The following is a 69,422-nucleotide window of genomic DNA, read 5'->3' as shown; positions in this document are numbered from 1 at the left end:
TTTTTTTGAAACACGAACATTTTCTAGAATTTCTGAACATTTTTTCGAAGACATGAACATTTTTTTTAAACCCTGAAAATATCTTCAAGTTGGGGAACAATTTTGAATTCTGGACATTTTATAAATTACGATTTTTTAAAAAAGAAATAGAAAAAGGAAAATAAAAGAAGAAAGAGACAGAAAAGATAAAAAGATAAAAAGAAACAGAAAGGGAAAACGGAAACAGAAAAAACCTGAATGAAAACCAGCCTCGAAAAACAACAGGAAAAGGTGAGTTTTTAATTCACCAAAATCAAGTAATTGTTAATTATAGGTAATCCTTAATTAATTATACAAAACACTTTTATTTTTTCATTTTTTATTAAATCTTAACAAGATTATAAAATCAATACAAACTTTGTCTCAACATCTTAGTGAATTTTTTTCTAATAGTATATCTAACAACATTGGAAACATTAAAGTCAAATTTATTGTTATACAATACAAAAGTCAATTATGATATATATGCCAAAGCTAAATTATAATTATAAATCATGTCATTTTTATAAAATTAATTATGTACAATTTTGTTGACTAAATGTAACCAAAGCTTAAGAGAAAAATAACATTCATACAGAATAATATGCCCTATTTGAATATTACAATGCGTCTATATGTTTGTGTGTGTGCGTGTGGGTGTGCCACCATGTTAATATCTACAGATGTCTTGGTAGAGGAATCTAGAATGCACGGATCTAAAAATTATTGCAGCAAAGATTTGAAAATTAGGATTGTCTAGCCTAATTCTAGGTAACATAAAATTCTAGAATGGATGAGGTGTCAACAATTTATTTTTGAGTTCACTTCTCTCACCCTCGCAGGTGCCATTGTTCATTCATCATATTTTTTTTCGTGGTGGAATCTTCTCTTAATTACTTCATTCAGTTTACACAAGACGAACTCTGACCAATCCAAAACAACTCAACCTATCAGAATGCATACATTTTTCATGAATTACTTTGCCAACTAACTATTGTAGCAGAAGTAATAAATGTTAAACTATGATATCATTGCTTGGCATGGTGCAGCATGCCCCCATGGGCATTTAACACATATGGATGACCCCCTATAGACGAAGAGTATTAGGGGACTTGTTGCACTACCCTATGAACCTATAACCGGAAATTACGTATGTTTTTTTTCTTCCGTGAGTCGATCAACACCGTAATAATTCGGTTCCACCAGATTAATGGCTCGTAAAATCTAATTAACATGGTAATTTTTTAGGAGTCTGTAATTAGTATAAGTATAGATATAAATATAGATAGATAAGATATAAGATACTAGCACCTTTGTCCCACCGACTCAAGAATTTGAAGCCTATTTGTCTGCTCCTTGCCTATATAAATTCGCATAAATAATGTCTATACATAACTTCTGTCAATTTTCTGTTCTTAGTGTACAGAGTTTACTTCTGTTTAATTATTTTGCTAGAAATAATGTTTATCATTTATCTTCCTTTTCTAGCCAACCTCCGAGGCCCACCATGTAACAACCATGGATATCCCATTACATAGACCATGTAGATTAGGTTAGGTGAACTGAAACCCTTTGCTTGTATTTGTTTTGGGGGAGCTGCACAATATGTTGTTCTGAGTATTTTGTGATAAGGTTAAAGTCTGAACCTGCATGTTGTTAAATAATGAGCTGGCTGATGTATTTGGTTCCTTCAAATTTTAGTCTGCTATAGCTGACTACAAGACCGTATGGATAATTAATCTTACTTTTTTTCTACGTTACTAAATTAACTACCATCAAGTATTTTCTATGTGTTAGCTGCTCATCAATTAGACCATGAAAGTATTTGCTGCCGAAGATAGAGGATAAACGGTGACATATATGTGAACTGTGTTGAAATAGCGAACGTGGACACACTCTGCTTGGACTAGAGACATGTGGTATTTTTTTCTCCCGTTGAGTCCTCTGAAACAAAAAAGGTTTGGGATATTTTTTGGGTTGCAGATCAAGCAGCTGCTCTCCTGATCCGACCGGGAGCACGAGTGCACGACGATGGCTTGGCTCGTGATGCGGGGAAGAGGCAGAGGTCAGTGCGAGGCGGGTCCGATCGGGATCCAGCGCGGCCGCCGTTGACTCCTTCAGTCGACGTGAAGGCTCGGGTATATGCACCCTATCCCTCATCTCTTTCCCCTAACTCTCTCTCTATCTCTCTCTTTCTCTCTCTCTTGATGAAAAACAGCCAGCGCTGATTTCATTCATTAAGAGAAAGGCCGAGACGGCCGGGTTACAGTGTCAGGTTGGTTAGTAGCTACTAATGGACAGCTACGAATGAAAAGAAAACGAAAATAAAAGCCGACGACCAGGTTAGTAGACTAGTGCGCAGTCTCTAGTCAGGTAGCATCCACATTGCCCCGACAAGGCCGGCCGTGCACCAGAGCCGAAGTTCCTCGTTGATGAGCGAGCAAACCGCATCGACCGTTGAGTTGTCGATCGGTGCTTAAAAATTCGAGCATTTCTCTCCTTCCAGATGCACCACCAGGCGCAAATAACGAGGCTATTGATCTTCCTCATGCCAACCACGGATAGGGATTTGACAGAGCGGTACCACCAGTCTTCAAGGGAGGGCTCCATGGCTGATGGAGGCGTGATTTGGGCATTGAAGCGTTGGATGATCTGCTGCCACATCGACCTGGAGAACTGGCATTGGGCAAATAGGTGTAGGGCAGTCTCCGGGTGCTGCTGGCACAGGGTGCAAATTGGCGTGTGAGGCCAGTTCTTCTTTGCTAGTTTGTCAGCTGTATTGCGGCGCCCTTGAATGGCCAACCATGCATGCATGTGGCACTTAGGGGGGGTCCTGGAAGACCAGATCAGCAAGTTGTAGTTGGCCCTGATCATGCCCTGGAAAAGAATCCGGTAGGCTGTTTTAGCAGAGTATTGACCATCAGCAGTCCACTTCTAGTAGATGTCATCAGGTTGCCCTGGCGAGAGGTTCACTTGGGAAGCGATGTGCCATACCACTACTAGGGAAAAGCCTAGCAGTAGCGCCGGTTTTTGGCCTATCAGTAGCGCGGGTAGGCGCGCTACTGATAAGGCGCTACAACTAATGCTTAGAAGTAGCGTCTGCAGGCACTCGCTACTGCTATATCTACTTAGTAGTAGCGCTTTCCTAGTCAAGCGCTACTGCTAATTACTAGTAGCGCTTTCGAAAACAATCGCTACTACTATTATTCCCTATTCCATTTCTCTTGAATTTTAGGTCGTATTCATATACCTGTATACAATTTTTCATACAGTAGAAATTTAGAGATTGTTTTTACATCATAATGAGTTATTAAATCACTAGGTGAAAGAACCTTGGATTAGTTTCAAGTGCATGGATCCAAAGTAACCAATGGTCACTTTGGATCCATCCATTTGAAACTAATCGGCGGTTCTTTCACCCAATGACATAATAACTTATCATCATCATCATAATATCATTAACAACTTATCATAATAATACATCATTGTCACATAACTCCTCATAATCATCATTTTCGTCCAATGTCATATAACAACTACGTCACTAGTTATAATAACAACTCCTCATCATCATCATCATAGTAATCATAATCACTACTCCTACTCAGCATCACCATCAAGTCTAAGACATTGTAGTCATATATAATCAACACTAACTAATTGTTCTTAATACTTAGGACCTACTCCTCTCTCCTAGCTAAAATACCATAAAACAGATAAACCGGTCCTTCACCATAATGGAGAATGGACATAAACCTATCTCCAACTTGTGGCTTGCGCACATTCATTTTGTCTCCAATTATTTGCGTGTGCGCATTCATCACTTTGCTCCATTCTTTGATTTTGAGCCTTCCATCATTTGAAGAAATCGAGTATGCAGTATGGTAAGCCTCCGAAGGAGTTGGTCGTAAGCTAACCATATGCATATCACCTTCGGTAAATAGCATATCAGGCACAACCTGCTTCGGGAGCCTCTATTCAAAAATGGAATAGTAACATATATAGTTAGCAATGGTTTACTTAAGAATAATGTATGCAATGAAGTTACCATCATTAACAAAATCTTACCAAGTTTTTGGCAATGAAGTTATCATCAAGCAATGTATGGACTAGTGGCACGTATCTAGTATAATTTGGGCTGATAGAGTGACTGTTTTTGAAGGCCTCAACATCTTCTATGAATGAGACAAGATAACCTTTCTCCTCACAATTAAGCTTGGAGTCATAGCTGTAGTATGTGTTGTCTACTACCTTCCGAGTATTTCTTGAAGATAAGAAATAAGCTGAAAATTATAAATAAATAAGTTTAGTACGGACGAACACCAAATAGTTTTAAATTAACAACATAAATTACTGAACTTAACAAATTAGTTTGGCAAACTCACATCTAGGCAAAACTGGAGGCATATCCACATCCACCCAGATGTCGATATTATCATCATCATCGTAATCTTCGGGACGAATATCAAATCTTATTCGCATTCCCTCCTCAAATCCATATGACTTGCAGAGAGCTTCCCAATTAGAGCAACCAAAATAGGAGCGATCGACCGCATTGTAGAACTTAACCAGAAACTCATAACCATGTTTAGTTCTTAAGTGAGCCCTCCTCGTCTCCACATTCTCAAAGTCATCTAAACCAAAACCAAGCTTCTCCAATACATATGGTCTAGCGTGGCATGGGATGTACTAATCGGATTGAAAAAAAATCCATAAATTGCACGTTGAACAAAAGAAGCACAAGTGATGATATTAAATACGATGAAATGCTTGTCATTGCGTACCGTACAAACATCGAAGGTCTCTTCCAGCTTCACGGTGAAAAACATATCGTTTTACAGGTGAGGAAACCTGTCGCACACACCTCGGTCATCGTAGCAGTACACACACTCCGGGATCCCATCGTCATCAGACATCTCCTGTGTTCAAAATTCAAAGATTATAACTCGACGGCAAAACCCAAAAAATCCGGCATGACCTTTGCTAAAAAAGGACATATCGAGCGCCTGAAATTTGCCGGAACGGAAATTAATCAACACTCCGGCAAAACATAGGCCACTTATCGATGGTCATTGCATTTCAATGGTTCAAAATATGAAAAAAAAACATTTGAAAATATCTTATATATAATCCTAACAGTAAATAAACTAGTTTTATTAACTACTTACTAAATAAACTAGTTTTATTAACTACTTACTAAATAAACTAGTTCTATTAAGCACTTACTAAATAAACTAGTTCTATTAAGCACTTAATATAAATAAACTAGTTATAATAATCACTTACTAAATAAACTAGTTACCTATGATTTGCAAAAACAGAGACAAGGGAGGGAGGGAGGGAGGAGAGAGGAGGGGGAGGGGGCGGCCGGAGGAGGAGGAGGGGTCGGCCGGAGGAGGAGGAGGGAGGGGCGGTCGGAGGAGGAGGAGGAGGGAGGGGCGGTGGGAGGAGGGCTGCCGGCGGAGGAGGGAGGAGGGGGCGGCCGCAGGCGGAGGGAGGAGGAGGGCACGGTGGGAGGGAGTACCTCGGTGGCGGACGGACGACGGCGGCGGCGGCGACGAACGACAACGGTTATCGGCGCGGGCGGGAGTGACTGAGAGAGGGAGAGTGAGTGAGAGAGACAGGGTCGGCCGTACGTGTGGGGATAAGGTAGGGTTAGTAGTAACGCGGGCATGAGAAAGCGCTATAGCTAAGGAGAATAGCAGTAGCGGGGTAAGGCATAAGGCGCTACTACTATAACTAGCTGGACGGCGAGGTCATGGCAATGGGAGCAGCAGCGCGGTTTAGAGATGACGCGCTACTGCTATTTTCTATTCAGCAGCGTGAAAATATTCAGCAGCGTGTTTTCACGGAACTCGCTGCTACTAAATAGCAGTAGCGTCATATTTTGAAGAGCGCTGCTAGTAATTTTCTGTGTATAAGGTTTTCCTTAATAGTGTACATGCACATAGTCAATAAGCACCTGGGCAGTAGGGTTGCTTCTAATGCATGCTATCCATTTGCGGTCCGTAAGGGCTGCCAGGAGCGAAAGCCTCCGCCCTTTGCTGTGTGAGTATAGGTGTTGGAACTAATCTCTGAGTAGTGTACCTTGCCACTAGTGGCAGTGCCTGAAGGAGATCGATGCCCCTGATCCCACAACAATTACAGTGCTTGCGGTAAAGATGGCAGCGGAGAGCTTGTCAGAGGGAAAAGGTAGATCCGCCCAAGGCTTGTCCGGGAACTTAGCTTGCTGCCAAAGCTAGCGCGCCCTCAGCGCCGCCCCTTGGAATTCGAGGTTTGAGATGCCTAGCCCCCCAAATTCAGTCGGTCTGCAAAGAGATTTCCAGCTGACAAGGCATTTTCCTCCTGAAACAGAATTCTTGCCGGCCCAAAGGAAGGGCCTGTGGATTTTGTCAATTTTCTGGTCTAGCCACTTCGCTTGTGGTATTGCAATCATCTAGAAAGCTGGCATGGCCAAGAGGGCCGATCGCACGAGCACCACTCTGCCTATCAGGTTTATCAAGTCAACCTTCCATCCAGAGCACTTCCCAGCTAGGCGGTCAATGTTTGGCTGTAGGTCTACCCTACGTAGCTTCCCGTCGGACAGGGGCATGCCCAGGTACGTGCAAGGGAATGATCCCTGGGTGCATCCCAGCGTCTGCTGCAATTGTGAGGTGTCCAAATTATGACAACAGATCAGGTAGAAGCTGCTCTTGTTCAAGTTGGTTTGGAGGCCCGTTGCTTGTCCAAACAGCTTGAGGATGGCGTTGACGCTGTAGCGTCATGGATTAGTGGCTTGGAGAAGATGATTACGTCGTGAGCATAGATTGAAGTTCTGAACCTCATGCTCTGATTCTCAAAGGGGTGAGAACTCCATCGGCGCTTGCCTTGTCCATGAGCCTGGCCAGGCAGTCCATAATCAAGACGAAAAGGAGAGGGGAGAGTGGGTCACCCTGGCGAAATCCTTTCCTGTGGTCAATCCTAGCAGAGAGCTCCCCATTGACCAACACCTTTGTGGAGCTGGTTAGCAGAAGTGCAGATATCTAATCTCTCCATCGACCTCCGAATCCCTTGTGTACAAGCAGCTGGAGCAGAAATTCCCAGGAGGTCGAATCAAACGCCTTGGATATATCATGCTTTAGTAGGAAGGCAGGTGTGTGTTTTTGCTTTACTGGTTTGGTCAGGCTTTGTGATACGTCTTCAACGTATCTATAATTTTTTATTGTTTCATACTATTATATTATCAACTTTGGATGTTTATGGGCTTTATTATACACTTTTGTATTATTTTTGGGACTAACCTATTAACCTAGAGCCCAATGCCAGTTTCTGTTTTTTCCTTGTTTTAGAGTATCGCAGAAAATAAAAATCAAACGGAGTCTAATTGACCTGAAACTTCACGGAACGTATTTTTGGAAGGAAAGCAACCCGGGAGACTTGGAGTCCACGTAAGGGAAGCAACGAGGAAGCCACGAGGCAGGGGGCACGCCCACCCCCCTGGGCGCGCCCTCCACCCTCGTGGGCCCCTCGTGGCTCCCCTGACGTACTTCTTCCGCATATATATATATATCCATATACCCTAAAACGATCGGGGAGCACAATAGATCGGGAGTTCCGCCGCCAAAAGCCTCCGTAGCCACCAAAAACCAATCTAGACCCATTTCGGCACCCTGTCGGAGGGGGAATCCTTCTCCGGTGGCCATCTTCATCATCCCGGTGCTCTCCATGACGAGGAGGGAGTAGTTCTCCCTCGGGGCTGAGGGTATGTACCAGTAGCTATGTGTTTGATCTCTCTCTCTCTCTCTCGTGTTCTTGAGGTGATACGATCTTGATGTGTCGCGAGCTTTGCTATTATAGTTGGATCTTATGTATCTTCTCCCCCTCTACTCTCTTGTAATGGATTGAGGTTTCCCTTTGAAGTTATCTTATCGGATTGAGTCTTTAAAGATTTGAGAACACTTGATTTATGTCTTGTCGTGCGTATCTGTGGTAACAATGGGATATCACGTGATTCACTTGATGTATGTTTTGGTGATCAACTTGCGGGTTCTGCCCATGAACCTATGCATAGGGGTTGGCACACGTTTTCGTCGTGATTCTCCGGTAGAAACTTTGGGGCACTCTTTGAGGTTCTATGTGTTGGTTGGATAGATGAATCCGAGATTGTGTTATGCATATCGTATAATCATACCCACAGATACTTGAGGTGACATTGGAGTATCAAGGTGACATTAGGGTTTTGGTTGATTTGTGTCTTAAGGTGTTATTCTAGTACAAACTCTAGGGTTGTTTGTGACACATATAGGAATAGCCCAACGGATTGATTGGAAAGAATAACTTTGAGGTGGTTTCGTACCCTACCATAATCTCTTCGTTTGTTCTCCGCTATTAGTGACTTTGGAGTGACTCTTTGTTGCATGTTGAGGGATAGTTATATGATCCAATTATGTTATTATTGTTGAGGCAACTTGCACTAGTGAAAGTATGAACCCTAGGCCTTGTTTCAACGCATTGCAATACCGTTTACGCTCACTTTTATCATTAGTTACCTTGCTGTTTTCATATTTTCAGATTACAAAAACCTTTATCTATTATCCATATACCACTTGTATCACCATCTCTTCGCCGAACTAGTGCACCTATACAATTTACCATTGTATTGGGTGTGTTGGGGACACAAGAGACTCTTTTTTATTTGGTTGCGGGGTTGCTTGAGAGAGACCATCTTCATCCTACGCCTCCTACGGATTGATAAACCTTAGGTCATCCACTTGAGGGAAATTTGCTACTGTCCTACAAACCTCTGCACTTGGAGGCCCAACAACATCTACAAGAAGAAGGTTGTGTAGTAGACATCACTTTGCACATAGACAAAGTTATCGTGTATGCTGCGTTTCTTGATGAAGGCGTTTTGACACTGCAGGATCAGACTGGGCATCAGTGGTTGGAGCCTTCGTGCTAGGATCTTTGCAAGGAGCTTGGCAAAACTATGTATAAGGCTTATTGGTCTGAAGCTGTTTGGATGGTTGGCTCCCCCATGCTTCGGAATTAGGATCATGAATGCCGAGTTGAGGAGGTGCAGGTTTTGTGTGTTGCAAGACTGAAATTTGCAGACTGCTCGCATCAGATCCTCCTTGATTATGTCCCAGCAGGCACGAAAGAACAATCCAGAGAAGCCGTCCGGCCCTGGCGCTTTCTCCGGGTTGATGTCGAACAACGCTGCCTTCACCTCCTCCTCGGTGATGGCCTCGTCGATCGGGCCCAACTTGACCTCAGGGAATTGGATGTTTCCTAGGTTCAGAGTTTGGGCGCAGGGCTGGTAAGCAGCAAGGAGGGCCTGGAAGTGATTATGGATAGCTGTCATCTTGGCTTGCTGGTCTACAATCACTGTCTCATCAATCAACAGAGAAGGGATGAAGTTCTTTCTTTGTCGCGCAGTAGCTTTGAGGTGGAAAACTCTGGAGTTACAGTCCCCCTCGCGGAGCCAGAGGAAGCGGGACCGTTGCCGCCCCATGCAGCGCTCCATGGAAGCCAGACCCAGCCGCTGCATCTTTAGAAGCTTGCGAAAAGAAGTTTCTTCCGCAGTTAGGCTCCTATTTTCCATCGCTACATCAAACTGGAAGATTAATTCACATACTATTGATGCTCGCAATCGCATATCGCTCGTTTTCTGGGCACTCCAGTGTGTGAGGGCCTTAGCAGTTGCCTGGAGCTTCGCGTTGTACGCAGCAAAGGGGTCAGCGGGGGGATTGTGCAGTTGTCATGCCTGTGCCACCACCTCACGGAAATCCTCCCATCTAATCCAATGCTTCTCAAAGCGGAAGCGTCTGCAATGCTTGAAGGAGTGGTCAGCATTTAGAAGAAGCGGCGTGTGATCAGAGACTTTAGAGGATAGGCCTTGCAGGAGGGAATTAGGGTACTGATTACTTCAAGGTTCGCTGAACAGTACCCGGTCAAGCTTCACCATCATTGTCGCCTGCTGCTCGTTGGACCAAGTGTACCGCTTGCCATGCAGGTACATGTATTTGAGCTCAGCATCATTCATAAATTTTCGGAAAGCGTTCATCAAACCCCTGTGAACTCTGGTGTTACTCTTATCAGACATCCGGGCGATCGGGTTGAAGTTCCCAACAAAGATGGTCGGGCCCGCAGTCGTACTAGCAATAGCCTTTAGATCAGCAAGGAATTCAAGTTTTTCAGCAGTCGACTAGGGACCATACATGTCATGGGTTTGTCACGGCAGATGTCCTCGTGAAAGGACTTACTCGTGGAGCCATCGCGACGGGTTAGCTTAAAGGGGTTAAACCGGACAAGGGGACACGGGAGTTTATACTAGTTCGGCCCCTTCGATGAAGGTAAAAGCCTACGTCTAGTTGTGATTGGTATTGCTAGGGTTTCGAAGGCCAGGGAGCGAATCTGATTTCTCTGGCTTTCGAGTTGTTGTTGTCTGTCCCTAAACCGCGGCCGGGTCGTCCCTTTATATACATAGGTTGACGCCCGTCGGGCTACAGAGTCCCGAAGCCGGATTATAAACGTTTCCGGTTCGGCCTCTCTCTTTCTATCTTACTATACAAGTTACATGACTAGGCCGGTTTACATTTACAGACTGTAACCCGCCTTTGGTCCCTCTGTAAAGCGCCAGCATCTTTACATCTTCATGGGCTTCTAATCTTCAAGGAGTCAACCCGGCTACATAAGGCCGGTTTACCTCCAGTAGTAATATCCCCAACATTAGGCCCCAGATTGGTTTGAACTTGTTCATGTCAATCTTCCACACTTTAGAAAAAATCTTCTCTCTTATCTTCATTTTTGATCTTGTAAACCATCGTGACGTCATACTTCAGAATTACAATAAAACGCCGTGATGTCATCCATCCGTTGATGTCGGAGATTTCCTTCCTTTAATATATATATCCAGTCATCGAGGCGACGCCTTTATTAACTTATCCATTTTTGGGCTCCTCGATTACCGTACTTGCCATTTTATCACTGCGCCTTATACATAGGATCGAGGGGTCATCTTCACCGTTTCCCCCCGTGCCTCTTCGCGTCGTCTTCCTCGCGCCGCTCAGCCTCTGGAGCTCCGCCGCCACTGTCGACCGTCGCCTCTCCTCCGACCTTGGCCGCTGCATCACCCTGAACGCACCAGAATACTGCGGCGCCCTTCCGCTTCCTCATCAGCTCCGGTAAGTTCTCTGCTTCTTTCACCATAGATATGTTCTAGGGTTTCGACATTCTTCGCAGTTCTTTCGAAGTTCAACAGTGCTATTCTTCCCTGTTCTTCCTTTAATAGATGGACACTTCATGCTTGATGCATCTCTTGCCGTAGCTTACCTACCATGGTCATCACAAATCCTTATGCGCAAAGAACTGATCTACTCTGTCAAAAATTGCTTCAGTTCTGCACCCTTTCAAGATCCAATTATTTTTGCTTTTCTGTCTTAGCTTTAGATCCGAAAGTTTTATACATAACTGTGAGATCTGTTTCTATGCTCCTGTGAGATCCGTTTCACCTCGCACCAATATAAGCGGTTTAGCATTGTATAAATAGTCTATGCCATTAGCCCTCTGATAAACCGGAAGAGCATGTTACCTTCACAATTATGCTCCGGTTTAACAGTGTCGGATCAACCCTGTGCTAGCATTACCTTTCTCTCTTATTATACTAGTCTCCGGGTTGTACCATTTATCATATCAGCATGTTTCTTACTCCCTTGTCTCTTGTGTATAATCATGCGTAATTTATAAACCGGCCTTTCATTTTCAGTTTGTTCTCTTTGCAATGGCCAAACAATTCACTGCCTACAACTGGGCTCGTTCCCGGGTTATTGAGGATCAATTGAATGAGATGGTTAGCATCGGCTCTCTGCCTAAGAAAACTGAGATCAAATGGTGAGTTCCAGGAACAGAGAATCCTCCAACCCCAAGACAAGGCGAGGTGGTAATCTTTGTTGACCATATAGGCCGTGGTTTCAAACCTCCAGGGTCAAAATTCTATCGAGATGTACTTGCCAGCTTCCAACTGCATCCACAAGATATTGGTCCCAACTCAGTCTCCAACTTATGTAATTTCCAAGTCTTCTGTGAAGCCTATTTACAAGAAGAACCAACTGCAGAATTGTTCTGGGATTTCTTTCACTTAAACCGGCGCACAGAGTTTGTGAATGGCCCGAACACAGAGCTTGGTGGTGTCTCGATTCAAAAGCGGAAAGAAGTGGAATTTCCTCATGCCAAACACCATAGCCACCCAAAGGAATGGAACCAAACATGGTTCTATTGCAGAGACACTTCGCCTGAGGATGAGAATCCCCTCCCCGGCTTCCGTGATCATAGATTATCCAATACTCACCCAATGCCACAACGCCTGAGCTCTTCAGAAACGGAAAAATACACTCCTCAAATCGCCAAGCTCCGGGCCTTTATGGCGAACGGTTTAACAGGCGTACATTTTGTGCGATGTTGGATATCTTGGAGTATCTTGCCGCTAAGCCGGCGTCCCGGTTTAATGTGCGAATATACCGGTGAAGTTGACGATCCTCAACGCCACTGCAATATCCAATTATCTGAGGAAGAAGTTACCGAAGGTGTAAAGAAAATTATGAATGAATCGGAACTGGTCTGTAGTCAAACTGGTCTGAGTCCCTTCTATACCAAGAACAAACCGCCTGCTGTAAGCATTACACTTCCTCTTCACCTCTAATATCTTTAACTTATACAAGTTGTAACCCTTCTTCTTTATATATATAGGGTGATGACCCTTTCTGGAAACGGAAATCCATAGAGAAAGCGGCAAAGCCAACTGGAGACAAAGCGGTCAAACCAACCCGCCCAAAGACCAAAGCCGTAAAACGGACGTCAAAGCAGAAAACGGTTGACCGGATTAATATGGAACTTGATGATGATACTAATGACCCAGAAGTTGAGGTAGAACTTGGCTCACTTGGCTCTCTTTTTATGCATCTTGTTAACAATGATCTTCCTCAGGAGGAGGCAGAAGCTAGTCAGGCTGATGACGTAGAGGTAATTACCCTTTCCTCTGGTTCAGACTCTATGCCAACACAAAAAACTCGCCAAGTAATCCGGAAAGTAAGCTTTTCTCATCCTCTTGCTCACTTGGATCCAACATTTATTTTGAAGACTCAACAACATGAAGCTCGCCGGACAAGGTCACCTCTACCGGTTTACCTGATACTCCGGTTCGAAAGCGCCGGTCTGAGGTCTCTCCTACTTCTGACCATTCTTACCCCAAGGCCGGTTATTTCAGACAGCCTCTTAATCCGTCCGATTCAAATTATCAGGTGACACCTCCTTCCTCTTCTGGTGAATCGACAGCAACTCAACTCCCCCCTTTGAAAACTGTGGCCGGGTGAGTTATAAAAAACCTTTCCTTTCAATACGCCCTATATCTTTTGAACAGGATGTTAATCATTTTTTATTTTGTTTGCAGGGCCAAAGCTAGACCCAGCAAGAAAGCTCGGGTCACCAATCCGCCAGAAGACCCTGTTGCCGAAGAATAAGAACCAAGAGGTGAACCGGAGCAGACTGGTGAACCGGAAGGCCTTCATCCTGAAACAACTTTTGATGATCCGCCCCTTGACGGCCAATATACTGACAAACCAACAGATGTTGAACCTGCCGCCCCTGATACTGAACCGGCAGAACCAAACCGGGCTGATCCAATGAAGAACACTGAAATTCCATCATCATCCACCAAAAATCCTGAAGGCCAAGGTGATGACGTTATTATTACTAGAACAGGCCACAACTCTCCTGGTCATCCCGTCATTTTGGCTCAGCATAGTGCCAAAGAAGAGCAAATTGCCAGGGAGAAAGGTAAATGGAGCAGCGATTTATCAAACTATGCTCATCTTAACGCTGACGAGCTTCATTCCGGCTTCTTGAACCGTCTGCACTCAAATCGGGATTATGAAGCCGGTTTGGTGAATTTGATGAAAGAACGATATGAGGTAAATGCTTCTCCTTTGTACATTGATTTATAGCTGAAATACTATTCCAAGTAGCCTCCAAGAGCCGTTTTATGATTGTTAATCATACACCGGGTCTTTGTAACACTTCAAGCATCCCATCATTGATCCTTGCAAAGGCGTGTCCTCAATCATAGATAAGACTCATGTTTGAAAAAAGTAGATAACGTTCTGCAGCATAGCCCCCAAAGGCCGGTTTAACTTGGCAAGTTAATTCGGTTTTTAATCCACACCGCCGGTTTAGAACAAACGTACATTAGCCCCCAAGTGTCAAGGATAATGCTTGCATTGTTCTGGAGACTTGTATAGAGGGTAGTATTTGAGAGCAAATAGGCATTAGCCCCCAAGTATGAAGTGGATAACTTTTTATATGCTTTATACTTAGTGCATAAATATGTTTTTTTGTTGAATATATCTTCAATGTTGCAGGCTGAACTGAGAAGCAAAGATGCCCAAAACTCTGACTTGCAAGAAAATGTGAAGTTTCAACAAGCCGAAGCTGCAAAAGCCAAAGAGGAACTGACGCAGGCCCTGGCCGGAATGGAAAAATTGAAAGAATTCTTCACCCGAGATCGTGCTGAATGGGAAACCGAAAAAGCCGGTTTGACCAAAAGAGTTGTAGACGCCGAGGAAGCCCTGAAACCGGTGGTCGAAGAACTAGCCGATTTAAAGCGCCAAATCAATGCTATGACCTCTGCTATCTTTGGTAAGTGTCTGCTTATGTATGTTGCACCAGTCACTGAATCTTAAAACTGACCAAAATATTGATAAAATCTTTGGTGGGAACTCGGATCACTCATCTCGGCGCAGATATGCGAATGAAGCTCAAAGCGGCATATACATTGGTTGAGCAGCTATACTCTGGATCTCAGCGAGCCATTAGTACAGCGGCTTATAACAAACCGGCGCCAACGTTGATTAAGGAGACCCTTGAGAAGCTGGGCATGTTACCGGCGCGTATTGGCGAGCTGAAAAGAGCCGCTGCGAGAGTAGGAGCATTAACCGCCCTTATTCGAGCCAAGGCCTGGATTCCAGATCTTGAAGCAGAGGATATCATTAAAGGATATCCAGGCGTTAAAGAAGACGGTTCAAACTTTGACAATGATGATCTTCGGCGGCTGACCAAACAGATGCGGCCAGCGGCCAGCAAATTGGCTGAGGACACCGATTTGTCCCATTTTCAACCGTTTTATGATGTAGAAGGGAAAAGACAGTCGGCCGATATCCATGAAGTCGAAGAACTTGTGCCTCCAATTCGTAAGCACACTTATGCCCCTGATATTAACCCTTCTGATCTTATCCATGAGGAGGCAGTGTTCCAAGCTTTAACCGGAATCGACTGGTCAACGTCTGATTTCCAGCGGCTGGGGAGGGATGAAGAAGTGCCAACATCAACTGATCCGCAACCGTCAAACCGTCGTGATGAAGAGTCCTGATCCAGTCGCTGGTTTATATGGCTACTGTGAAAAACAATGGCACTGTTTGAACCGCTTTGAAACTTCATGTAATAGGATAGCTGAAACTTTGTTTATCTGCCATGCCATCGAGCATGTTTCATAATGCTTTGTGACAATCTGTGTCGTCCTTCAGGATATATTTTATGCATAGCTTATGATGACTTGCCTTCCTGGGTAAAAAACTTTAAAATGTCTAGCGATTTACCGCGAAACATGTCATAATATCCAAGAAGTATATATATAGTACTTTAGCTGAATAATCAAGTGTTTGTACAACAAATAATGTACAGAACATACCTCATTGATTGACCAAACGTGTATACAGCAAAGGTGTTTAACACCAACCCGATACATTTGGTAATTTCATCTTCATAATTCCGGTCTATCTATTAAACCGGACCGGTATAACTACCGGATTTTCTTTATAACACTGGTGATTTAGTCAAACTAGACCGGGTCAATGACCACCGGTTTATAATTGATCATGTGCCAACAACTGGTGGTTGGAAAGCAAGCCGGGTCAAGGACGCCGGTTTATCAAAAAATACTTATGATTGTCAACAAACAAAATTCAAATAGGAAAATATGCGAGGCTTTTTACGAGCTGCCAGGCTCCAAATCGAGGCTTTTCATGGGCTGCCAGGCCTCTGAGTTAAACCATTTAACAAAGCCTTTTAAGATGGGCCTCCAATTAACCAATCATCGTTTTAACTGTGACAAGTTCAGGGTTTGTAAAAGATTGACTTGTCAAACGTTCGATGGGTCATGCCAGGATTACCTGGATAGGAGTGGCTTACTTGATGAAGGCAGGTTAACCCGGGGTTTTAGGTGAATACACCAGGCTTCCAAGCCGTGGCTTGATAGCCAATTACGAGGGTCCTTTCAAACTCTTTGTTGCTTTGCAAAAAAGTGCCCCCAAGTAACTTTGTGAGCGATGCTCAGCGTGTGCCTATGTTTGAGTTTGTACTGTGTACAATACCCTCTTTGGCTCCACAAATTTTTCCTTGTGTGGCTGAAATGCCTATCAAGAGGTGTAGCTGTGGTTCAAACATGACCAAGCCCCCTAGTGATTTTCTTTATCTTGATGCAGCCGCTAAAGCCGGTTTAACAAAGACTCTGCTTTGATCGTTAACTTGTAAAAGCACACATATGATATAGGAAAGAACAGATACCCCGCTTATAATGGAGGCTCCGATTTATTATATGGTATATACACTGTCATAAATATGTACAGGTGAAGAGCCTATGGCTTCAAGTATAGTAAGGCCGAAGGAGAGCTACGTTCCATGGCCGCTTTGTCTCCTCCTCCGATTGACGTGAGTCTTCATGCTCTCGAACATCAATGAGGTAGTAGGATCCGTTGTGCAGATTTTTGCTGACCACAAAGGGTCCTTCCCAAGGGGGGGATAACTTGTGCATATCAGTCTGATCCTGGATGAGCCGGAGCACCAAATCACCTTCTTGAAAGGTTCTAGTTTTAACCCGGCGACTGTGATAACGTCGAAGATCTTGTTGATAAATCGCCGAATGTGCTGCTGCAAGATCCCGCTCTTCATCCAACAGGTCCAGAGAATCCTGATGTGCCTTCTCATTATCAGCTTCAACATAAGCTGCCACACGGGGCGAATCGTGACGGATGTCACTAGGAAGAACCGCCTCCGCTCCATAAACCATGAAGAAAGGCGTGTAACCCGTAGACCTATTGGGTGTGGTGTTGATGCTCCATAACACAGAAGGTAGCTCCTCGACCCAACAACCCGGCGTCCGCTTTAAGGGAACCATAAGCCTTGGTTTGATACCCCATAGAATTTCTTGATTTTCCCTTTCCGCTTGACCATTAGATTGGGGGTGAGCCACTGATGCTAGATCAAGCCGGATGTGCTCACGTTGACAAAATTCTTCCATCTCCCCTTTTGATAAGTTAGTACCATTGTTTGTTATAATGCTATGTGGAAAGCCAAACCGGAATATCACCTTTTTGATGAATTGAACCGCCGTGGCTGCATCACACTTGCTGACTGGCTCTGCCTCTACCCATTTCGTGAATTTATCAACTGCTACTAATAGATGGGTCTTCTTGTCCTTGGAGCGCTTGAAGGGTCCAACCATATCCAGCCCCCAAGTTGCAAACGGCCACGTAATTGGAATCATCCGCAACTCTTGAGCCGGAACGTGCGCCCGGCGGGCAAACTTTTGACATCCATCACATCTTTTGACTAAATCCTCCGCATCAGCATGCGCCGTCAACCAGTAAAAACCGTAGCGAAAAGCTTTGGCAACCAACGACTTTGAACCGGCGTGGTGACCACAATCACCTTCATGAATTTCTCGCAAAATCTCACAACCTTCTTGAGGAGAAACACATCGTTGAATTGCTCCCGAAACACTGTAACGATGTAACTCCCCGTTGAGTATGGTCATGGACTTGGACCGCCGGATTATCTGTCGAGCCAACGTTTCCTCAGCTGGTAACTCGCCCCGATTCATGTAATCCAGATATGGATCGTCCAATCCGGTATGGCATGCAGAGCTGCCACCAACTGAGCCTCCGGATCAGGAATAGCCAAATCTTCTTCGGTTGGTATTTTGACTGACGGATTATGCAATACATCAAGAAAGACATTGGGCGGAACCGGTTTACGTTGGGAACCAAGACGACTTAAAGCGTCCGCCGCTTCATTCTTCCGCCGGTCTATATGGTCCACCTGATAACCTTTAAAGTGACCAGCCACTGCGTCCACCTCTCGCCGATATGCAGCCATGAGTGGGTCCTTAGAATCCCAAGTGCCAGACACTTGCTGAGCCACTAGATCTGAATCGCCGAAGCACTTAACCCGGCTCAAATTCATCTCCTTAGCCATCCGAAGACCGTGGAGTAAAGCCTCATATTCAGTTGCATTGTTAGTATAAGGAACATTAAACGGAGGACATAACAAAACTTGTCACCTCGTGGGGAAGTTAATACGACTCCAGCCCCTGAACCCTCTAACTGTCTGGACCCATCAAAATGAATAGTCCAATATGTATTGTCTGGTTTCTCCTCAGGTGCCTGTAACTCCGTCCAATCGTTGATGAAATCGACGAGTGCCTGGGACTTGATCGCCATGCGGGGTATATATTTGAGCCCGTGAGGTCCAAGCTCAATGGCCCACTTGGCAATCTGGCCAATTGCCTCTCTATTTTGAATGATGTCGCCCAGAGGAGCTGAACTGACCACTGTGATAGGATGGCCCTGAAAATAGTGTTTGAGCTTTCGGCTTGCCATAAACACCCCATACACCAGTTTCTGCCAATGTGGATACCTCTGCTTTGACTCAATGAGCACCTCACTGATATAATAAACCGGCCGTTGAACCAGATACTCTTTGCCAGGCTCCTTCCGGTCTACCACAATGGCTACTCTGACAGCCCGGGCATTAGCAGCCACATATAATAATAATGGCTCTTTATCGATCGGTGCTGCCAGCACGGGCGGTTCCACTAGCTCCTCTTCAGATCTTCAAATGCCTTATTAGCTGCCTCACTCTAGACAAAGTTATCTGTTTTCTTGAGCATCTGATATAAGGGGATGGCCTTCTCTCCAAGGCGGCTGATAAACCGGCTCAAATCTGTAATCCGGCCGGCCAGACGTTGCACATCGTTAATACACGCCGGTTTAGCCAAGGACGTAATTGCTGCAATCTTTTCCGGATTAGCCTCAATGCCTCTGTTTGAAACTAGAAAACCTAAGAGCTTGCCTGCCGGGACGCCGAAAACACACTTCTCCAGATTGAGCATCATCTTGTAAACCCGGAGATTGTCAAAGGTTTCCCGTAGATCATCTATCAATGTCTCCTCCTTCCTGGATTTGACCACAATATCATCCACATACGCATGAACATTGCGCCCAATTTGCTTATGAAGGCAATTCTGAACACATCGCTGGTAAGTTGCTTGGGCACTCTTGAGTCCAAAGGGCATGGAAACATAGCAGAAGGCTCCAAAGGGAGTTATAAAGGTTGTCTTCTCCTGGTCCTTAACTGCCATTTTGATCTGATGATAACCAGAGTAAGCATCCAAAAAACACAAACGGTCACAACCCGCCGTAGCATCAATTATCTGATCAATGCGAGGGAGAGCAAAGGGGTCTGCAGGGCAAGCCTTGTTTAAATCTGTGTAGTCCACACACATGCGCCAAGTGCCGTTTTTCTTAAGAACCAGCACCGGATTGGCTAACCACTCTGGATGAAAAACTTCAACAATAAACCCAGCAGCCAATAAACGGGCTACCTCTTCCCCTATAGCCTTGCGTCTTTCCTCATTGAAACGGCGGAGGAACTGTCGGACCGGTTTGAATTTAGGATCAATGTTGAGTGTGTGCTCAGCGAGTTCTCTCGGTACACCTGGCATGTCGGAAGGTTTCCATGCAAAGATGTCCCGATTCTCACGGATGAACTCGATGAGCGCGCTTTCCTATTTGGGATCCAGGTTAGCGTTGATGCTGAACTGTTTGGATGAATCGCCAGGGACAAAGTCAACCATTTTAGTGTCTGTAGCTGATTTGAACTTCAATGCTGGATCATGTTCCGTAGTTGGCTTTTTTAAGGAGGTCATGTCTGCCGGATCAACTTGCTCCTTGTATAATTTTAACTCCTCCGTGGCACAAACCGACTCAGCATAAGCCGCATCACCTTGTTCACACTCCAAAGCAATCTTTCTACTTCCATGTACTGTGATAGTCCCCTTATGACCTGGCATTTTAAGCTATAGGTAAACATAACATGGCCTTGCCATAAACTTAGCATAAACCGGCCGCCCAAACAAGGCGTGGTACGGACTTTTGATCTTCACCAACTCAAATGTCAATGTTTCTGACCTTGAATCGTAGTCATCTCCAAAAGCTACCTCCAAAGCTATCTTACCAACAGGATATGCAGACTTACCAGGCACCACGCCGTGAAATACCGTATTCGACGGTTTAAGATCCTTATCTGTCAACCCCATACAGCGGAATGTGTCATAATATAAAATATTGATACTACTTCCCCCATCCATGAGCAGTTTAGTGAACTTGTATCCCCCAACTTGAGGTGCTACCACCAAGGCCAAATGACCTAGATTATCAATCCGGGGAGGGTGATCCTCTCTACTCCACAAAATAGGTTGCTCTGACCAGCGTAAATACTGAGGTACTGCCGGCTCAACAGAGTTGACTGCCCTTTTGTGAAGCTTCTGATCACGTTTGCACAAACTAGTAGTGAAGACATGATATTGCCCACTGTTCAGCTGTTTGGGATTGCTCTGATAACCCGACTGCTGCTGCTGCTGCTGACTCCCCTGATGGTTGTAACCTCCCTGGTTGCCTTGGTGTCCTTGATTAACGTGTCCGGTTTGATTGCCTGGAAACCCTGAACCGGAACCACCACTTCCGTAACCCGGCCCGTGGAAGCCTCCTCCTGAACCGCCGGGCGGGCCGCTGTCATATTGGAACATATTGGAATTCTTGAAATCCCGCATGATATAACAATCTTTCCAGAGATGTGATGCCGGTTTATCCTTCGATCCGTGCTTTGGACAGGGCTGATTTAACAAACGCTCCAAACTGTTGCCTGGACCTCCACCCCTCTGGGGCTGCTTGCCTTTACGGCGCTGGCCGTTCTCCTGCGTGTTGGTATTTGCGACAAAGTCCAAACCACTGTCGGCCTTGCGCTTACCAGCGTTTCCATGCCTGCCGGATTATGTTGTTGGCCTTTGGCATTGTTGTTCTTCTTACCCTTCTCTGGTTTGTCTTCCTCTGAATCCGGATCCTTGGTATTATCTGAATCGGCATATTTAACCAAAGCGGCCATGAGTGTTGACATGTCGTTGCAGTGACGTTTGAGCCTTCCCAACTTCTGTTTCAACGGTTTGAAACGGCAATTGCCCTCTAATGTTAACACTGCGGTGTCTGCATTGATACGATCTGATGAATGCAAAATCGCCGAGACCCGTTTGACCCAATGGGTCGTGGACTCCCCTTCCTCTTGGACACAAGCGGCCAGATCTACAATTGACATTGGCTGCTTACACGTATCCTTGAAGTTCTGGATAAACCGGTGCTTCAGCTCGGTCCATGATCCAATAGAGTTGGTCGGCAAACTCTTCAACCAAGTGCGAGCTATTCCTTCCAACATCATGGTGAAATATTTAGCACACACCGCCTCATCCACATCTAACATCTCCATTGCCATCTCATAGCTCTCCACCCACGCCTCTGGCTGCAAATCGGCGGTGTAATTTGGTACCTTACGAGGCCCCTTGAAATCCTTGGGTAGTCGCACATTATGCAAAGCGGGAGTTAAACACGGTACCCCCAAAGAACTAAACATCGCTCCTGGCTCCATTGAGGTAGTGGGGTGAACCGGAGTATGCTGTCGTGCTCCGTGTCGAGCGGTCACTCGGGCTCTCGACGTGCGCGGCCATGGTCCACAACATCTTGCGCATTAGCACCTCCCCCAGCCGGGTTGTTCCCTCGTGGAGAATTTCGGCGACGTGCACTACTGGACACGGCCGGTTCGTCCTCCACGTGTCTGCTATAACTCCGGCTTGGACGGGGAGTGGAATGAATCCTCTCACGGCTATGTGACTATGCTTGCTGTTGATTTAGTGTTGTCTGAAGGAGATCCCTGGCCCGACGTGCTTCCACTGCGACTGGTGACTCGCTGTCGGTTGGGAGGGCCGCCAGGCGTGAAGTGGCGGCCACAATGTTGTCCAACGGGTTGGAATAATGCCCGGGCGGCGTTGATGGTACCACGTTGTTCTGGCGAGGCAGGTCCGTCGTGCGCGGCTGAACCGGTGCACCTGCTCCCGGCGTCCCCGCCCGGTTTAGCGTGGGTTGGTTACCAGCTCCTGCACCTGGCGTGTTGAAAAGATTCTGCGGCTCATAAACCGACGGGAGACGTGATCGGTACCTTCTTCGCATGACTTCCTCTGAAGCATTCTGATTCAGTCTAATCCGGTAAGCCCGTGCTTCCAATTCGGCCCGCTCCGTAGCCATCCTGGCGTTCTCTGCTGCCAGGTCCGCTTTAGCCTGGGCTATCTGATCTTTCACTTTCACAATCTCCGCATCGTGCTGATCCCTGGCTGGTGCGTCTACCTCCGCGGACATCAATGTTGCCAGAGCGTCGAACAAATCAGACAGGACTTGAGCCGGAGGTGACGCCGAGCTTCCTGCCCTTGCTGGTGTGGCCGTCGTTGAACCGGAGAGCATTGTTGCGGCGGTAGATGAATGAGGCGCCGATTGTGTGCCAGCCATGAAGATGGCGGCCCGGTTTGGCAGACCGGGGGAATCTGGAATACTGTTGCCCTCGGATCCTCCCTCAATCCGGCCGTCCTGCAACTGGTAAAGCGATTCGGTTTCTCCAGAAGACTCGTCATCAGAGCAGACTACGGTTTCTCCATCGGACACCGGTCCATCCTCGTACCCCGATCCATGGATGACACCTACGAAGACATGCCTTGCCTCGGGCTGAACTGGCGAAGAACTTGCACGCCGAGCCGTTTCGATGATGTCGGTGCAGGTGTCCGGCTCGGGGGCCGGTTCGCTGATCTTGCCGATGAAGACGTGAATCCCACCAAAGGGGACCCGGTACCCATATTCGATTGAATCGGCCTCGAGACCCCATCCTGCGTTGTCGATGTAGAGCTTGCCGCGGCGACTCTTCGTCATTCGTCCCACAGCGTATCCCTTGAGTCCATCGAAGCTGCCCTTCAAGAACTCGAAACCATCGTGCGATAGCCCCACGGTGGGCGCCAACTGTCGTGGGTTTGTCACGGCAGATGTCCTCGTGAAAAGACTTAGTCATGGAGCCATCGCGACGGGTTAGCTTAAAGGGGTTAAACCGGATAAGGGGACACGGGAGTTTATACTAGTTCGGCCCCTTCGATAAAGGTAAAAGCCCACGTCTAGTTGTGATTGGTATTGCTAGGGTTTCGAAGGCCAGGGAGCGAATCCGCTTTGTCTGGTTTTCGAGTTGTTGTTGTCTGTCCCTAAACCGCGGCCGGGTCGTCCCTTTATATATATAGGTTGACGCCCGTCGGGTTACAGAGTCCCGAAGCCAGATTATAAACATTTCCGGTTCGGCCTCTCTCTTTCTATCTTACTATACAAGTTACATGACTAGGCCGGTTTACATTTACATACTGTAACCCGCCTTTGGGCCCTCCGTAAAGCGCCAGCATCTTTACATCTTCATGGGCTTCTAATCTTCAAGGAGTCAACCCGGCTACATAAGGCCGGTTTACCTCCAGTAGTAATATCCCCAACAATACACGTTCACCAGTATCCATTGTTTCCCAGTCTTCTTATTGGTACAGTTAGTGGAGATGAAGTGGCGGTTGCAGGTTGAACTTGTCACCGAGATGAGGTCGGGGTCCCAAGCGGTGATCAGGCCACCACTTGTGCCCACTGAAGGCGAGAACACGAATGCAGAACATCTGGCCAAGCAGACGTCAACTACATCTTGGGGTGACACAAATTGCAGTTTTGATTCTTGCAGGCAAACCATCGAACAACAGTGCTGACGGACCACATCGGAAACTACCAATCTACGTGCCGGGGAGTTAAGCCCCTGACGTTCCAAATCAGAAAGTTGCAACTATCCATGGAAACTAACACATCACTGATACAACAGAACAGCGGCCACCCTCAGGCAGCGACAGGCCCTGCCCTCTTCCTCCCAGCAGTGGCATTGAGGGCCAAGTTCGTGAGGGCTTTGATCTGGTCGGTGGTGAGGGGGGGATTGGAATGATGCAACATAGCGGGCAAGGAGGCTTGCAACATCTGCAACTGGTTCGTCAAACTCCTCTCCGAGACGGCGGAAGACCGTTTTCTGCGCCATGGTCATCACCGAGTCCCCAGTGGCCTTCAGAGCAGGCGCCCACTGCGCCTAACCGCCTCCCTGGCCACCGCCTTGACCGCCTGGCGCTTGGGTGGTGTAGCGGGCTTGAAGACAGGGGGTCGTGCAGCAGCCCAGGAGCGACTAACGATGCAATGGCCTCCAGGAACTCCTTCAGTCTGTCCGGCCCGCCAGGAACCGGAGATGGGCCTCCAGCGCCTTGAAGGTGGCCCGGCTCTATCGCAGCAGCCACGGGGGATGGTGGAGAGTGGTAACTGCGGCGTCAGCGCTGGAGACGGGCCCGCTGGTGTCCCGCACTCCTGTAGCCTGGATGGCCTCCTTGATCCAGCTAGGCCATACGTCGGAGCTGGCCCCGGCGACAATGCCTATAGTCGCGTGGTTGAGCAGCAGCAACTCATCCGCCGCCATCTCCGGGGAGTACTCGATCGTCGCCCCCCCGGCGGATGCCCCCCCCCCCCCCCCCCCTGGGCGAGGGGCAGGAGCGAGGTGTCCATGGCCGCCGCCTCCATCGGGGTCAGGGCCTCTCTACGAGCCGCCGCAGACGGAGGCGGAGGGAAGGAGATCCTGGTATGGACAGGGGCACGCGTGGCTTGTGGCCTTGGAGCTGGTGGGAGACGGGGAGTAGGGGTGGGGGTGGGTGTGGTGGTGGTGGTGCCGGCGGCGGCGAGGGGGGAGCGCAGTCTTGCCCTAGCGGGTAGGCGGAGGGAGGATGGCGGCAGCTGTGTGATGAGCGGGTTGCGGTCAAGGAGCGGTGGCAGGGGGCGTTGATGTGCAAGATGGGGTGGCGGGGTGGGAGCCCTTAAATCAGCGTACTGCCTGGCGATGGCCGGCGGTGAAGCATTTACGACAGCGAACTGGGTTGGTGCAGCGGGCGATGAAATGCTTGTCGGAGAGGCACCGAAAGCACAGGCGGGAGCAGTCCAACGCCTGAACCTTGGGCGGCATGGGCTTACCGCGAATCTCACGCATGCGCGCCTTCTTCTGCTTGCGCGTGCTGTGGATCTGCCACCCCTCCCCGTCCTCATCAAAGCGATGCAGGGGCGGGTCACATCGCCTTGAAGGCAAAGTCGCCTCGCCGGGTGAGCTGCCGCCCTGCACCACGGTCGCGTAGGACTGCAGGAGGGTGGGGAGCTCGAGGCGGGCGAGTCTTGGTCAGAGGAGCTCGCGGAGAAGTGAATGCGCTCGCGCGTGCCCGGGGAGGCGCCGCCGTCGGAAGCAGGCGTGCTGCAGCGTAATAACGCCGGAGTGGTGGGGCTGGGGTATGGCATGGCGGCGTGGACGGCGGCCGAGGAGGCCGCCGACGGGAGGGGCGAGAGCTAGGCTAATGTGTGCTAGGCGGACTCATCCCTGCTGGTGGTTCAGTGAATGGAGAATGAAACACAACCCGGCAGTGATATTCTCTCTCTCTCTCTCTCTCTCATCACTTGCCTCCCTCTGCCATCTTGAGATGCACCTTGATCTGGGCGATTCCATTAGCTTCATGGCTTTGGAATCGACCTCTCGTTCGGGATGAGTTGAGGATTTTTTTTTCCTTGCTAAGGATAGGACTGCACCTGCAGGTTAAACTCCATGAGCTTTAGTGGCACGGACGGCTGGATCTATGACAAGCTGAGCATGCTGCTACGCCAGCTCCTCGGAACATGGTACGCAGATGTTGTCTTTTCATATTCAAATAAGCAAGTCATCTCCGCATTGCATCTTACATCCATCGAATTGAGGGATTGATTGTTGGTTTTGTCATAGGTTTACATGACAGGAGAAGGCAAATATCAGGAGAAAATAAAAGCAATCCCTACACAGATAAAAACAGTCCCTGCAATGTATCTGTTTTTTGAGAAGTTGTCCACAGTTGAGTAGTTGATACATTGGATGAGTATTCAGATGGTGCAGTTGATCTGGTCTTCTGTTGGTTAATAAATGCATATTGCATTTTGTTAAACAATGTGTTCTTCATTTTTTTATTGAGTTATATTTGTATCTTTTAAGCTTCGAAGGGCGAGGAAAGGTGGACCAAGTAGTCTAGCAGAACCAAGTGCATTTTTAGGATAATGGCTTCAGATTAGAGTGGGAAGGTATATATATATGTGTTATGTCCACAAGAAGAACAGTGAATACTAATGCAATCTTTTCTAGCATGGTTTGTTCATGTGAATTCACTTTTAGTAGATGTTATTCTCACTGGTTTGCTATGTTTGCAAGGGTGGATTTACTTTCAGTTTGAATTTGTGGTATATGGTGTATGTTCTGCACTGGTGTGACCTTTACCTTCTTTGTTAGTTTCTTGGTCCTCTTTCTAGATATACAATTGCATGTTCCATCTCATTTATTCACTGCTTGTTGTTTATCTAACAGGGAGTCTCCAAGTTTTGATTGCATCTCTTAGAATGATTGCAACTATCAGGTTGATGAACTGAATTTTGTTTATGTTGTGTCAGTAGTGGTGTATAGTTTTTTGTATAAGCACATTGCTACGCCATATCTCAGTGGGCCGTGGGCTGAGGCTGAGAAAAAAACAAAAGAAAAGGAGAAAAGAGCGCCACGGGAATTCTAACCCGCGAACTGTAGCACATTGCTACGCCAGCAAGCCACCAGAACAAGCGCGTGATCTTGTACACATGGAGATGCATGCTTTATTATATGTATGTTTTCGTCTTTCAAAAAAATTCATGAATTTATAAAATGTTGAGGAGTTTTTTTTTAAAACGTTCATCGATTCAAACAATGTTCAAGATTCAAAAATAAAGGCTCGTGCCTACAAAACAATGTCCACGAATTTATATAAAATATTCAAAACAATGTATGGGAGTGTAAAAAAACCAATCTTTTAAAAAAATGTTCACTGATTCAAAAAAATATTCATGAATTCAAAAAATGTTAGTCACAAACAAAAACTGTTTTTTAATATCAAAATTTGTTCCCAAATTTCAAGAAATATTCGCCTATTCATAAAAACTTGTTGATGAGTTCTAAAACAATGTACGCAATTTCAAAAAAACTTTTGAATTCAAAAATTATTCACGAATTTGTAAAAAAATCATGATTTGAAAAATATTCGCATTTTCAAAAATTCTGTACGTATTGGGTACAGGGGGTACGCATGGTATTTTTAAGTAAACAAATGGATTTTTACTGCCTGAAAAAAATCCAAAATTGTATGTATATGCATGTATAGTAGCGCAATATCATTGTGCCATATTTCATCAATACATGTGCTTGTATGTGAGAGATACAAAGAACATAAATGCATGAAAAAAATACTTGTTGATGAAAAATTCATAAAAATGCTAAAATTATTATAAATTCTGGGTCATTTTTTGAAAAGGGGGATCTTTTGTATTGTTGAACAAATTTTCAAATTCAGAACAAGAATATATAACCAGGAAATTTTTGAAAATAAGAAGATTTTTTTTGCAAATGAAAACATTTTTTAAAACTTCTAATATATTTTTATACTGTGACCAAATTTTGAAACTTCAAACTATTTTCGGAAAATGTGATTCGCTAAAATTTTCTGAACTAGTTCTCGGAAAATGCAATTGGCTAGAAAAGGAAGAAAAGAAATAAGAAACAGAAAAACGAAAAAGAAAAGAAAGTGTGGTTCGAAACCATGTTCATCTTATTAGTAGAAAATCCTACTGTTTTTTGCAAAAAAAACAAATACTACTGCCAGCTTAATTCGCTAACACGCGCGTCCTCAAAAAAAAGTCTGGGCCTGATATAGCGAAATCCATCCATGTTTTATCAAAAGCGGGCCCTTAGTGTGGTGGCTTGCGCTCCCAGATTTGGGCCGGCGGTCGCGAGTTCAAAGTTATAATCACTTGATTATTTTTCCTGCTAACTTTGTGTTACCCTGCGCTTGTTAAAGACATCTGGGTCACAGGCCATAAATCTTGAGATATCCGTCTCATTAGCTCTCTCTTTCACGAGCCAACAGCTTCCACCATCAATCCAAACTCCGATTATTCACTCTGATGGCCATGATGTATTGTGCTAGGATTCCCAAATGCTAAGTGTAACTCAAAACATACCTATAAACTCTGCTTGCAGCATTCAAAGCCCACACAATAAGTAGCCCAGGCAAGTACCCACATGTGAGAGATTTACTTAAGCAGCTATGGAAGCAGAAGCTCATGGGAGCCAAGAGTTCAAACATTTGCCTGAAGGCTCCTCGGTATACCTGGCCAAAACTTGGGCCGGGCCTAGTCAAGCCCAAGGCAAAAATCCTAGGCCCAGGCCTGGCCCAGCCATCGGGCCTGTTTTTGGGGGCCAAGCCTGGCCTGAACATGTAAAAGCCCATTGAGCCTTGGGCCGTGCCCCTTCAGAAAAGCGCAAAAATGACCGGCCCGGCCATCAAGCTCAAAATCTAGGCCCGAGCCCGGCCTGGGAGCAGCGTCGGGCCAGGCCGGGTCGGGCCGGGCTTCCCATGGCCAAGACTACTCCTCGGGAAAGCCCTACCCGTATGTACTAATGTTGCAGGTGCAGTCAACAGGAGGATGAACTTCACTTGTTTTTTAATTGTGATTTTGCGTTTACTAACAATCACCACGATGCAACTTATCATCCAAGCTTTGTTAAATATGAAGCATCCTCATGCTTCTATACACACCATTTTCAATTTTCTTCGGTGCACTTAGAAGTCAAGAAATGCTGCCTACTTTACTAGGAAAGTAAGCTTGCCCCATCAGGTCCACCACGCTCCCACAACTATTGCTGAATGACAACAGATTGCACATACTGTACTGCCTCAACCTGCTGACATTTTTTACTGCAGGGAAATCTACCAAAAGTGACCTTCTCATTGCAGGACCAAGAATCAGATGCGGCTTCCAATTCTTCAAAATTCCAAGGACTGCAGGCCAATGCAAAAGCTACAGGAATTGTATTCTTCATATTTATATTTATCCCTCAAGGATAATCAGACGTACAAATTCAAATCCAAGCCTCTCTACCTGTGAATTCTCCTCATCATGCAAAAGCAACAAGCCTCCTACTCACAGCCGTGGCAAAAAAACATTCTACAGTTTGATCGGCCTTCATTCCTCACAGGTAATCTAACCCTAGCGAGGGCTGCATCAACTACAAATGTGAATTCTGACAACATTCACCCGGCCATCAAACATCTACCCCTCTGTACCAACATACAAGACGTTTTGAACTGCAAAAACGTCTTATATTTTGATAGAGGCAGCATCTCTTAAGGCTCTCGTCAACCACGCATTCACATGCTTCCAGCACCAGACATTCATCAAACTTAGCATCACGCTGTCAGCTCATCGCGAATTCACGATGAATATACCCTCCCTTCTCTCGCCATTCAGGCCATGAAGTGGAGCAACATGATTTTGAATAGTTAAAAGATGAATCCAAATAGAACAAACATGTCTAAGGTCATCAAGTTACACAAACTAGGTGGAGGTACAACATTGCAAAATCCAGGAATATATCGTTCAAGACAGTACAGCTTACACATAATCTAGCATGAGGCCCGTCATGCGCAGCATGTTATCCGACTTGACATCGGGCCTCTGCTGACGCAAAGAGAACAACCCTTCACCTGTCGTAGCCACCGCCACCAGCACGGCGGCCATAACCCCTTTCGGGCATACGGTACGGGGAATACGGCAGCGACCTAGACCGCTCCCTTCTTGCCCTGCCACCGTAAGGAGGGGGAGACCTGTGGGGGGAGTAGCCCCGGCCACCCCTGCCGTCATAGTAGTCTCGGGCATCCCTGTGGGGCGGGGAGTAGTCACGGGTGTCCCTGTAGGGAGGGTAGTCCCGGGTGTCCCTGTATTCTCGGTACATGGGAGGCGGAGACCTGCGGTAGCTGTTTCCATAGTAGTCGTCACGACCGTAGCCTCCTCTGCGGAATCTACCTCCACGCTGCATCTCTCTGCGCTCATAGCGATGGCCTGTCCAAGGAAAATTGCAAGTAAACCATAAGTTGTAATTAACCAGGCATATACGTACATCATATATACATATAGTAAGAACATGCAGAAATGAAAAGGAGCACTGAGATGGAAGTTATGGTGTAAATTCAAGGGCCAACAATGGAGACCACAAGCTTAGTCTGCTTTTCATACCCAGATAGCTCCCAGGAGTAGGCGTCCTTGGGCGGCCTCTGCGTGACTGAAACAACAATAACAACAATCAGTACAATATCAGGCTCCAAGCTAAAGAAAGAAGGAAAATAAATATCATGCTGGATTGTGTAGGAAATTATGAGTTTCCCTTACGATCGGCGGATATACACCCTGCATTAACGGACCAAGGAGGAAGGAAATACTTAATGAAGAGCACAAACTCCAACTAGCAGACATCCAACATTGCTATGCATATGTCACCAGACATCTTGACTAAAGTGTTGGAAATGCCCGTTGATTAGTTGATGGGGAGTTGAAGGTGAATGCTCAGGTTTAGTTGAAAATTTGCTACGTTTAGTTGTTGTGAATCTCGTGTTGCATAGTAACCCTTTGGGCTGTCCATTGATCAAGCTGTATGAGCTAAAGTTGAAATTGATGAACTCAGCATCTTGATTGCTGGCACATAGCTTGCACAATGTCTTCTGAATAACCACCAAAAAACCTCCAGGTCAACACACATGAAATACAAGGTTGCATCTGAACCAACAAGACGACAACCCATGTGGACACACAAACAATTACCTTTTCAACTGTGATGTTCCGGCCTTGCAGTTCTGACTGGTTGAGATACTTGATGCAGCGTTCAGCATCTTCAACAGTGTCCATGGTGATGAAAGCAAATCCACGAGAAACACGTGTGTGGGGTTCAAGAACAACATGACAAGAAACCACCTGACAAAGAAGAGATGTCATAACTTAGTACCTCAAAAGGAAAAACAGATCTTCAAGCTTACATGAAACCAAGTAACTAACCTTTCCTTCCTTATTGAAGTACTCTCTAAGTTCTTTATCAGTCACCCTAGAAGAAAGTCCAGTAATGTACAGAGTATTTCCATGATTTACAGCTTCAGGCTCCCGCTCCCTGGGGAATGATACAGATTAAGCATGTACAAATTACATATGATGAATTAATGGTCATTCAATTAAGACTTTTGAAGTATATGGCACATTTAGGAAAATCTGTAGAAATATGTTCTGTTCCTTTTATCTTATGCGTTTCAGAAAGTTTAGATATTGCCACACCATAAACTATTTATTTTTCCATGGATAGAATTCCAGTTCCCTATAGCAGGAGCTATTACAATCCTAGAATGCATTTATTACATGGCAATATCTATTCTCTGTTAACTTCATCCAACAAGTTATGAGATCATTAGCCATTACGCCACTAGCTACTTACTACATGATGTGGTTTTGTATGTCATGGCTATTATAATATGACTTCTAACCATCACAAACATTGTATACAACTAATACCATGTGATTCACCTACCCACACCATATAAGCTGATATAATAGGATGGCCAATTTGTAACCAATTTAAATATACTTCTATCCTACAAACATTATATGGAATTTACGCCACAAGTGTACAGGCTATTATAACATAAATTTAGCTATCATGAACAAAACTCTCAACAGCACGAACATGTTGCACATGATATTGCAAGAATACAAGTTAATCTTTGATTCGGTTTTTGGTATAAAAAACAGAATAGGCAGACCACATGGAGTACATGCAGCATTAGCGAATTGAACAAGGAATCCACACCTCGCAGGGCTTCGAGATCTTGACCTCGCCTGAGCTCTAGGATCAGGCGATGGAGATCTAGACTGGGATTGAGCTACAGGTGATCTTGACCTTGACATTTGCTTTTGGCGTCCCTTATAAGGAGAAGGGGACCTTGAGGGCCTTGTGTACCTGGAAGTACGAAACAATCAATAGACTGCTCAACAAATTCTGAGAAAGATATTTTCTTCCCTAACATTTTCCTATAGTAATCTACTTGGCTTGCCAAGGAGAACAAAGCACATTGGATAGCAGAGCACAGCCATAACTTTGTGTAACTTCACAAATATTGTGAGGGCCTTGTGTCCAATGAACTGCTTGCCTAACGAAACACTGAGCGAATAAATATTATGAGAAATGGATAGAGGAATAAGGGCAGTAAGTAACATGTAGTCAATTTTAGCTCTGTATGTGGACTACTGGAGTTCATTGAATAATCTGTTCATCCATCAGCATCGCGTAAAACCTCCTACTTCTTATAGGGGCCGTTTGGTTGGCGTCCAGGACCCTACCAAACCAGGGTGAGCCAATTAATTGGCGCAGAAATCAGGCGCCGGTGGCATGCCAAGGCACAGGCGTGAAAAATGAACTGGGGACGAAAATTTTGTCAGCGGCTGGAAAAACTGGCTTCAATCCAGACAAATGCCCTGGCTAGTGGTCAACTCCAAATTTTGGCATGGCTGCTCACGGCTGCCATCCAAACAGACCCCTTAGCCTCTAAGACAGATCTAGTTGACGCACATTTGAAAAAAATTATAGGTGCGTGGGGCTGTGTGTACACATCCCCACCTCCCCAGCTGAGCTGCGTTTCAGATCTGAACCCCAATCAGATATTTACTACGCTGTTATACTCTAGTTTATCAGTAACCACTTAAACTCTGAAGCTTATTTATTGGCAAACCTAATCCCACGATGCCACCATAAACTTGCACGTTCTGTAGTTATGTCAGATTAAGGTGGGTGGAACAGTGCGTCTATATCTATATATCAGCAAGGCAAGTGTTCTAGTAACAAACAGTAAAATTGCTAGAGCTTGGGGAACTGCCATGGTGAGCACCGTACCAGAGTTAACCGCAAACCTAATAACTTTCATCAAATCTTACAAACTACAATCCAGCTCAAAGGGACAGGCAGACAACGAGATCCGCGCACGGCTACTTCACACGCAACACACATCCAGTCAGTCAAAATCTCACAAGCTACAGTCCAGCCCGAAAAGAAGAGGCGGACAGCGAGATCCGCAGCTACGCCGCAGCAGGATACGCATCCTCTGATGCCCCGTGTAGACCTGCGCCTACCGACATCAACCAATCGATCAATCCCCTAAACCGAAGCTACGGCTCCTAGCGGCATCCCTAGGCCCGGACCAGAGCGGGCGCCCAACGAAGTCGAAAATAAATTCGAACCAGGCACCAAATCGGATAGGGGGGGAAAGAGAGGGCGAGAGAGAGAGGGTAGGTGAGAGATCCGAGGAGGCCGGCGTCGCCATTTACCTCCGGCGCGGGGAGTCGGCCTGCGAAGAGAAGAGGAGCAGCCAAAAACGAGCCGTCAGCACGGAGACAGACAGACAAACCGAGGGAGGGCCTCGGGAAGGAGAGCGGCGAAGGGGAGGGGGAGGGGCTCACCATGGCGCGAGGACGGCGGGGGCGGCGGGGTGCGCGGGGGAGGAAGGGGCGGGGCGGGGCTAGGGTTTCGGCTGCGCGTCGGGCGTGCGATGCGGCTGGGTTGACCGTGCTCGAGCCGGAATGGGTTTCGCTGGTTCGATTTGGTTTGTGTAGGCGGGGGTCGGGCCGGGGAGGCGCCCGGTTCCGGTTGGCCCCGACGTGCGCGGCCCAGGCCCAACAGGCGCGGGGCTCGGCAGGCCCAGCATCATCAGGCTATTAGCTTCGCTCCAAAAAAAAAAGGAAGCAGCAGCAGTGGCAGCACCGGCAGAGGGGAGGAGAAGAGGAGCCCTCGCGGCGGCGGCGGAGGAGGCGATGCCGGCGGAGGGGACGCGGGTGGCGGGGCTGCGGGCGCTTCGCCGCCGCCGTCATGGCCTCCGAGGTCCGTCCGTCTATCCATCCGACCTTCAAATCGAACCGCATTTGATGTTGCTCGAGCTAAGATAAGCCTCTACTGCAGCGCAGAGATCTGCCGCGCAGTTGATCTGCCGAGATATCCGGTCCGGAACACCAAGTCAGTCTGTAGATTTTTTTTTCTTTCAGACAAAAAAAAGGGCCAGTGTGCAACTAATCAATCGCTCAGCTGTTTTCTCCTTGGCAGATGCTAGTGCTTAAATGTATGCCGATCGGCCGGACGAGACCCTCATCATACATCTTGGGCACAAAATCAGCTGTTGCATAATGCATACCATTGTTCTACTCCCTCTGTTCCTAAATATTTGTCTTTTTAGAGATTTCAAATGGACTACCACATACGGATGTATATAGACATATTTTAGAGTGTAGATTCACTCATTTTCCTCCGTCTGTAATCACTTGTTGAAATCTCTAGAAAGACAAATATTTAGGAACGGAGGGAGTACTTGAGTTTTCAGCGGCTTTATTGAACCCACCTAGATAAAAAGAACAAGCGCTGTTGCGCGTAATGATTTTTGCTAAAACAAATGCTGTAATCGTCAGATGCATCATCGCGGGTGGTTTTTCCTTTTTTTTTGTCGTTGCGCCAGTAGGGTGTGTCGCATAAGCCAAACAAAAAAAAGAAGCAAAATAAGAAGTTGTGGCACATGTGCATTTATGTCGAGCCGATGCAAGTTTACACTTGGGGAGATGTTGGATGATATGCCTCGGTACTAGAATGTGCCGTGCGCACGGATTTCACGCTGCAGGCAATCGATCCGTTCTAATGGTGTCAGCATCTGCAAGTCGTGGCTAGAAAGTGAGGTCTTGTTTTCAAGAGTTTGTTGCAAAAGTACAACGCTCCTAACGTCGGCCTTTTTTCTTTCATTCGAGTCGAGAGTACACTTGACCTTCTGTTTGGCTTGCCGTGCAGGATTTTGTGCATTCGCTGGGCATCCAGAGGAGGCTGCGGAAGCACAAGCGTACCATCAACACCATAAGCTTCAACAGCAGCGGGAGCTTGCTCCTGTCTGCTTCAAACGACGAGACCGCCGTGCTGTGGAGCACGGAAGAGGCGGCGCCGGCACTAATGTTCCACACCGGCCACGGTAGTGATGTGCTGCGCGCGCAGTTCATGCCCTTATCGCACGACCGGAGCATCGTCACCTGCGGCGCTGATGCGGAGGTAAGGCACACGCCGAGTGCTTGAGTGGTTCCACCATATATGTTTATCTTGAGCTTTCAACATTGCTTATAATGGTCATGGCTTTGCCTATTTGTTTGTGGCCATTGAACAGGTAAGGCATTCGCACGTGCAACAAGGGGGGTCGGTGTTGACGGATAAGCTTGCGAACCTGGGGTGCATGGTGCACCAGCTTGCTGTTGAACCTGGCAGTCCTCACAAGTTCTTTAGCTGCGTGGTTGATGGCTCCGTTTGGCATGTACGTTGTTAACTTAGTTCCCACTCTTCTTTTTTGTAATTATTGTTTCTCGATTCCTTTGTTGCTGACGTTGTTGTCTTCCCCTCCAGTTTGACCTGAGGGAGAAACATCCCAGGAAGCTCTTTAGTTGTGGTGCGGTTAGAAGGTTTGATTACTTATCAGGTGATACCATGTACCTCTGTGCCATTGCCGTAGACCCAAGAAACCACTCTTGTTTTGCAGTTGCCGGAGGTGATGAGTACGTACGGTTGTATGATGCCCGTAAGATTGAAATGGAAAGGTCTAAATTTGGCCTCCCGGTTGAGCAATTCTGCCCTCAACATTTGGTTTCCGAGAAGGGAGATGTGATCACTGGTTTGGCTTACTCACAGACCGGCGAGCTTTTAGCATCCTATCGTAACGACAGCATCTACCTTTTCGAGAGAGAGCATGGGTTGTACTTCAACGATTTTGACGAATTTCACAGTGAGAAGTTACCTGTACCTCGGAGCTTCAAGGGACACCTGAACATGCAAGTTCTTAGAGGTGTTAGCTTCCTTGGTCCCAACTGTGAGTATGTTGCCTCTGGATCAGACTGTGGCCATGTATTTATTTGGAGAAAGAAGGATGGGGAGCTTATCCGAATGTTGAAAGGAGATACACGGAGTGTGAACTGCGTTGAACAACACCCTCATGAGATCGTTATTGCAAGTTGTGGCACCAATACAGACATCAAGATTTGGGCACCTGGTGATAGTGAGAACCCCTCCACTGCTCCCCTTGATGAGGTGTGTTCTCTTTTTTACTCACATACTGCGTGTTTCACATGGATTGTTATCTTCTTTGGCGACACAGCTTGTCATATAGAGTCTAATGTGCCGGGTATGCTTGCTTCACAGTATTGTACATAAAACTTGTATAGACAATTGCTTTGCTTGGGATATGTTTGTGCCTTTCGATTTTGAACGGAGGTGAAGCAAGTGTGTTGTCCGATGCTCCTTATTTTAGATTTAAATTGTGAACGTCCGAAATGAAAAGGGTGCTTCATTTGCACTATGACTTTTGATATCAGAAGCAAGCAGTTTATTTTCATCACAAAGATGCTAAATAGTGGGGGACCAATTTTAATTCTGTGCAGACATGCTTTGTACTTGATCGAAAGGTCAAAATCAAGTAGTATGTACCATCGTGTGAGATATCACTTTCAGCTGTCCTACTTGCAAACTGTCTTGTCGGAACAATGTTAGGAATTTCAGTATTCCGTCTCTGTTTGCGTTATTATTGCTATATATCCAGAGACGAATGCGTGATTGATAATACAGTTTTGACATCTGAATTTGACTTTATGAAGGTTGATGTTTTTTTATGTTTATGTCTGTTGTAATTTTGTATTTAATTTTTGTTAGTTCATTCATGAGTGATCCCATTAGTGTGGTGTAAGTTGCGAGATTAGCCTAACCCCACTTTGCATTTCCAATGCAACTACTTTGAATCTTCGTCGAGGCACATTAACTTCCCACTGGGAAATAATACAAAAGTACTCCCTCTGTCTCAAAATAAGTGACTCAACTTTACACTAACTTTAGTATAAAGCTAGTGCAAAGTCGAGTCACTTATTTTGGGACGGAGGGAGTATAACATAAGGTCTCAATTGTATAAATTTTGAATTCTCAATATAACCAATTTGATTTATTTCTCATCTGTCGCATGGGCAGTCATTCTAATTACTCTGTTGAATTTTTGTCCTTTCAAAAGGACTCTGTTGACGAAGGTGACTATATGTTATCCGCACGTTATGATTCATCGTCGTCTGATGAGGATGAGGATGAGGATGAGGATGAGGATGATGATGAAGAGGATGACGACTATGGCGATGATGATGAAGATGAGGATGATGGCGAAATTTGGACAGATATAGAGATGCAGATGGGGAGAAACTTACTGAAGCCGATAGCGGATATATGAATGGAAGTATGATGAGGGTATCGTTGGCATTATAGTGAGGATGGTGATCGTGTCAAGCCATTATTTCTATCTAAGAGGTGTTTTTAGGGAATCTAAGAGTTGTTCTTGGTTTCCTGCTTGTGTGATTAGTTAGGTTGTGTACTGTTATGTTACCATCAAGTGCTTCCTCTTCACTCTCTAGCAGAACCATTTTTTGTATATTCTTTTTTTTATGTGACACCGTATATATTCTTTGTTGTAGTTGATTGTTCTGATGTTAAATGTTCCCAGACCGCAATTATCTTGTGAGCGAGTACTGCGTATGAACATTTTGGACGGTAACAGATGCTCCTGTTTTCTGGATGTTTTTTGGAGGGAAAAAGTTTGCTTGGTTGAAGTTTGAAATCGAGACTGAACTCGTAATTTTGCGAGTAGGGCGTTTTGGTGTCCAGGCTCATCTGCACCCGGTTAGAAAAAAATTCAAAACAAATTCAAAAAATTCCAAATAAAATTTGTATGGTAGACAGTTTGATGCGTGAGGCCTGCCCCAAATTTCAAGTCATTTGGACATATGAGCAGCTCTCAGCAAAAAAGACAAATCGGACCAAAACAATACATGAACAGTAAATATTTTTACAGACCCCCAATTTGTCTTTTTTGCTGAGAGCTACTCATATGTCCAAATGACTTGAAATTTGGAGCGGGCCTCACGCATCAAATTGTCTACCACACAAATTTTATTTGGAATTTTTTGAATTTTTCTAGTATTTGTTTTGATTTTTTTTCGTCGGCACGGGTGGAGATGAGCTCGGGTGCAGAAATGGATTTTCGCTTTTCAGGGTTTAATAATTCGGGCCGATTTCTTTTTCAACATCTCATTTAGCCTATTCGAACTAAAGCACGGTCCACGGTAAACTTCCTTTTCTAGTCTACTAGGGTAAACATGCCTAGGATTACCGCATTTCTCAAGAAAAAACGTTTGGGGCAACTTTTTCTAGGGTACACATTTGTTTGGGGAAGGCATTCATTGCCCCAGGGAAGTCATCTTTTTTTTTTCTTTTTTTTTGAGAAATAGTCATCTTTTTTTTTCTGAGACCCGCGGGGAAGTCATCTAGTTATCAGCGGGCCAGGCCCAACCAAATTTCACGCCGTGGCCGAGGCCCAACAGAGCCACGCCTGGGTTTCGGCCCCCGTAGTTCGGAGATGGACGGCCAGATCTGTCCTCCCCGTCCCCGGTCACCGCCATGGGCCTCTCCTCCCCCGTCTTCCCCCCCGGTCCCCGTGAACAAGGCGAAGAAGCTGAGAAACCCTCGCGGCGGCGGCGGCGGGGGAGGCGATGCCGGCGGAGGGGACCCGGATGGCCGGGCTGTGGGAGCGGGAGGTCGGCCGCCTCCGGCCCAAGCGCTTCGCCGACTCCGTCAGGGCCTCCGAGGTCCCCCCCCCCCCCCCCCCCTCCTCTCCCCACTCCTCCACCCTTCTCCTTCCTGCCCCCGCCCCGAAATCGAGCTGGATTAGGCCGACCTAGCGAGATTCACCGCGGTTAACCTAGGATTAGAGCGCTCCCGCAGCTCCCCGTTTGCTGACTCCATGGCGGGCCATCGCCTTCTTGTAGTATTTTCTACAGTAATTAAGCTGTTGCTTTCTGTAACAATGGTGCCTGCTTGGCTGGCTGGCCTGGCGATGTGCAGGACTTTGTGAATTCCCTCGGCATACAGAAGCGGCTGCAGGAGCACCGGGGCTGCGTCAACACCATAAGCTTCAACAGCACGGGGAGCCTGCTGCTGTCCGGGTCGGACGACCGCACCGTCGTGCTGTGGGACTGGGAGCGAGCCAAGCCGGCCCTGCAGATCCACACCGGCCACGAGAACAACGTGCTCCACGCGCAGTTCATGCCCCTCTCGGACGACCGGAGCATCGTCACCTGCGGGGCCGACGGGGAGGTGTGTACATACACCCTTAATCGACGCTTCTATCCATCCATGTTCATTTTGTGTAAAGCGTGCGTTTACGTTGCTCACGCTGTCATGGTTTGGGTATTTGCTCTGGCTGCGAAACAGGTGCGGTACGTGCAGATAGAGGAAGGGGGCCGTGCGGTCGTGGATCAGGTCGTCGAGACGGAGTATGCGGTGCACAGGTTGGCCGTCGAGCCAGGGAGCCCCCACACCTTCTATAGCGCCGGGCAAGATGGATCCGTGTGGCGCGTAAGTTGTTGTTAACTTGCTGCTTCCTTCGTTCGGTAATTTTGTTATTTATCATTGTTGGATGGATCCCTTTGTTGTTCACTTCCTTCTCCTTCCAGTTTGACCTAAGGGGGAAACAGTCCAAGGAGCTCTTTAAAGTTGGGGTGATTTACGATGATGGTGTGAATGATGCCCTTGACCTCTACGCCGTGGCTGTAGACCCAAGAAATCCATATCGTGTGGCAGTCTCTGGATCCGATGAGTTTGTGAGGTTATATGACACCCGTAAGTATCTGCACGGGGATTTCGGTTGCCCAATTGAGTACTTCTGCCCTCCGGGTTTGATTACTAAAAACAAAGATGGAATAACCGGTCTGGCATTCTCGCAGACCGGCGAGATATTAGCGTCATATAGTTGTGACAATATCTACCTTTTTGAGAGAGAGCATGGGTTGCACTTCAACGATTTTAAGGTTGGCGTATTGCCCCTGTTTGGTGATGGTGTGGGTGCCGCCTTACCTCTTTATAAAGACAAGCTGCCTGAACCTCAGTCTTTCGTGGGACACCATAACAAGCAAACCGTTAAGGGTGTCAACTTCCTTGGTCCCAATTGTGACTATGTTGCCTCTGGATCAGACTGTGGCCATGTATTTATTTGGAGAAAGAAGGATGGGGAGCTCATGCGAGCGATGAAAGGAGATAAACGGATCGTCAACTGTGTTGAACAGCATCCTTCTGAGATTGTTGTTGCAAGCAGCGGCATTGCTACAGACGTCAAGATTTGGGCACCTGGTGATTGTGACCCCTCCATGATTGACTTTGATGAGGTTCGTTCTCTGTTCTACTCAAAAAAGTTGTGTTTCTCACTGATCATTACATTCTTCCATGCATAACTTGTTAGATATATGGCCTAATATGTAGAGTAGGCCTGATTCCGCGTTTATGCATAGCACTTATTGAACGTTTTTTCATTTTTGAGAAATGAAAAGGTTGGCCTTCTCCTCTCACACTTTAATATGTTAGACGCACCTCAAATATGTCCATTGCAATGCGGAACCATATGCTGGCATAATGACATACTCTACATGCTATACTAGGCGGTGTTCCATCTGGTCCAGTGTCTACCGCTTTGTGTTCTGCCTTACTTTTACCAGAGGTTTGTTGTGACAGGGCTGGAAAAACATCCACAAGTCGTATCTTGCATTTTTTTTTGACACCTGAAACACGTATCTTGCGGTGATATCCAGTGATACAAATATATCATCGGTGACAGAATACTGACATGTGGATTTTTTACCTTTTCATTTTGATGAAGGACGACGCAGACACGTTCATGTTCAGCAGCATGAGCGACGATGACTCGGACATCTCGGACTTGATGGACGATTTTATCTTTGCGCCCCCGGGCTCCGGCTCCGGCTCCTCCGATGGGGATGATGATGTTGAGGACACGGACGACGACGATGATGAGGAAGGCGATGAAGAGGAGGATGAGGAGGGCGTGACATCAGACGGAGATTCGGGCGACGAAGACGACGAGGGGGGTGGCGGCGCCGAAGACATGAACGATGACGATTGATCGTAGCAGCCTCATAGCACTCTTCACTTGAAACGAGGGCGTCCTGACCCCCCACAACGATAGCTCTCTTGTACATAGGCACTCTCGGGTCCAGGATAGTTGAGTGGTGATAGTGTTGGTGTAAATGTTTGCTGTGGGTAAAATGCGTCCATCTGATACTATGGTTTATATCCCTGTTCTTGGCCAAAGAAAGAAGAAGAAGATGATGAAATCGAGCGGTTTCGCGCGTCTTTCGAACGCGCCCTTGCCCGGGTGTCGTTTGATTCGCATGAATTTCGTTTGAATTTCCCACGGTTTCGTGATGACTGATGACATTTTTGGAGAAAAAATCTCCAGGTTCAGACTTCAGAGAGCTCCTGTGACTCGGCTCTGAGGCTGACATCTCACGTGGGGCGGTGGGCCCGGCGCGCGCGCGCTGATCCTCACCCCAAACGCATTGAGACGCATTTGTCTTTCGCTTCTCTCTCACCAGTTGCCACCGGGCCGGAGAGGGGGAAAAAAGGGAATCTGCTCGCCGCCGCCGTCGCCGATGGAGTCCGTCGCGATCGCCACCACCTCCCGCGCCCTGCCGCCGCCCTTCCCCTCCGCGGCTCCCCGGCGCCGGCGCCGCGCCGCCTCCTTCGTCCCGGTCGCAGCCGCCTCCAAGCGTGCGTATCCCTATCCCACCGGTCTCATTTCTGCTGCCGCCGCGCCGGTGCTCATGTGTCCCCGTTTGCCTTGCAGGGAGAGACGGCGGCGAGGGGGAGGATGCCGGAGCCCACAAGCCGTCCAGGCGGCCGTCTTCGGGGGCCGAGCCCACAGGCCTCGCGCCGTACGGCCTCTCCTTCTCGCCCTTCTCCAAGGTACGGACGTCGGCGGCGGCCGCCGCGGCGGTGTCCGGCCCCCCACCGATCTCGCCCTCTAGCCACGCGATCCGACGCGCCTTCCTCTGATTTTCCCCGCTTACTCGTTCGATTTAGCCTACATGTCGCTGTTGGATCAAACTCCATGTCTTGTGTCTGATGTGGTGGTCGATTCGCGGCGGATTTGCCCGCGATCCCGACGGTTTTCAGCCTCGATTCGTGTTGCAGCACGCCGATTGATTTGTTCCTTGGATAGCACTCCGAATTATCAGCGTGGGCTGGAATCAGTGCTCTGGTTTTTGCCGGGGGTGCATCAATATGTTCTCCCAAGGCATCAGCTGACAGTTAAGCTGTTGCTAATTGGATCGTTGTGGCATCTGCAGGACGCTGCCATGGGGCTGGTGATGAGCGCCGCGACGGGGAGCGGCTGGACGACAGGGTCGGGGATGGAGGGCCCACCGATGGCCGGCGGCGCCGCGAACCGGCCGGAGGTGTCGACGCTGCCGTGGTCGCTCTTCACAAAGTCCCCGCGGCGGCGGATGCGGGTGGCCTTCACCTGCAACGTCTGCGGGCAGCGCACCACGCGCGCCATCAACCCGCACGCCTACACCGACGGCACCGTGTTCGTTCAGGTATATATTGCCACTGTCAATTGTTGGATGATAAGTATCCAGGTTGAGCTGACACTAACACTGTCTTAAGCAATTGGACTGAGACGAATTTTACAGTAGTTGGCTTTATTTTCATACGATGACAAGAGTTGATGAATATTCAGGCATACTAGTAGTGTAGTTACTGTAGGACATATGCTGTTGCATAGAATTTGCCTTTTCATATATCTGTGGCATTGAACTTGAAGAAGGTTAGTCCATCAACAGTATACTTTTATGCTATCATGAGATGAGCTCCAAAGATCAATATAGCAGTGTGATACATATTCTGGGTATCATTTCAGTGTAGGATTATGTTCTTTCAACCTGTAGACATTTAGATGCATAAAATCAAAAGGCTCAAATAAGCGTGCAGTTTGAGTTAGTTAGCCAATAGCCAGTTATCAGCCACAGTGCCACACAAACCTCTAATCCACTATCCGAATGTACTTTCTTGGTAATACCATGGTGGCCTTTTGCCCTACAAAATCAAACTTGCTTATGGAGTGAGCTAGTAATTGTGCATTATTGCGTTATCTTATTATTTATTGTATGCACTATGAACTCCAGCATATGTTTTTTAATGAGAGTTCCTTCATTCTGGGTATATATATGTTTGCCTTGGTATTATTTACCAAAGCACATCATATCCTAACCTATACGCACTTGCTGAATCTTGTGTGCCTCTGTTGATGCGTCAGTGCTGCGGCTGCAACATCTTCCACAAGCTGGTGGACAACCTGAACCTGTTCCACGAGATGAAGTGCTACGTCGGGCCCGACTTCCGCTACGAGGGGGACGCTCCGTTCAACTACCTTGAGGGTGGGGACGACGGCGGCGGCAACATCTTCCCACTTCTCTAGAGGAAGCTACCTACCCCCCCTGCTGTTCCGGGGCATGGTGGCGCTCTGATCCCGTCTAGCTGTATATTAATAAGCAGACTGTATGTTGTCAATGTGGAAGGTCGCCAGTATATATGTGTATGCAGATGTATGTAAATAGCATAAGCCCAGTGGATAATAATGATGATAATAACAGGATACAAAACATTTTTTCTATGCGTCCGCGCTTCCTTATGCCAAATGGTGCGGTGGTGTCTGGTAAACGAGGTCTCCAGTCGGTCTCTTCTTGTGTGGAATTGGTGTGTGTGTGTGTGTGGTCTCTGCCTGTTGTTACATTACCCCTGGGAAAGGGGAAAGCCAGGGCTGCGATTTGAGATGAGAAGAAAACATTACAAATTTACATCAAGGTCTCCGGTTTCAAGGGGACTTTGAACATGCCCGTCTAGAAACCGCGTGTGCCCGATCTCCGTGTGACCTAGCAGCGGCGCGGCATCTGGCCCGTCTTCTGAAGCTGTGTGCTGGATTCAATCTTGCGGTCGCTGTGTGCTGAATTCATCTCGTGGTAAAATGTTGCGAAAAAGCGAGCGCCGTGCTGAATCCATCCCTGTAAAATGTTGTGAAAAAGCGAGCACCTGCGGCAGGTTAACACACACACACACACCAAAAAAAAACGTAGACACGGTCTCAAAATTGTATACTAGGATCACCCGCAAAAAAATAAAAAATAAAATTCTATACTAGGTTTTTCTTAATCTGGTGCGGCCTGGAGCACATGAATTTCATCCGAATTTTCCTCTGCTCGGATGCTCTTGAGCGTGTTGTAGTAACTTGTAAGCGAGGGAGGGGAGGAGGAGAAGAGAAGAAAAGCAGCCTCCCTCGTTCACTCCAGTGCCCCTCCCTCCGATCTGGCGCCGCCCAAACCCTAGCCCCCCCGCCCCCGCTGCCACGGGAGGGAAGGAGGAGGAGGAGCAATGGCGAGGCGAGGCAAAGGGGGCGGCGGCGGGGCTGGCGTAGGGGACGCGGCGTGGCGGAGGGGGGCGGCGCGGCCGCGGCTCCTGGTCGTCTCCGCCGTGGCCTGGGCGCTGCTCCTCCTCGCCTTCCACCTCTGGTCCTGCGCCTCCCCCGCCGCCTACTCCCTCTCAGGTCACCCCCTCCTCTCCTCTCCTCTCCTGCCCCCCGTGCCCGCCGTGCTTCGTGCTTCCAGTTTGCTGTTACTCGATCGATCGATTGATTGGTCGATTCATGATGCTTGCTACAGCATTGCTATCCGCGTGCATTGGTCTGGGACGAGAGTCCAGTGCGGATTGACTGATGGGGTTGCCCTTTCGATTAATCATACTGCATCAACTTCTGCATCTCCCACCTTGCGTGCCCAAAGCAGGGATGAAATTGTCTTACTGAGTGATCCCGGTGATGAACATGTGCGCCTCATTCGCACGTATGTACATTGATGGCTTTAGCTTAGCATGGGTTCTCTCTCTTCTTATCGATTGCAAGTTGCAGGGGATTCAGTCTCTGACTAGAACTTGCAGCTGATTAACTAACTGATGCATCTCCCTGGCAATTGGCATGCTGCGCATTAGCTTCTTCAATTACGATGCCGTGCTAGTGCTTCTGCTCGAGTTGTTTATGTCGTGCCAAATTCATAAGTTAAATGTACCTGCGTGCGTCTCCATTGGGACTGCCCGTGACTTGACAATTCTGTGTTATCCTGACATGGCTTGCTATGCTTTGCATCCGTGCAGCGTTCTGTAGAAAAGACAGTAGAGTTGTCCACACGTTGGACCCGATGGGAACCCCGTCCAAACCCCTCCATCGTAAGATTTATTTATACATTTACACTGATGTTTTCTCTTTCATGGCCTAAAATGCTGGTTCTTTCGTTCTACAGGCTGCTCGATACCTGTGGCAGATGATCCAGACGCTGTCGTCATTCCAAAGCGAACTCCCAATGCGATCGTAAAGAAGCTGTCATATTTAACAGTTGACAAACGGGACAAAGATTCTCCGCCGCTGTTCGGAGGACGTCAAACCTGGAAGCAGAGGGAGGAAAGCTTTAAACTGAATGCTACCATGAAGGTAATTGGTGCATTTTGGTTAATTGCCAGAGGGCGATAAAAGTTGGAAAACAACTTCTATGTTTCTGTTTAATTCAGAGTATTTGCGCTTAAACACGCGAGGATATCCTGTCACTTGAACCAGTGGTCTAGTATTAAAGCATGTGCATAACTCTAACTCAGGAATTGCCCCGTTGTACTATTTTTAAAAACTGAAAACTATGTTCTGAATATATTTTGAGCTTCATGTTTGGCCATGCACTTGTTGTTCTCCATCCGTGGCATCTTTGAAGCTTCACAGTTGAGGAGCACATGGTTTTCAAACTGGGTTGGAATTTGGAAGCACCCTTAAGTTCACAATTTACTTGAAACCCTGTTTCAATCTTATGGAGTTTGGTTGCCGCAATTGATAAAATTAATTTTGGGAAATTATGCAGATATTGAGCTTATTTTCAAAAATTAATATTCATTGGCCTACTAAGTTAATTCTTCCAGCAAGTAAATAGTAGAACAAGAGAGTTACTACTCACCAGAATCCACGAAGGTTCGAACACTGGTGGTAGAACTTTGAGTGCCTGCTCACAATATAAAATATCACATGCCCTCTATTCATTGTGTCTAGAGCAAACTGGCGACATTGGTCTTCCAAGACGAATAGCTTATTACCACCTCTTATCTTCTTCATGTACTGGATCTTCAGTTGTAATTGCATATTTTTTAATTCCCTAAACTTCTTTTTTGGGTGAATGATGTGGCTTCTGGTATATGCTCAGGTGCACTGTGGATTTATGAAAAACAGTGGTGCAGATATGGATGCTGTTGATTTCGAGTACATACAGAAATGCAAATTCGTGGTTGCCTCGGGTATTTTTGATGGTTATGACGTTCCTCATCAGCCATCAAATATTAGCCTTCGCTCTCAAAAGTTGTTCTGCTTCTTGATGGTGGTCGATGAGGTATCCTTTGACTTCATTGAACAGAATGTCACTGTCAAAGTTGACAGTGCAGGAGGGAAATGGGTTGGTATATGGCGACTTGTAACATTGCACCGCCCTCCATTTGATGAACCTAGAAGGAATGGAAAAGTACCAAAGATATTGACGCATAGACTATTTCCTCAAGCCTGGTATAGCATTTGGATTGATGGGAAAATGGAGCTTATGGTTGATCCGCTGCTTATTCTTGAAAGGTTGGTTGTTTATCTGCAACTTTGTGTAAATTCTTTTTTGTTACGTTGATGCATGAAACAGATTCGACAGGGCAAATTCTTTGCAGATATCTCTGGCGGGGAAAATACACATTTGCAGTAGCTGTCCATAAGCATCATAGAAGCATATATGAAGAGGGTGATGCAATCAAACGGAGGAAGCGATATGCTCGGCCTTTGGTTGATCTTCAGATGAAGATATACTACCACGAGGGGATGGAGCCTTGGGACGAAAAGAAAAGGATGCCTAGTGGTGTGTCCATTTACATTTTCTGCATTAACTTAGACATTTGTTTGAAGCTGTTAAGAAAAGCTTAGGGTACAAAGCTTATTGTACAGCATGAACTAACTGACGAATCATTCCACCTCTTGGGTATTTCTGTTGTGCTACCATAGTTACTCAACTCCCAGTGCTAATCAAACAAGCTGCGACTTGCAGACATACCAGAAGGAGCAGTGCTGATCAGGGAGCACACGACGATAACGGATCTGTTCAGCTGCCTCTGGTTCAACGAAGTCAACCTCTTCACTCCTCGTGACCAGCTCAGCTTCGGCTACGTGGCCCATCGGCTCGGAGACGCTCTCAAGTTCTTCATGTTCCCCAACTGCGAGTACAATTCCCTGTTCATCCTGCACAGACACACGAGGGAGCACTCATCGAAGGTGGAGTGGGCCAAGACGATCGACGAGATTTTGAAGAAGGGACTGAAGGAGAGCAGGGGAGGGTTAGGGCTGTGGACTCCGTACCCCGCAGACCTCAGCTCCGTGGAGCTCCCCGCTGTAAAAAGAACTTCGCAGGCAAGCTAGGCTGGACCGAAATGTTCGATCATGATTCTTTGGTTGTGCAAAGTAGAACACCCCTTTTCTTGGTGTGTTGTAGTCAGGGGAAAATTAATTCTGTAATTTCCAGTAGATTCTGCTGCAGATGACATAGGGATGCACTATAGGCCCAAATTTCTATGGCAAATTTGTAGTAACTACATGTAAAAAGGTTTGAGATGTAATGGATCATGCGTGTTTTTTGCTTTTCCATGTGGCTAACCCATCACCATTTCAGTTTCAGGTTGACTCAAACACAAAAATGGTACACACATCTGTTTCTGAACGTGTATCACAGGGCAGCATAAGAATAATGATAATGAAACCACTGCGATAACAAACCCGATCATAGCATTAGACAATGATAATGATAACAAAACCTATCATAGCATCATACAAAATGATAATTACTGTCATTCTTTCAGATTTCACAAATGATTGTTTCTACTTTCTCTGATCTACCACGACTTCTCTACATCCTCAAGAGGGATCACACCAAAATCACTCACAAGAACCAACTTGACCGGAACACAACCGCTGGGGCGCATCGCCTCCCATCCAGGTTGAACATGACACCAGGCTGCAGGGTGGCATTCTGGCCTAGATGTATGTTCAGAAACCCTTCTAGCTGAATCCGCTCTGGCACCCCCTCGGAGCCTCTCCGCAGGCTCACTCCCCAGCCTAGGTCGTTCTCCGGCGTATCCGACAGCGTCACGGCCCATTTCAGCTGCCTTGGGTTCGACCTCTTCACCTCGACCCAGGCCCCGACCCTTGAGTCCTCGTCAAATTTCAGTTCAAGATCGACGCACCCTCCAGCGGTCGGTTTGCTCTTCCGAGGAATCGCAGACGGTCCATGCCAGGCCGCGGACATGGTCAGCTTTATATCGTCACACATCTTGCATGAAATCTGCCCGAATCCTGTGAAGACACTGCTGGCTTCACCATTGCTTTTCGCAGCTGTTGAGATCAACTCCGCGAGAGATGCTGCAAAGTTCTGCCATTTCAGTATCAAGCCAGCAGCGCGCCTGTGACGCTTAAGCAGCAGAGGTGGCCTCAGCGAGGAATGGAAGTTGGGAACCCATTGCCCCTGTCAAAGAAACTATCACCTGATATATCAGCAGGCAAAATGATAGTGTGTAAGCACAGGTGCAAGGATGAAGAAATCAATTACCTCTTGGATGCTTGGATCGGTTGAAAAATCATCACACCTTGCTCCTACCGGCACCGCAGCAACAGAAATGTCGTCGCCGACGTTTGCCAGGTACATCACCTTCGACAGCACAAGAGGGCTCCCCATGAGATCATTTTCCTGATAGAAGTATCTGGAATCGGTGGCAAGCTCTGCCAGGAGAGAATCCTTCTTCCGGACACTGGTCCGGAACGCAAACTGTGAACTGATGCCAGAATTTGCTTCTGAGCTGTCTAGTTCCGTGCCTTCTTTGCTGTTTAGTGCTAGGGCTCCGGCGAAATTGACGAGGCCCTTGACCCGGGTGCTCTCTTCCGCAAACGGACCGATTTTGTGAGATTTGAACAGCGTGAGCACCTTCTCGACCTTCTCTTGTCTATCCCTCAGCTGCATTATGTCATAGAACGCTTGTCGCTGCAGACGCTTCAAGATGTCTATCTGCAGTATACAGCAAAGAGAATAAAAGGCAGAGAGGTCAACACAAGTTGGTTTTCTTGTCGTCTTCCAAATTTACATGAAATCAGAGGATACGAAACATGCGTGTGTTTAAAGGAATGAGAAGAGGAAAAAGCTGTGCTACCAATTGAAAACCAACTTCGTGCCCCGCCGCCACAATGGTTACAGGTGTATGCTAGAAAAGACAGTGGGTATCTCGAGCCCGGGGGAGAAAAAATTCCCCCCCTCAGCGATGTAATCGAGACACTTTGTTTCCCAGGCTAAGAAACTAGCAGCAAACAACATCTTCTATCCATTCGTTTTTGCAGATCAGCAGATCATCAGACAAGTTTGTGCAGGGAAGAGCTATATATAATCTTCGCAGATATATAATCAGTGCAAGCAAAAGCGCATCCTTTTGCAGGTTATCTACCCTGGTTTGTGGCACCACTATCCACTATGAATAGATTTACATCTGAAGAAGAAGCTACTTCTTCAGTACCACGGCAATTCAGCTCCCTCGGCAGTCGCAAGCAGTAAGCAGCACAGGCCATGGTCATTCCTAACCGAGACCCGAGCCCGGCCGGCGATGCGCAGAGCGCCCAGACGGGCCGAGCGCATGGCCGGCCGCGGCCGGCATTGTTGTCCTGGCGCCGGGCCACAAACCCTCGGAATTCGTACGGGGCGAGAGGACGGCGAGGGAGGTCGCGCGCTTACCGGGTTGGGGCCGGGCTGCGGAGGGGGAGTGCGGCGGAAGGAGAGGAAGAAGCGCCTGGTGGAGTCGGCCACGCCGGCGGCACGGTCCACCGCGCACGCCCACGCCGCGTCCATCCCTTCCCCTGCCCTCCGCACGGACGGCTGCCCTGGCCCCGCGGCCTGCGTGCCGCCTTCTGTCCCGCACTTGCCTCCCTGGCGGCGCTCGCCGGCGGCCGTCGAGCGGGAGCCGCCGGGGCTGGGGGAGACAGGACAGGACCGGGGGGAGGAGTCTCGAGGCTTCCCTGCTTTTCCTTTCTCCGCTGCTTTCGCCTCGTGGGTTGGGTTCGAGCCTCGTCGCTTTTGGATCACGCGAACGGGGTGGGCCGGGCCGCCGGGCCGAGATACGAGTGGACCCGTCTGGGCTTCAGCATTAACACATATTTTTGAATTCTCTGAAAAAACAGATTTAGGAAGTTTTACAGCTATTTCAGTGAAAGTTTAACAAATCACATAACCAAATACTTCTTTGTGTTTGTTTGCAAGTCGATGATTTCTGAAAAATCGTCGCAAATAAAATTTATATCTAGGCAGCATCTTGATTAGAAATGTGTGAAGACTAGTCTAGAAATTGCCTTGAAAGGCCGCCGAGATACGAGCGGGCCGGTCTGGGCTTCAACATCAAGAAGACTTTTATATCCCTGGGCTAGAACATATTTTGGATTTGCTGAAAAGAAAAACATATTCTGAATTCGCTTGAAAAACAGATTCACATTTTTTCTATATGAGACAGCTATTTCAGTGAAAGCTTAACAAATCACCTAACCAAATAGTACTTGTTTGTATCTGTTTAAAAGTCAATGATTTTTGAAACATCCTCGCAAATAAAACAATATGTTTATCTATAGCGCCTTGCTTAGAAGGAGAAGTGGTAAACAAAATGAGGACTAGTTTGGGAACTGCCTTAAAACACCACCGGGAAAACGAAAGGGAAGAGACCGACTGCGAGAAATCAAACCGCAACGCGTTACATTACATCACATCACATCACATGTCGTGAAACTTGAAGCTACACATATATATATATTTGATAGTAACAAAAGGTAAAGAGAAGACGACGAAAATAGCAGGTGAAAGTTACTGGGCAAACAACATCTCTTATTCATCTCTTTCATCCTTGCTTCTCAACACAACTGTACTAAATTAGCTCGTATACAGACACGGACTAAAGGTCGCCATGCAGATGATGACTGGCTGGAGCAGCGGCCCCGATGAGTGCCATGATCTCGAGGGGGATCAAAGTGGAAGAGCTCTGAGCGACGGTCGGTGTTCAACGAGAGCTGACGAGGAAAGGGTGCTGGCACACACCGCATTCTATCGTCTCAGAGCCAGATGCTGGGACTTGTACCTATAGGAAAGGGTTGATCAAGTTGGGTCAGATGCCGTGTTTCGATGTCGACGCCGAGCAAATGGAAGTCATCCATTATGAAAAGGGATGTGACAGTGATGAACCTGGAGGTGCACTGTGCAGATGGGGCATGCGACCTCTCGCATTCGCTTGCCAGAAGATCCCTCTGAAGATCTTGAGCCTGACAAGGGAGAAACCAACACATTTATTTATAAACACAATAGTGAACACAGAAGAGCGCCGTCTGCAATGGAATAACCATATAAAGACACAAACCTGAAGATGATTTCTTATTTATATCCATTGCTTCCTGTATCAGATCACAGGTTGTGTTACGTCAGCATTTTATTTCAAATCCAGTCAGATACAGTGTGTTGTAGAAATATTGTAAGCTACAGAAATGAAATAAGAAGCCAAAAGGCACACCTGAAGTTTTTTGGCAAGATCCTCATGGCTGTGAACAACAGGTCGATTTGCCGCTTCCTTTGCACTGCTCAGTCTTCGAGAAACTTCAGCCTACAACGGAATAGAAAAAAGCATGACATTTGATATCATTCATAAAGAACTCGGAGATGATATAACCTCCCACCAGTAGCAATGCAATAAAGGATGTAAGAAAGAAGACTGCAACAGAGGCTACTTCACAAAATGAGGGGGATGAACACTGAACATCAGTGCTCACGTTAAACATTGGTAGCTGCTTTTGTCCTTAAACATGACACTTTGAAAAAATTGTGGACGGTATCGGCTAAGAATATAGTCGCTACCTTCAGAGACAAGAAAAGGCACACCATCATTCCCCACAACATGCAGTAACAAGGAATCATAACTAAGATACAATTCCAATTTATATAAGCTTGATATTGTCCAGGTCTCTTGTGCTTTCAATGAGAAATGAAGCTCCAAGTCAAACAGCTAATAGCTATTTAATACTCCATTTCTCCGACTAGTATTTCCGGATGGAGGGAGTATTCAATATCTTAGCCTCAAAACTTACAAAGTTTAAGAACAGACTATTCCAAGTTATTTTATTGTCCATGCTCACTAAACACCACAGAACAACAAAAGGTGTACATAACACAAATCACAACTACGACTGCAATATAAGAGGATGAAACAAGAGAACATTACCATGCATCTGTCGCAAACTCGGACTGGTTGAGAATCAGCATCCGAAGTTAGAGGAGTCCTTCCTTGGGTGCACTTATCACAGAAAATATCACCACAGTTCCGGCAGTGATGCTGAATATACAGGTTAGCAACATTAAAAAATGGATGTCAAGTATACATCATCAACATCTCAATAGCAAAATGTTCTTACCCTGCGGTTGAAGGCACTGAAATCTCCCGCACAGGCTGTGCATTTATTGACCGCTTCATCTGGGACCTGACATTAAAATGCAGAAAACAAGATGATGCCATTAGAAAAAAAAATGAACGAATAAGAACAGGGAAAGAAGGGAAGCACACCCCAAAACACAACCATATACTGAGAGAGTAGCTAAGGATTTCATTTTCATCAGTGGGGCACAAGAGACAAAAATATAGGCAGACAGCAAGCCAGACAACAGTGCAGAGAACAAGCCAGAAAGCAACTGAACAACAACAGAAGCCTTACTGTGCGATACACAAGTGGAAAATACGTGCAGCCATGAACTATAGAACACAACTGGGAAGCCATAAATCAGTCAGCAAACAGGATATTGTTAAGACATACTCCCTCCGTCCAAAAATACTTGTCATCAAAATGGACAAAAAGGCATGTATCTAGAACTAAAATACATCTAGATACATCTCCTTTTATTCATTTTGATGACAAGTATTTCCGGACGGAGGGAGTACAATATTGGGTATGTGGAGTAAATATAAATTAAACATTAACTCTCAACCTTCTCCTAAATATCTTCCATGCATGTCTGATCATACTGCACTCTTTTTATCTGCTAAATTAGTTTCTGCCATAATAAGATGCTTAAAAATGGAGCAGAGTAAATGTTCAAACAGTTCATCAAGAGTTACTAACAGAAACTACACAATCTAGAGAAAAAACACTGCATGAGTCTGCCTAAGCAACTAATATCCAGACAAATAGCCAATGATTAAGTTAGATACCTATATAGTTGTTGGCTCTATAAAATTTCAAATTGGAAATAAGAAGGCACACTTGCAAGCGGGCCTTCATTTCAAACGGAGACAGAGAAAGAAATTACCCAGTGGTCTTTCTCCTCAGTCACAGGCTTCACCAAGTTCCTCCAATCAAGGAAATTCCTCCTCTTCTCATTTTGCTGTTCAGAAGGGCTCGCAGGATCAACAGCTGCTTTACTTCTCGAAACGCTGCTTGCCATCTCCTTGAACTGTGGTTAAAAAAAATCTAACTGTCAACATTTCTCCATAAACAATGGATGCTAACAGCTCAAAATTACAACAAACTGAAGGGTGAAATAAAAAGTATCATTAATTCAGATGCAAACCTGAACAGAGGCAGCTGTCACAGTGTCCAGAATGGTGTTGGTTGTATAGCTGCTTGACTTCAGCCGTATTCTTCTTGCTTCAAGATCAACCGAACTCTTGGACCAAAAGGCAAATACAGAAGAATCCAATACCTAGATACAGATGCTATAATATTTCGTAAAATAACTCACAAAGGAACAGAAGAAATAAAAGCTTTGCGACAAGAACTTGTGACTTACATCCCATCTCGTAACAGTTTCAAGGGGATATATCCTCAGTGTCCTACTAGTGTTGGGATCAAGCATCCGAATCCCATCCAAACCAACCTGCATGAGGTACAAAAAGATAAGCAGTGATTCTCGGTTGATTACTCTAGGCAATGGTGCAACCAAGTACAACAGCATAACAACCCTACTCTACTCCAGGGTGCAATGAAGTCAGATTTTTCAAGAAACTAAATGAAGCCTGATTACTAATCAACAAAATACCCATCCCATGGTTCCTTGTATTTCCTTGCAGTTGATTAGCCAAGAATTAACAGCTCCACTTGGCCTTTGTTCTGACCTAGACTTACATGCCAAATTGTTCATTTTTTTTCCATTCAAAAACTACCTAACAAATCACACGATCGCTTCAGTCTATGCAGATATTTCTCCAAAAAAACAGGTCCAAACAAAGCTCCTTGCATCAATTTGGTAAAATTAAATCATTCCAACCTTTTTCATCAAAGCATAAGTTTTGTTAGTTAGCAAGTTTATCTACTGCTCGTTATTTACCCATGCTGCAAATTTTCAGCTATGTCCTATACAAGCTTTAAGCAAACGATGCTACGCAAAAGAGCATTCCTAGCAAAAGCGTCTAAACTCCATGGACCTTGGTCCAAACTCCGCACTATAGGATCATTTTCTGTCGAAACTAGCCACTGAGAAGTGAGAAGAGCTCTGCCTTGGCTACAACCATTTGTTCATCATGCCAATGCAGAGCAAACTACTTACCTGGCACAGCACATCCATGGGGCTACCGGCGCCCTCGGGCAGCAGCTTGACCCGGAACTTCTGCACCCCGCCCCTCACGTCCTCCGACGTCTCCGCCTTCGGCACGGCCCTCACCACCTTGGCGCTCGCCGCGCCGCCCCCACCCCCACCACCCCTGTCCTTCCCGGGACCAATCGACCTCCCGTAATCGTCGAACAGCGCCGCGTTCCCGGAGCCCTGCCTCGGCGCGGTGCCCCTGGCGCCGTAGGGCTCCGGCGCATCGCCGCCGCGGTACGCGTACGCGCCGTCGTCGGACCACCCGCCCGCCGCCGCGGCCGAGGGGTAGAGCTGGTCCTGCTGCCCGTACGAGCCGGATCCGTACCCGCCGTAGCTCCCCGCCCGATCCAGCGAGGGGTAGGCCGAGGGGGCGTGGTGCTGCGGGGGGGAAGGCGGCGGAGGGGGCTCGTAGGGGTAGTAAGGCTGCGGCGGCGAGGGCGCCGCGGCGGAGGGGGGCGCGGGCGGGTAGTGGTGGGGGGTGTGGTGGTCGGCGGGCGGCGGGGGGTAGGCGGGGTACGACGAGGCGGGCGCGAAGTCCTGGGCGGCCGGGTAGGGGGAGTACGGCGGCGCCGACGCGGAGTCGTAGGGGTGGTAGGCGGGCGCCGGCGCCGGCGCGGAGGCCGGGGCGGGGTATGGGGGGTAGTACGAGGGGGCGGAGTAGTCCCCGGCGCCGGCGGGATGCATCTCCGGCGGGCGGGCGGGCGGCGGATCGGGGAGGGGGTGGGTGAGGTCGCCGGTGGGTGGGGGAGGGGGGGGACGGACAGAGGAAGGAGACGACTGGTGAGAGCGTGGGCGCGTTTGCGATAAGGACCCTGGTGCGTGTGTGTGTGCTGTAAGAAAACTTGACTGCAGTTGGGAAACTGCTCATGTTTGGCCTGGAGCGAATATCGGTGTATACTAAGGTGCAAAATGGAAAAGTGCTCTTGTGTGATGAGATGGGCATAGAACTAGATTCCATCAAAGGATTTTTCTGACCAAATGTCATCAAGGGTTCTTTTCTTTCAAGCTAAAACAAAAGATTCTTTTCTTCAGTGGTTTCTCATTCTTATGGGCTGAACTATTTTGTACTAGCTTGCATGGTTTTTTCTGGCGCCGCATATCACGGGAGCAATACTCCGCTTCACGTGAGATAGAAGGTTCTCTCGGCGGAAGCTTTTTCTCTACGCTACAATAACAGGCGGGCACATTTTTCGCACGTTGATCTCTTGCTCGTTGTCGCTCTATTCGCCCGTTCTCTATGGTTTTTTTCTTTTTAGGTTTTTTCTCTTTTTTCTTCGGGCTTTCTTGGGATTTTTCTTTGTTACACATTAATTTTCTTTGTTTTTTCATCGGGTTTTTCTATGGTATTGAGAATCAAAGAGAGAGAAGAAGGCATCTAGCTACTAGCTATGGACCCGTAGGTCTAAGTTAAACTACTCATGCTTCATCGGAAGGGCAATAGGGTTGATGTAGATGCCCTCCGTGATCGAATCCCCCTCTGGCAGGATGCCGGAAAAGGCCCCAAGATGGGATCTCACGGGAACAGAAGGTTGCGGCGGCGGAAAAGTATTTTCGTGGACTCCTCTGAGGGTTTTGGAATATATGTGAATATATAGGACGAAGAGCTAGGCCAGGGAGTCACCGAGGGGCCCACAAGGTAGCCCCCCCAGGACGCGCCCTCCACCCTTGTCGCCGCCTCGTGGCTCTTCTAGCTTGGACTCCAAGTCCCCTTGGTGTCTTCTGGTCCAAGAAAAATTATCGTGAAGTTCCATTCTGTTTGGACTCCGTTTGGTATTCCTTTTCTACGAAACTCAAAAACAAGGAAAAACAAAAACGGGCACTGGGCTCTAGGTGAATAAGTTAGTCCCAAAAATAATATAAAATAGCATATTAATGCATATAAAATATCCAAAACAGACAATATAATAGCATGGAACAATCAAAAATTATAGATACGTTGGAGACGTATCATTGGGAGGCAACCCAATAGTTATTTTAAGTTTTTTTTGCTTTTTATTTCTGTTTTGGTGTGATGACATGATTATTGCTACTGTAATGATTGCGTTTTTATCTTTTAATTAGTGTTCGTGCCAAATAAAGCCTTTGAGATGATTTGGATAATAGTTGACTTGATTCTGTGAAAAACAGAAACTTTTGCGTCCAGTCCAGGAATTTCTATAATTTACCTGAACGTGCTTTCGATCTATTTTTTACACATAATTGATATACAGATTGCCCAGGTTGTCCTAATTTTTAGAATTTTTAGAGTTACAAAAGTATGGTTTTTGTTCAGATCATTACATACTGTTCTGTTTTAGATAGATTCTCTTTTTATTGCATAGTGTGCTTATTTTAATGATGCTATTGTGACGTGATACGTCTCCAACGTATCTATAATTTTTGATTGCTCCATGCTATATTATCTACTATTTTGGACATTATTGGCCTTTATTATCCACTTTTATATTATTTTTGGGACTAACCTATTAACCGGAGGCCCAACCCAGAATTGCTGTTTTTTTGCCTATTTTAGGGTTTCGAAGAAAAGGAATATCGAACGGAGTCCAAATGGAATGAAACCTTCGGGAACGTGATTTTCTCGCCGAACAAGATCCAGGAGAGACTTGGACCCTACGTCAAGCAACCAACGGGGAGGCCAAGAGGTAGGGGCGCGCCTACCCCCCCCCCAGGCGCGCCCTCCACCGACGTACTTCTTCCTCCTATATATACCTACTTACCCCCAAACGATCAGATACGGAGCCAAAAACCTAATTCCACCGCCGTAACTTCCTGTATCCACGAGATCCCATCTTGGGGCCTGTTCCCGAGCTCCGCCGGAGGGGGCATCGATCACGGAGGGCTTCTACGTCAACACCATAGCCTCTCCGATGAAGTGTGAGTAGTTTACCTCAGACCTTCGGGTCCATAGTTATTAGCTAGATGGCTTCTTCTCTCTTTTTGGATCTCAATACAAAGTTCTCCCCCTCTCTTGTGGAGATCTATTCGATGTAATCTTCTTTTGCGGTGTGTTTGTTGAGACCGATGAATTGTGGGTTTATGGTCAAGTTTATCTATGAACAATATTTGAATCTTCTCTGAATTCTTTTATGTATGATTGGTTATCTTTGCAAGTCTCTTCGAATTATCAGTTTGGTTTGGCCTACTAGATTGATCTTTCTTGCAATGGGAGAAGTGCTTAGCTTTGGGTTCAATCTTGCGGTGTCCTTTCCCAGTGACAGTAGGGGCAGCAAGGCATGTATTGTATTGTTGCCATCGAGGATAACAAGATGGGTTTGTTTTATCATATTGCATGAATTTATCCCTCTACATCATGTCATCTTGCTTAAGGCGTTACTCTGTTCTTATGAACTTAATACTCTAGATGCATGCTGGATAGCGATCGATGTGTGGAGTAATAGTAGTAGATGCAGGCAGGAGTCGGTCTACTTGTCTTGGACGTGATGCCTATATACATGATCATACCTAGATATTCTCATAACTATGCTCAATTCTGTCAATTGCTCAACAGTAATTCGTTCACCCACCGTAAAATATCTATGCTCTTGAGAGAAGCCACTAGTGAAACCTATGGCCCCAGGGTCTATCTTCATCATATTAATCTTCCAATACTTAGTTATTTTCATTGCCTTTTATTTTACTTTGCATCTTTATCATAAAAATACCAAAAATATTATCTTATCATATCTATCAGATCTCACTCTCGTAAGTGACCGTGTAGGGATTGACAACCCCTTATCGCGTTGGTTGCGAGGATTTATTTGTTTTGTGTAGGTGCGAGGGACTGGCGCGTAGCCTCCTACTGGATTGATACCTTGGTTCTCAAAAATTGAGGGAAATACTTACGCTACTTTGCTGCACCACCCTTTCCTCTTCAAGGGAAAACCAACGCAAGTGCTCAAGAGGTAGCAAGAAGGATTTCTGGCGCCGTTGCCGGGGAGGTCTACGCAAAAGTCAACATACCAAGTACCCATCACAAACCCTTATCTCCGGCATTACATTATTTGTCATTTGCCTCTCGTTTTCCTCTTCCCCACTTCACCCTTGCCGTTTTATTCGCCCTCTCTCTCTCTATCCTCCCTCTCTTTCTCTATTTGCCTTTTTTGTCTGTTTCTTGTTTGCTTGTGTGTTGGATTGCTTGCTTGTCACGATGGCTCAAGATAATACTAAATTGTGTGACTTTACCAATACCAACAACAATGATTTTATTAGCACTCCGATTGCTCCTCTTACCGATGTTGAATCTTGTGAAATTAATGTTGCTTTGCTGAATCTTGTCATGAAAGATCCGTTCTCCGGCCTTCCTAGTGAAGATGTCGCTACCCATCTAAATAGCTTCGTTGATTTGTGTGATATGCAAAAGAAGAAAGATATGGATAATGATATTGTTAAATTGAAGCTATTTCCTTTTTCGCTTAGAGATCATGCTAAAACTTGGTTTTCGTCTTTGCCTAAAAATAGTATTGATTCGTGGAATAAGTGCAAAGATGCTTTTATCTCTAAGTATTTTCCTCCCGCTAAGATCATCTCTCTTAGAAACGATATTATGAATTTTAAGCAACTTGATCATGAACATGTTGCACAAGCTTGGGAGAGGATGAAATTAATGACACGTAATTGCCCAACACATGGTTTAAATTTGTGGATGATTATACAAAAAATTTATGCCGGATTGAATTTTGCTTCTAGAAATCTTTTAGATTCGGCAGCGGGAGGCACTTTTATGGAAATCACTTTAGGAGAAGCTACTAAACTCCTAGATAATATTATGGTTAATTATTCTCAATGGCACACTAAAAGATATACTAATAAAAAAGTGCATGCAATAGAAGAAATTAATGTTTTGAGTGGAAAGATGGATGAACTTATGAAATTATTTGCTACTAAAAGTGTTTCTTCTGATCCTAATGATATGCCTTTGTCTACTTTGATTGAGAATAATAACAAATCTATGGATGTGAATTTTGTTGGTAGGGATAATATCGGTAACAACGCGTATAGAGGAAACTTTAATCCTAGGCCTTATCCTAGTAATTCCTCTAATAATTATGGTAATTCCTACAACAATTCTTATGGAAATTATAATAAGATGCCCTCTGATTTTGAATCTAATATTAAAGAATTTATTACTTCGCAAAAGAATTTCAATGCCTTGATTGAACAAAAATTGCTTAAGATTGATGATTTGGCTAGGAACGTTGATAGGATTTCTCTTGATGTTGATTCTTTAAAACTTAGATCTATTCCACCTAAGCATGATATCAATGATTCTCTCAAAGCCATGAGAATTTCCATTGATGAATGCAAAGAAAGAACCGCTAGGATGCGTGCTAAGAAAGATTACTTTATAAGAGCGTGTTCTTCTAGTTTCCATGATAATAATGATGAAGATCTAAAAGTTATTGATGTGTCCCCTATTAAATCTTTGTTTTGCAATATGAATCTTGATAATGATGGGACTGAATATGATCCACCTTTACCTAGACGGCGTTCCAAGAATTCGGAGTCTTTAGATCTTGATGCTAAAATTGTTAAAATTGGGATTGAAGAAGTCAAAACTTTAAATATTGATGAACCCACTATTTTGGATTTCAAGGAATTTAATTATGATAATTGCTCTTTGATAGATTGTATTTCCTTGTTGCAATCCGTGCTAAATTCTCCTCATGCTTATATCCAAAATAAAGCTTTTACTAAACATATTGTTGATGCTTTGATGCAATCTTATGAAGAAAAACTTGAGTTGGAAGTTTCTATCCCTAGAAAACTTTATGATGAGTGGGAACCAACTATTTAAATTAAAATTAAAGATCATGAATGCTATGCTTTGTTTGATTTGGGTGCTAGTGTTTCCACGATTCCAAAGACTTTGAGTGATTTGTTAGGTTTCCGTGATTTTGATGATTGCTCTCTAAACGTGCACCTTGCGGATTCCACTATTAAGAAACCTATGGGAATAATTAATTGTTGGAGATATGCCCTAGAGGCAATAATAAATTGGTTATTATTATATTTCCTTGTTCATGATAATCGTTTATTATCCATGCTATAATTGTATTGATAGGAAACTCAGATACATGTGTGGATACATAGACAACACCATGTCCCTAGTAAGCCTCTAGTTGACTAGCTCGTTGATCAATAGATGGTTACAGTTTCCTAACCATGGACATTGGATGTCGTTGATAACGGGATCACATCATTAGGAGAATGATGTGATGGACAAGACCCAATCCTAAGCATAGCACAAAGATCGTGTAGTTCGTATGCTAAAGCTTTTCTAATGTCAAGTATCATTTCCTTAGACCATGAGATTGTGCAACTCCCGGATACCGTAGGAATGCTTTGGGTGTATCAAACGTCACAACGTAACTGGGTGACTATAAAGGTGCATTACAGGTATCTCCGAAAGTGTCTGTTGGGTTGGCATGAATCGAGACTGGGATTTGTCACTCCGTGTAAGCGGAGAGGTATCTCTGGGCCCACTCGGTAGGACATCATCATATGCGCAATGTGACCAAGGAGTTGATCACGGGATGATGTGTTACGGAACGAGTAAAGAGACTTGCCGGTAACGAGATTGAACAAGGTATCGGTATACCGACGATCGAATCTCGGGCAAGTACAATACCGCTAGACAAAGGGAATTGTATACGGGATTGATTAAGTCCTTGACATCGTGGTTCATCCGATGAGATCATCATGGAACATGTGGGAGCCAACATGGGTATCCAGATCCCGCTGTTGGTTATTGACCGGAGAACGTCTCGGTCATGTCTGCATGTCTCCCGAACCCGTAGGGTCTACACACTTAAGGTTCGGTGACGCTAGGGTTGTAGAGATATTAGTATGCGGTAACCCGAATGTTGTTCGGAGTCCCGGATGAGATCCCGGACATCACGAGGAGTTCTGGAATGGTCCGGAGGTAAAGAATTATATATAGGAAGTGCTATTTCGGCCATCGGGACAAGTTTCGGGGTCACCGGTATTGTACCGGGACCACCAGAAGGGTCCCGGGGGTCCACCGGGTGGGGCCACCTGCCCCGGGGGGCCACATGGGCTGTAGGGGGTGTGCCTTGGCCTATATGGGCCAAGGGCACCAGCCCCAAGAGGCCCATGCGCCAAGAGAAGAGAAAAAGGGGAGAGTCCTAAAGGGGGAAGGCACCTCCGAGGTGCCTTGGGGAGGATGGACTCCTCCCCCCCCTTGGCCGCACCCTTCCTTGGAGGAAGGGGCAAGGGCTGCGCCTCCCCCTCTCCCTTGGCCCTATATATAGTGGGGAAAAGGAGGAGCAAACCAATCTAAGGCCTGGCGCCTCCCTCTCCCTCCCGTGACACATCTACCTCCTCCCGCAGCGCTTAGCGAAGCCCTGTTGGAATCCCGCTACTTCCACCATGCCGTCGTGCTGCTGGATCTCCATCAACCTCTCCCTCTCTCCTTGCTGGATCAAGGCATGGGAGACGTCACCGGGCTGTACGTGTGTTGAACGCAGAGGTGCCGTGCGTTCGGCACTTGATCATCGGTGATTTGAATCACGACGAGTACGACTTCATCAACCCCGTTCACTTGAACGCTTCCGCTTAGCAATCTACAAGGGTATGTAGATGCACTCTCTTTCCCTTCGTTGCTGGTTTCTCCATAGATAGATCTTGGTGATATGTAGGAAAATTTTGAATTTCTGCTACGTTACCCAACATTAATGATGTTCTTATTGTTGCAAATATGAATTATGTGCATGTATATTTTATCGTTCTTGACATAGATTGCAATCCTTCATGTCCTATTATTCTTGGTAGACCTTTCCTTAGAACGATTGGTGCAATTATTGATATGAAGGAAGGAAATATTAGATTCCAATTTCCGTTAAGGAAAGGCATGGAACACTTTCCTAGAAATAAAATTAAATTACCTTATGAATCTATTATGAGAGCCACTTATGGATTGCCTACCAAAGATGGCAATACCTAGATCTATCCTTGCTTTTATGCCTAGCTTGGGGCGTTAAACGATAGCGCTTGTTGGGAGGCAACCCAATTTTTTTTTATTCCTTGATTTTTGCTCCTGTTTAGTAATAAATAATTTATCTAGCCTCTGTTTTGGTTGTGTTTTTTGTGCTTAATTAGTGTTTGTGCCAAGTAGAACCGTTGGGAAGACTTGGGGAAAGTCTTGTTAATCTTGCTGTAAAAAACAGAAACTTTAGCGCTCACGAGAACCGCTGCAATTTTTATTTGGAAAGTGCTATTTAGTTAATTATTTTTGCATATGATTAATAAATAAATTCCTCACGTCCAGAAATTTATTTTAGAATTTTTGGGGTTCCAGATCTTGCGCTAGCTACAGATTACTACAGACTGTTCTGTTTTTGACAGATTCTGTTTTTCGTGTGTTGTTTGCTTATTTTGATGAATCTATGGCTAGTAAAATAGTTTATAAACCATATAGAAGTTGGAATACAATAGGTTTAACACCAATATAAATAAATAATGAGTTCATTACAGTACCTTGAAGTGGTCTTTTGTTTTCTTTCGCTAACGGAGCTCACGAGATTTTCTACTTTAAGTTTTGTGTTGTGAAGTTTTCAAGTTTTGGGTAAAGATTTGATGGATTATGGAACAAGGAGTGGCAAGAGCCTAAGCTTGGGGATGCCCATGGCACCCCCAAGATAATCTAAGGACACCTAAAAGACAAAGCTTGGGGATGCCCCGGAAGGCATCCCCTCTTTCGTCTACTTCTATCGGTAACTTTACTTGGAGCTATATTTTTATTCACCACATGACATGTGTTTTGCTTGGAGCGTCTTGTATTATTTTAGTCTTTGCTTTTTAGTTTACCACAATCATCTTTGTTGTACACACCTTTTGAGAGAGACACGCATGATTCGAAAATTATTAGAATACTCTATGTGCTTCACTTATATCTTTTGAGTTATATAGTTTTGCTCTAGTACTTCACCTATATCTTTTAGAGCACAGTGGTGGATTTGTTTTATAGAAACTATTGATATATCATGCTCCACTTAGATTATTTTGAGAGTCTTAAATAGCATGGTAATTTTCTTAAATAATCCTAATATGCTAGGTATTCAAGATTAATAAAATTTTCTTATGAGTGTGTTGAATACTATGAGAAGTTTGAAGTTTGAAACTTGATAATTGTTTTGAGATATGGAGATGGTGATATTAGAGTCATGCTAGTTGAGTAGTTGTGAATTTGAGAAATGCTTGTGTTGAAGTTTGTGATTCCCGTAGCATGCACGTATGGTGAACCGTTATGTTAAGAAGTCAGAGCATGATGTATTTATTGATTGTCCTCCTTATGAGTGGCGGTCGGGGACGAGCGATGATCTTTTCCTACCAATCTATCCCCCTATGAGCATGCGCGTAATACTTTGCTTTGATAACTTGTAGATTTTTGCAATAAGTATGTGAGTTCTTTATGACTAATGTTGAGTCCATGGATTATACGCACTCTCACCCTTCCATCATTGCTAGCCTCTCTAATACCGCGGACCTTTCGTCGGTATCATACACCCACCATATACCTTCCTCAAAACAGCCACCATACCTACCTATCATGGCATTTCCATAGCCATTTCGAGATATATTGCCATGCAACTTTCCAGTGTTCCGTTTATCATGACACGCTCCACCATTGTCATATTGCTTTGCATGATCATGTAGTTGACATATTAGTAGTGGCAAAGCCACTGTTCATAATTCTTTCATATAAGTCACTCATGCATCATTGCTATCGCGGTACACTGCCAGAGGCATTCATATAGAGTCATACTTTGTTCTAGTATCGAGTTGCAATCTTTGAGTTGTAAATAAATAGAAGTGTGATGATCATCATTAATAGAGCATTGTCCCAAAAAAAGAGAAAGGCCAAAAAAGAGGGGACAATGCTAATATCCTTTTACCACACTTGTGCTTCAAAGTAGCACCATGATCTTCATGATAGAGAGTCTCTTGTTTTGTCACTTTCATATACTAGTGGGAATCTTTCATTATAGAACTTGGCTTGTATATTCCAATGATGGGCTTCCTCAAAATGCCCTAGGTCTTCGTGAGCAAGCGAGTTGGATGCACACCCACTTAGTTCATTTTGTTGAGCTTTCATACATTTACCGTTGCATGGCAATCCCTACTCACTCACATTGATATCTATTGATGGGCATCTCCATAGCCCATTGATACTCCTAGTTGATGTGAGACTATCTTCTCCCTTTTTGTCTTCTCCACAACCACCATTCTATTCCACCTATAGTGCTATGTCCATGACTCACGCTCATGTATTGCGTGAAGATTGAAAAAGTTTGAGAAAATTAGAAGTATGAAACAATAGCTTGGCTTGTCATCGGGGTTGTGCATGATTTGAATACTTTATGTGGTGAAGATGGAGCATAGCGAGACTATATGATTTTGTAGGGATAACTTTCTTTGGCCATGTTATTTTGAGAAGACATAATTGCTTCGTTAGTATGCTTGAAGTATTATTTCTATGTCAATATTAAACTTTTATCTTGAATCTTTAGGATCTGAATATTCATGCCACAATTAAGAATAATTACATTGAAATTATGCCTAGTAGCATTCCACATCAAAAATTCTGTTTTTATCATTTACCTACTCGAGGACGAGCAGGAATTAAGCTTGGGGATGCTTGATACGTCTCCAACATATCTATAATTTTTGATTGCTCCATGCTATATTATCTACTGTTTTGGACATTATTGGGATTTATTATCCACTTTTATATTATTTTTGGGACTAACCTATTAACCGGAGGCCCAACCCAGAATTGCTGTTTTTTGCCTACTTTAGGGTTTTGAAGAAAAGGAATATCAAATGGAGTCCAAACGGAATGAAACCTTCGGGAACGTGATTTTCTCGCCGAACAAGATCCAGGAGACTTGGACCCCACGTCAAGCAACCAACAGGGAGGCCAAGAGGTAGGGGCGCGCCTACCCCCCCCCAGGCGCGCCCTCCACCCTCGTGGGCCTCCTGTTGCTCCACCGACGCACTCCTTCCTCCTATATATACCTACTTACCCCCAAACGATCAGATACGGAGCCAAAAACCTAATTCCACCGCCATAACTTCCTGTATCCACGAGATCCCATCTTGGGGCCTGTTCCGGAGCTCCGCCGGAGGGGGCATCGGTCACGGAGGGCTTCTACATTAACACCATAGCCTCTCCGATCAAGTGTGAGTAGTTTACCTCAGACCTTCGGGTCCATAGTTATTAGCTAGATGGCTTCTTCTCTCTTTTTGGATCTCAATACAAAGTTCTCCCCTTTCTTGTGGAGATCTATTCGATGCAATCTTCTTTTGCGGTGTGTTTGTTGAGACCGATGAATTGTGGGTTTATGATCAAGTTTATCTATGAACAATATTTGAATCTTCTCTGAATTCTTTTATGTATGATTGGTTATCTTTGCAAGTCTCTTCGAATTATTGATACGTCTCCGTCGTATCTACTTTTCCAAACACTTTTGCCCTTGTTTTGGACTCTAACTTGTATGATTTGAATGGAACTAACCCGGACTGACGTTGTTTTCAGTAGAATTGCCATGATGTTGTTTTATGTGCAGAAAACAGAAGTTCTCGGAATGACCTGAAACTCCATGGAATATCTTACAATAAATAATAAAAAATCCCCGCCAAAGATGAAGACCAGGGGGCCCACACCCTGTCCACGAGGGTGGGGGCCGCCCCCCTAGGGCGCGCCCCCTACCTCGTGGGCCCCCTAGAGACCTCCCGACTCCAACTCCAACTCTATATATCTGCTTTCAGGGAGAAAAAAAATAGGAGAGAAGGATTCATCGCATTTTACGATACGGAGCCGCTGCCAAGCCCTAAAACCTCTCGGGAGGGCTGATCTGGAGTCCGTTCGGAGCTCCGGAGAGGGGGATTCGTCGCCGTCGTCATCATCAACCATCCTCCATCACCAATTTCATGATGCTCACCGCCGTGCGTGAGTAACTCCATCGTAGGCTTGCTGGACGGTGATGGTTTGGATGAGATTTACCATGTAATCGAGGTAGTTTTGTTAGGGTTTGATCCCTAGTATCCACTATGTTCTGAGATTGATGTTGCTATGACTTTGCTATGCTTAATGCTTGTCACTAGGGCCCGAGTGCCATGATTTCAGATCTGAACATATTATGTTTTCATCAATATATGAGAGTTCTTGATCCTATCTTGCAAGTCTATAGTCACCTATTATGTGTTATGATCCGTTAACCCCGAAGTGAGAATAATCGGGATACTTACCGGTGATGACCGTAGTTTGAGGAGTTCATGTATTCACTATGTGCTAATGCTTTGTTCTGGTTCTCTATTAAAAGGAGGCCTTAATATCCCTTAGTTTCCATTAGGACCCCGCTGCCACGGGAGGGTAGGACAAAAGATGGCATGCAAGTTCTTTTCCATAAGCACATATGACTATATTCGGAATACATGCCTACATTACATTGATGAATTGGAGCTAGTTCTGTGTCATCCTATGTTATGACTGTTACATGATGAACCACATCCGGCATAATTATCCATCACTGATCCGATACCTACGAGCTTTCCATATACTGGTTTACGTTTATTTACTTTCCCGTTGCTATTGTTACAATCACTACATAATACCAAAAATATTACTTTGCCTTCATTACTCTTTTGTTACCGTTACCACCACTATCATATTACTTTGCTACTAAACACTTTGTTGCAGATACTAAGTTTCTAGGTGTGGTTGAATTGACAACTCAGCTGCTAATACTTGAGAATATTCTTTGGCTCCCCTTGTGTCGAATCAATAAATTTGGGTTGAATACTCTACCCTCGAAAGCTGTTGCGATCCCCTACACTTGTGGGTTATCAATTATCAGTTTGGTTTGGCCTACTAGATTGATCTTTCTTGCAATGGGAGAAGTGCTTAGCTTTGGGTTCAAATCTTGCGGTGTCCTTTCCCAGTGACAGTAGGTGCAGCAAGGCACGTATTGTATTGTTGCCATCGAGGATAACAAGATGGAGTTTTTATCATATTTCATGAATTTATCCCTCTACATCATGTCATCTTGCTTAAGGTGTTACTCTGTTCTTATGAACTTAATACTCTAGATGCATGCTAGATAGCGGTCGATGTGTGGAGTAATAGTAGTAGATGCAGGCAGGAGTCGGTCTACTTGTCTTGGACGTGATGCCTATATACATGATCATACCTAGATATTCTCATAACTATGCTCAATTCTGTCAATTGCTCAACAGTAATTCGTTCACCCACCGTAAAATATCTATGCTCTTGAGAGAAGCCACTAGTGAAACCTATGGCCCCCGGGTGTTTCTTCATCATATTAATCTTCCAATACTTAGTTATTTTCATTGCCTTTTATTTTACTTTGCATCTTTATCATAAAAATACCAAAAATATTATCTTATCATATCTATCAGATCTCACTCTCGTAAGTGACCGTGTAGGGATTGACAACCCCTTATCGCGTTGGTTGCGAGGATTTATTTGTTTTGTGTAGGTGCGAGGGACTGGCGCGTAGCCTCCTACTGGATTGATACCTTGGTTCTCAAAAATTGAGGGAAATACTTACACTACTTTGCTGCACCACCCTTTCCTCTTCAAGGGAAAATCAACGCAAGTGCTCAAGAGGTAGCATGACGGCCCCGATTCAATCGTACACTAATCATACACACAAACGTGTACGATCAAGATCAGGGACTCATGGGAAGATATCACAACACAAATCTATAAATAAAATAAGTCATACAAGCATCATATTACAAGCCAGGGGCCTCGAGGGCTCGAATACAAGAGCTCGATCATAGACGAGTCAGCGGAAGCAACAATATCTGAGTACAGACATAAATTAAACAAGTTTTGCCTTAAGAAGGCTAGCACAAACTGGGATACAGATCGAAAGAGGCGCAGGCCTCCTGCCTGGGATCCTCCTAAACTACTCCTGGTCGTCGTCAGCGGGCTGCACGTAGTAGTAGGCGCCTCCAGTGTAGTAGTAGTCGTCATCGACAGTGGCGTCTGGCTCCTGGACTCCATGGTCGCAGCAATCGGGTATAGAAAGAGGGAAAAGGGGGATCAAAGCAACCGTGAGTACTCATCCAAAGTACTCGCAAGCAAGGAGCTACACTACATATGTATGCATTGGTATCAAATGAAAAAGAGGTAACATATGTGGACTGAACTGCAGAATGCTGGAACAAGAGGGGGATAGCTAATCCTATCGAAGACTACGCTTCTGGTAACCTCCATCTTGCAGCAGAAGGAGAGAGTAGAGGGTAAGTTCACCAAGTAACATCGCAAAGCATAATCCTAACCGATGATCCTCCCCTCGTCACCCTATGAGAGAGCGATCACCAGTTGTATCTGGCACTTGGAAGGGTGTGTTTTATTAAGTTTCCGGTTCTAGTTGTCATAAGGTCAAGGTACAACTCCAAGTCGTCCTATTACCGAAGATCATGGCTATTCGAATAGATTAACTTCCCTGCAGGGGTGCACCACATTTCCCAACACGCTTGATCCCCTTTGTCCGGACACACTTGTCTCGGTCATGCCCGGCCTCGGAAGATCAACACGTC

General features: G+C 45.9%; 6 protein-coding genes and 1 pseudogene across 8 annotated transcripts; 4 read left to right on the top strand and 3 right to left on the bottom strand.

Annotated features, from left to right (window-relative positions):
- Positions 1 to 29,637: 29,637 nt before the first annotated feature.
- On the bottom strand, positions 29,638 to 33,784 carry LOC125518951 (RNA-binding (RRM/RBD/RNP motifs) family protein). Its single transcript, XM_087537085.1, has 7 exons — positions 33,654 to 33,784; positions 33,522 to 33,541; positions 32,011 to 32,160; positions 31,212 to 31,320; positions 30,981 to 31,130; positions 30,399 to 30,444; positions 29,638 to 30,224 (listed from the first exon to the last, which is right to left on the bottom strand). Exons 1-7 carry the CDS (start codon positions 33,654 to 33,656, stop codon positions 29,866 to 29,868), a joined length of 837 nt encoding a protein of 278 aa, XP_087393211.1. The 5' UTR covers positions 33,657 to 33,784; the 3' UTR covers positions 29,638 to 29,865.
- Positions 33,785 to 34,004: 220 nt separating this feature from the next.
- Positions 34,005 to 37,722, top strand: LOC147962346 (uncharacterized; annotated as a pseudogene). The gene is made up of 5 exons (XR_015611756.1): positions 34,005 to 34,071; positions 35,020 to 35,271; positions 35,384 to 35,527; positions 35,617 to 36,294; positions 37,262 to 37,722. The product of XR_015611756.1 is annotated as an uncharacterized LOC147962346 (transcript).
- Positions 37,723 to 38,676: 954 nt separating this feature from the next.
- Positions 38,677 to 41,420, top strand: LOC147962345 (uncharacterized). 2 transcript variants are annotated; one of them, XM_087537081.1, is made up of 5 exons: positions 38,677 to 38,882; positions 39,139 to 39,390; positions 39,508 to 39,651; positions 39,750 to 40,457; positions 40,946 to 41,420. In XM_087537081.1, exons 1-5 carry the CDS (start codon positions 38,787 to 38,789, stop codon positions 41,207 to 41,209), a joined length of 1,464 nt encoding a protein of 487 aa, XP_087393207.1. In that variant the 5' UTR covers positions 38,677 to 38,786; the 3' UTR covers positions 41,210 to 41,420. The 2 variants fall into 2 exon arrangements, with proteins under 2 accessions (XP_087393207.1, XP_087393208.1); XM_087537082.1 differs by lacking the exon at positions 40,946 to 41,420 and adding an exon at positions 40,728 to 40,900.
- Positions 41,421 to 41,617: 197 nt separating this feature from the next.
- On the top strand, positions 41,618 to 43,759 carry LOC147962344 (Zim17-type zinc finger protein). The gene is made up of 4 exons (XM_087537086.1): positions 41,618 to 41,856; positions 41,933 to 42,051; positions 42,435 to 42,683; positions 43,403 to 43,759. Exons 1-4 carry the CDS (start codon positions 41,739 to 41,741, stop codon positions 43,562 to 43,564), a joined length of 648 nt encoding a protein of 215 aa, XP_087393212.1. The 5' UTR covers positions 41,618 to 41,738; the 3' UTR covers positions 43,565 to 43,759.
- Positions 43,760 to 44,327: 568 nt separating this feature from the next.
- LOC147962343 (Sept9 (DUF616)) lies at positions 44,328 to 47,837 on the top strand. The gene is made up of 6 exons (XM_087537083.1): positions 44,328 to 44,686; positions 45,289 to 45,360; positions 45,435 to 45,622; positions 46,374 to 46,789; positions 46,876 to 47,060; positions 47,247 to 47,837. The coding sequence occupies exons 1-6, from the start codon at positions 44,515 to 44,517 to the stop codon at positions 47,612 to 47,614; spliced, it is 1,401 nt and encodes a 466-aa protein (XP_087393209.1). The 5' UTR covers positions 44,328 to 44,514; the 3' UTR covers positions 47,615 to 47,837.
- A 122-nt stretch (positions 47,838 to 47,959) lies between these two features.
- LOC147962342 (uncharacterized) lies at positions 47,960 to 50,289 on the bottom strand. Its single transcript, XM_087537084.1, has 3 exons — positions 49,965 to 50,289; positions 48,798 to 49,250; positions 47,960 to 48,713 (listed from the first exon to the last, which is right to left on the bottom strand). Exons 1-3 carry the CDS (start codon positions 50,076 to 50,078, stop codon positions 48,132 to 48,134), a joined length of 1,149 nt encoding a protein of 382 aa, XP_087393210.1. The 5' UTR covers positions 50,079 to 50,289; the 3' UTR covers positions 47,960 to 48,131.
- A 658-nt stretch (positions 50,290 to 50,947) lies between these two features.
- LOC125528139 (protein FREE1) lies at positions 50,948 to 55,552 on the bottom strand. Its single transcript, XM_048692646.2, has 10 exons — positions 54,795 to 55,552; positions 54,039 to 54,125; positions 53,820 to 53,951; positions 53,559 to 53,702; positions 52,670 to 52,735; positions 52,480 to 52,590; positions 51,775 to 51,864; positions 51,625 to 51,658; positions 51,453 to 51,529; positions 50,948 to 51,348 (listed from the first exon to the last, which is right to left on the bottom strand). Exons 1-10 carry the CDS (start codon positions 55,512 to 55,514, stop codon positions 51,271 to 51,273), a joined length of 1,539 nt encoding a protein of 512 aa, XP_048548603.1. The 5' UTR covers positions 55,515 to 55,552; the 3' UTR covers positions 50,948 to 51,270.
- Positions 55,553 to 69,422: the final 13,870 nt, after the last annotated feature.

Source organism: Triticum urartu, chromosome 7A, assembly GCF_056163025.1.
Source record: "Triticum urartu cultivar PI428250 chromosome 7A, HENAU_Tu73, whole genome shotgun sequence".
Classification (NCBI taxonomy): Eukaryota; Viridiplantae; Streptophyta; class Magnoliopsida; order Poales; family Poaceae; genus Triticum; species Triticum urartu.
This window is presented reverse-complemented; position numbering and strand designations above follow the sequence as displayed.

Excerpts from the sequence above, each read along its gene's own strand:
- LOC147962343 (XM_087537083.1), top strand. The coding sequence starts at position 44,515 with ATGGCGAGGCGAGGCAAAGGGGGCGGCGGCGGGGCTGGCGTAGGGGAC. Across the intron at positions 45,623-46,373 it reads AACTGAATGCTACCATGAAG|GTGCACTGTGGATTTATGAA; the intron begins GTAATTGGTGCA and ends GTATATGCTCAG. Across the intron at positions 46,790-46,875 it reads CCGCTGCTTATTCTTGAAAG|ATATCTCTGGCGGGGAAAAT; the intron begins GTTGGTTGTTTA and ends AATTCTTTGCAG.
- LOC147962344 (XM_087537086.1), top strand. The coding sequence starts at position 41,739 with ATGGAGTCCGTCGCGATCGCCACCACCTCCCGCGCCCTGCCGCCGCCC. Across the intron at positions 41,857-41,932 it reads GGTCGCAGCCGCCTCCAAGC|GGAGAGACGGCGGCGAGGGG; the intron begins GTGCGTATCCCT and ends TTTGCCTTGCAG. Across the intron at positions 42,052-42,434 it reads CCTTCTCGCCCTTCTCCAAG|GACGCTGCCATGGGGCTGGT; the intron begins GTACGGACGTCG and ends TGGCATCTGCAG.
- LOC125528139 (XM_048692646.2), bottom strand. The coding sequence starts at position 55,514 with ATGCATCCCGCCGGCGCCGGGGACTACTCCGCCCCCTCGTACTACCCC. Across the intron at positions 53,952-54,038 it reads AAACTGTTACGAGATGGGAT|GTATTGGATTCTTCTGTATT; the intron begins GTAAGTCACAAG and ends ATCTGTATCTAG. Across the intron at positions 51,530-51,624 it reads AAATAAGAAATCATCTTCAG|GCTCAAGATCTTCAGAGGGA; the intron begins GTTTGTGTCTTT and ends CTCCCTTGTCAG.
- LOC147962342 (XM_087537084.1), bottom strand. The coding sequence starts at position 50,078 with ATGGACGCGGCGTGGGCGTGCGCGGTGGACCGTGCCGCCGGCGTGGCC. Across the intron at positions 49,251-49,964 it reads CGCAGCCCGGCCCCAACCCG|ATAGACATCTTGAAGCGTCT; the intron begins GTAAGCGCGCGA and ends TGTATACTGCAG. Across the intron at positions 48,714-48,797 it reads CCGATCCAAGCATCCAAGAG|GGGCAATGGGTTCCCAACTT; the intron begins GTAATTGATTTC and ends TTTCTTTGACAG.
- LOC125518951 (XM_087537085.1), bottom strand. Across the intron at positions 32,161-33,521 it reads GCCGACTCCCCGCGCCGGAG|GTACACAAGGCCCTCAAGGT; the intron begins GTAAATGGCGAC and ends TCGTACTTCCAG. Across the intron at positions 31,321-32,010 it reads AGATCTCGAAGCCCTGCGAG|GGAGCGGGAGCCTGAAGCTG; the intron begins GTGTGGATTCCT and ends ATCATTCCCCAG.
- LOC147962345 (XM_087537081.1), top strand. The coding sequence starts at position 38,787 with ATGCCGGCGGAGGGGACCCGGATGGCCGGGCTGTGGGAGCGGGAGGTC. Across the intron at positions 38,883-39,138 it reads ACTCCGTCAGGGCCTCCGAG|GACTTTGTGAATTCCCTCGG; the intron begins GTCCCCCCCCCC and ends GGCGATGTGCAG. Across the intron at positions 39,652-39,749 it reads AAGATGGATCCGTGTGGCGC|TTTGACCTAAGGGGGAAACA; the intron begins GTAAGTTGTTGT and ends TTCTCCTTCCAG.